Genomic DNA, 72,089 nt, shown 5'->3' with positions numbered 1-72,089 from the left:
CTGAGGTTTTCCGTACCTAGGAGCCCAGTGGAGACTCTTTCGCCTGCGTGAAGCAGTGGAAATGGGTCCTCTTCGCCTGTGTGAAGCAGTGGTAGAGGATTGGTTCGAGTGTTGTACCCTATCGCCTGTGTGAAGCAGTGGGGAGGGGAAAGATGTTTTCACCTTATTTCGGCTCGTAGTGAGTTTAGTGCCTGATGTGCGATGCATCGATGTTTTTACTCATAATTCCTTGAGGGATAAGGGAGACAATCTGGCTGCATTAAGCAGGACACATCAAACCATCTGTTCTAGGAAACTAGATGTTGTTGTGGGGTGAGAGGCCGCGGAAAACCAAAGATTGTTTATAATCACTATATTTGAAGAATTGAGATGAATGTGATGCTATGTTTGGTTTGGCATGATTGATTGAATTTTGATTAAGTGGTACTTGAATGTGATGTTGAGTATTATTGGACATATTTTATTTATGCATTTCTTTTATGAATATCATTGTTTATGGTTAGCTTACCCCTATTTGTTTGTTTGTATGTTTGTTGTATGTGCGATGATCGTATAACATGTGTGTTATACGGGAGCAGATGATAATGCAGATGCTTTTGGCATGGAGTAGATCGACGAGAGGTTGGGGTGAAGTTGGGAGTTTTTATATTTATTTAGTTGTTTTAAATTAGATACTAAAGTATATGTAATTTTCTTTTGATCGCAAGTATTATTGGAAGTTTTTGACAAAGTGAAGAGTTGAGCTATGTAAAATTAAATTAAAAGTTTTATTAGTACATTTTAAATGTTTATTTCCTTTTTTGCTAAATGCAAAAATTTTCTAACGTTTCGTCACATCCCAAAATTTGGGGCGTTACAACGATAAAAAAATTCTATTTATTTATTTATTATTATTATTTTCTACAATATACTTATAAAAATTTAGAGGCAAAATTATACAATAATATATAATTATATTGAAAATATTCACATTTATATATATATATATATATATGTATATATATATATGTATATACATATACATATGTATATACATATACATATGTATATACATATACATACATATATACATATGTATATGTATATACATATGTATATACATATACATATATATATGTATGTATATACATATACATACATATATATATATATATATATGTATATATATATATATATATACATATATATACATATGTATATATATGTATATATATATATATATATACATATATATATATATATGTATGTATATGTATATATATACATATATATATATGTATATGTGTATATATGTATGTATATGTATATATATGTATATACATATACATACATATATACACATATACATATATATATGTATATATATATATATATATATTTATAATACTGTATGCATCTTATATCTACACCGTTTAGTACATCTTATATTTCCTATACTAGAAAAGCAAGAAGTGTTGTTTATTTACAGTTTCCCCTTCATATACTAGCTTTCAAATAGGTGGAGGGAAAAGGTTATGAATAAAGTTCACTTGGACGGTTGGGGGTAAATAGAAGGTAACTCCAATTTGTCCTTCGATGACAATTGGTGCGTTTGCAGCAGAGAGAAAAGTAATAGTAGAGTTTCCAGTTCCTTGAAATGTTACAGAATTATTCACAACATCGGTTTGCCATGCATTCCCCGGGAAAATAGCCACAATGTTGGCAAAGAAGGGATTAGGCATGTTGGGAGCAACCATCTATGATAAGGTTATAAAATTTTCTTTTTCACACACAATCATAAAATAGGGAAGTGAGACAAATATCACATAAAAATAATACAACATATCATAATAAGATAAAATAAAATGAAAATTCTCCCAAATCCATAAGACTGGATTTTATTATACTTTATGAAGATATTGATTAATTTTGTAGCGACTAGTCGTGATAAATGACCTTATGACCAACAAGGTAACTCAAGAACATCTCATCTTCAGTAATACTAACTCATTTAAATCCCCAAGGTCATACCTCCAACTACAATAATAAAATCTTTATTTATCATAAATTTTATTTCAATATTAAACCATATACTTATATAAATAAATAAATAAATAGGATCAATGAATAATTAAAATAAATATAAATAAATAAAAAGGACTAGTACGTAACTAGAGATAAATATAGATAAGTAAATGAGGGTAAATATAAATTGAATAAATAGGAGTAGTGCACAACTGGAGATGAATATAAATAAATAAATAGAAACGAGAACTAAATATAAATTAGAATGAGGTTAGGGACACCTCACTTAAGGTAAATATAAAGAGAAAATTAATTATAAACAGATAAAAAATAGTCAAAGTAAAAAGATACAATGATAGATGTCTCCTCCCCTTACCTTATTTATTGTGAAAATTATACCAAGGTTGTACTAAGACTTTGATGATATATATATTTTTTCCTCTTTCTTCCTTCTCACACGCACAACTTCTTCTTCTGTTTCTCTCTTTTTTTTGTTCTCAATGCCTCTCTTCTCTTCCCATTTCATTTACCTTGTCCTATTTATATTATTATATGTAATGATTGTTTTAGTTTAAATTGAACTCAATTTCTTTTGGTTTTGTTGCTTCCGTTTGAAATGAATTTCTTCTATTTATGATTATTATTTACTATTATTATTATTATATTATTATTATTATTATTTTATTAATATTACTGTTTTATTTATTTTATTATTACTGGCGCACACAGCGTCATAACGCCTGTGGTTACGCATTTTTTAAATATGCGTGATATTATATTAGTAGGTAATAATAATGTAATGTTATTAAGTTAATATATAAAATAAATATATTTTTAAAAATAAAGTGAAAAATATTAGAAAAGATGAGAGAATAATTGTTGATAAATAGAGAGAAAGAGAAAAAGCAGAGATAGACAGTTCTATAAAAAACTTGTAAAAGTAACGGTCAATTTTCAAAAATTTAATAAATAATTATTTTTTAAAGGATAAAATTGGTATTTTGAAATGTGGACACAAAAGAGAGAATCTTTTTTATATATTGTTATAGATTTTTATTATTGTTATTTTTATTTTTCAAATTTCGTTTTATTATTATTATTATTATTTATATTATTATTATTATTACTATTTTTATTTTTATTATTATTATTATTTTCATTTTATTTTATTTTATAATTATCTTTATTAATATTGTTATTTTATATTTTATTTTACTATTATTTTATTATTATTGTTATTATTATCATTGTTTTATTTTATTTTTTATGATTTTATTATCATTATTATTTATTATTATTGCTTTATTTTATTATTATTATTATTATTATTATTTTATCTTATTATTTTATCTTATTAGTATTATTGTTTTATTATTATTGTTTCATTTTATTTTATTATTATTTTCATTATTGTTATTTTTATTTTATTGTTTCGTTTATTATTATTAATTATTATTATTATTATTATCATTATTGTTATTGTTGTTTTCTTTTATTATTATCATTATTACTATTTTATTTTCCGTGCGATATTTTGGGGTAATGGTTATGTATTCTTCCTGGTTTGTATATTGTTTGGTTTTCTAGGATTGTGTGTTGGGTATAACACTTTATTTTGATGGTTTTATGTGGATTTATTGTGATTCTCCGAGATGTATAAAAGAATATGGTTGTGTTTGATGTATGACCATGTAATATTATGTAGTTGAGTTCAACTTAAAGATATGAAAGTGTATTTACTTGTCATGGATGCATATTTTACGTGGATTGAGTGTCTTGTGTAAATAGGTTCATTGGAACATATTCTAGAGTGCCAAATACTAGTAAATTACTAGTTACTGGTGTGGCATCTAGCGAATCGGTGTAAACGCTAGGAGATAGGCCACAAGGTGAACTCTAGAGTAAAACTTGAGAGTTGGCATTTGGCGACGGAAGTGGTCCCGCCAAGCGTTGCATTGTAGAACTGGGCTTGGACCAAAATCCAGTGGGTTGGCGCCCGGTGGCGCCAAGTGTTCTACGAAGTGGTCTAGAACACGAGTTAACTTAGCGATGTGGATGTTGTGCTAGGCGGTTTTGGATGCAGTGATGGATTACGCCAGGGATTCTACACATCTTTGGATGGAGGTCTTGATGCGATGCTTTGATAGGGCCCCAGTTACGAGTGCAACTTGTATTGGGGCAACACGCGACCACTTGAGGTTGTAGCCTGGTGGTTTTGGAAGTCAAGTGGAGTGTAAGAGATCGTGGCTTATACGGATGGGTTCTGGAAGATTGCCCTCCTCGGTGTTATCCGACGAGTTTGGTAGTCTTGGGACAAATACAGACTGTTATTTGTATTGGGAAACTCTAGTTGGTGTTGCGGATCGTGGCCGTGGCAAATTTATTCCCACGTGTGGACTATTAGGTGGTGGCCTGTAGTCGGAGGGGCGAGTAGAGACTCATGGCAACAAGGATTGATCAATGTAATCATCAAAGGGTGTAGAATCAAGAGGCGTCCAGAGGAAGATTTGGAAGTCGAGGATCAAGGATTTTGGCTTGTGAGTCTTAGGAAAAACATCGCTCTTACGGGGTTTTGGTGAACATGTAAGGGTTGTGCTCTTGCCGGGTTTTGGTGAGCAGGCAAGGGTGGTTGCTTGTAAGTCTTAAGAAAAGTAATGCTCTTACCAGGTTTTGGTGAATAGGTAAGGGTTGTTGCTTGCTCTTCCTAGTAGGCATTGGGGCGTAGGAAAGGAAACTAGTTGGTTATGAGAGAATAATATACTATGTGATGAGACTTGGGAGTATTAGAACTATTGGAATATTGTATGGTTATTTATTATATTGTGTAGTGCAGTTTTATTCTATTGAGCTCACCTTATCTGCTTCTATTTGGCGATGATCGTGTAATGCGTTACACGGGAGGAGATGATGTTATAGGTGGTGCTGGTGAAGCATAAATTCGGGGAGGGGCTAGCTTGGGGAAAAGGCTTTGTGATGTTTTCTTATTCTTTGGATTTTAAACATTTTGTAAACATTTATCTTACCAGACTCAGAGTTTGTAATCGTCAATCATAGTTTGTGGATTTTGATTTATTGCGATATAATAAATGTTGTAATTTTCCCGCGTTTTGGGAAAAGGAATTATTATAAATGCGATTTTATACTTATTTCCTACCTTAATTATTTAAATTAGTAATATCCGACCAAGATGTTACACCAAGTACCTAGGTAGGGTTTCCAAGTCTCTCAACAAATATATTTTAACCTTAAGAGATAAAGACTTGTCTAAAATTCCTACTAAATTTAATGGTTGCATTAATAAGTTTGTACTTAGTTTTCTATCAACTCCACAAGTGCTAAAAGACCTAGAACAAACTAACTTAGCAAATAAAATAAGACAAAAGAAGGTTTAGTTGTCTACAATAAACCCTTCTGTATTCTTTAGTATCGTCCATACACATTATGTTGAAAATCCATTCAAGATTATTTTGAAACAACATAAGGCCACTATTGCAATCAATAAAAATACTCTTACTTACAAATGCCCATGTCATTCAATTGATATAAGGTGTATACGTCTTAGGAGCCATATCTTGTTTGAGGTATCCTTTCTCCACACGTTAGTACAAATACTTACATTGTTTGGTGTTTATTACAGAATGAAATTTGATCTGGGAAGAAATAAACACCATGCTCAACAATAAAGGAGTAGCTAGAATCAAAAGGATCATGTGGTGTTGAAGAAAGATATCTACCCTCTAGATATCTTCAAGAGGGAGGAGATTATGACTTAGACATAAACATAGGCCCAATCAAAGGCCCATAAGTATGTTGAGAAGGCTACAATAAGAGATGGAACTTCAAGAGCCCAACGGGCTTCAAATGTTATTCTCATGAGCTAAGAAAGATATCAAGATATGATAGGTATGTCATAACTCATTAGTATAGATTTAAATTGGGCCAAGTGTTTAGGCCATGCTTTCAAAATAAATTGTACAAAAGCATTGAAAAGTAGATTGGATCACAACTCACCTAGCTTTTGAAATTGGATCTAATCAAGCCCAATTCCAAAAGCCTAGGCTGAGTTTATGTCTAGCTTAAGCCATGCCTTGCACATTTGCACATGTGGTAAATGAGGAAGGCGTGACACCTCCATGTGGCAAGTGATCCAAAATTTTGTGGATCTTAGATATGTTAAATTAGATACGTCTAATATATGCCAACCAAGAGGAGGGGAGGTGGATTGGTTCTGTAAGATTTTTACTGATTTAAAAAAATCTTGATTTTATTTTCAATCTTTATAAACCCATTAATCAATTTTCCAGTTCTGTGTTAATGGAGTTCAATCAATTAGGAATAGCGTAAGAGATGAAAGAAACAAGAGAACACAATGATTTTTATATTGATTCGATTATAAACGAATCTACGTCTAGTTATCTTCTAGCAACCTGAGCTAGAAGATTTTCACTATATCGAAGAGTTTACAAGAATTACAAGTACTCCTTAATAATTCTAAACCCTATAACATTAAGAACTTGATAACCATATCAAGAATTACTCTCTAATGCAATGCTACACACAATTCCATCAAGAACATTCACCTACACAATGAATAATAATGAAACGAAATGTAATTCAAAAAGAACAAGGGACAAATATACCTAATTTTTGTGCAGATATGAAAATTGATCCTAGTACCAAGCGTGACCTCTAAGATAGGCTTCATCATCAATCTCTTTGAATACCCATCAGGATAATCTCTCAAGAATGCAAGAACTCAGTGTTTCTCAAACTCTCGAAAATTTCTTCTTGATTCAATATCTCGTCTTTTTCAAACTCAGTTGAGATTTGTTTTGAAAGGGGAATTCTACTGGTTAGATTAATGGATTAGGTGTTTTACCTAATGGATTATCGTGACTGAATTTTGATTGCAATGGTTGTAGTGCACTTCGATAATCCATTAATATGTTATGTAAAGCTTATTTGCACATATTCCATAATTAGATAGCTGACCATGTAGTTCAAGCTTGGCTTACATTTATTCCAAGCATGCATTATTCATTCAAATGAAATATCTAACTTACAACTAGAGGCAATGCCTAAATACGTTGCTTGACTTTGGACATCATCAAAACTTTAATTGAGTGAGTAAGCTCCCCCTATCAACAAGATCTAGATATAGATCTAGACACACATGTTTCATTTTGCATGGCTGAATTTGCATCTCATTTCATGTAGCATTTAGCTTGTATCTAAGAGTTTGTTTTCTACTATAAATGAGGGTCTCCTCCTCTTGTTAAGACACTCTTGAATGTGCAATGTTATACTGTTGAGCTTATTCCACAAACATTCTTTGAGAGTCAACTAACTCGAGTATTCTTATAGAATCTCCTCTAGCACTCATCCTCTAAGATTGACCCAAACTTCTCAAAATTTCTCCACCACCACTCAATCCCATTACCTAAGAGTGTGTTTGGATAGAGTATTTTAATGAAGTAATTCATTTTTTTGAAGAATTTAGATTTCTTTGTAATGAAATGCTTTGTTTGGATACAGAAATTAAAAAACATTTTAAATATAAGCATTTTTTTGAGAAATTTCAATTAGCTAAATTAGTAGAAATTCAAATACCCTCAAAATAGGTGGAATTTGAAATTCTTCTCACTCAACCTCACATTCTAGACTCTATGGTAGGCCCGATGACACAAATGGGACCGACGACCCAAATGGGCTCAACGATCCAGATGGGGCTGACGACCCAAATAGGCTCGACGATCCAGACGGGTCCGACAACCCAAACGAGCCCGATGACCTAGACGGGTCCGACGACCCATACGGGTTCGACGACCTGAATGGGTTCGATGATCCAGACGGGCCCTTCCGTCGACCCGAACGAGCCCGACGACCCGAACGGGCCTTACGGCCAGAACGGGGTAGACTATCCAGACAAGACCAATGAACTGACGGGGCCGACAATCCAGATGGGTCCGACGACCCGGATGAGCTTGACGACCCGGACGGGCCCTACGACACAGACTACCCGACGACTCGAACGAGCCCTTCCAAATCGTCAGGCCTGACGACCCGAACGGCCCGACAACCTGGACGAGTCCGACAAGCTAGACGAGTTTGATGACCTGGACATGCCCGACGACCCAGACGGACCCTTCCAAACCGTCAAGCATGACGATCCAAACGGGCCCGATGACATGGACGGTCCCAACGACACAGACGGGCCCTACGACTCAAACGAGTCAAACTATCCGGACGAGCCCGACGACCCAGACGGGCCTGACAGTTTGGAAGGCCCGTCCGAGTCATCGGACCCGTCCAGGTCGTCGGCCTGTCCAAGTCGTCGGACCCGTCCGTGTCGTCGGACCCTTCTTGATCGTCGGGTTTACAAATTTATCATGAACTCAAAACATAATTAAGCCTAAAATAATATTGTTAAAATTAAATTTTATCTCACAATAAATTCAAAATTTTTTCAAACAAGAAATTGAAATGTAAGGTATTTTAATTTCCTCATCCAAACAAATTATTTAAAAAATGAATGAAATTTAATTTCAAGGAACTCAAATGCAAAGCATTTCAATTTCTAAGCATTGTTGAAATGCTCCATCCAAACATGTTTTGAGTTCATGATAAATTTGTAAACCCGACGATTAAGAAGGGCCCGACAACACGGACGAATCCGACGACCCGGACGGATCCGACGACCCGGACGGGCTCGACGACCTAGACGGGTCGACGACCTGGACAGGTCTGACGACTTGGACGGGCCTTCCAAACCATCGGGCCCGTCTGGGTCGTCGGGCTCGTCTAGATAGTTTGACTCGTCCAAGTCGTTGGGCCCGTTTGTGTCGTTGGGACCGTCCATGTCGTCGGACTCGTCTGGATCGTCAGGCTTGACGGTTTGGAAGGGTCCGCCCGGGTTGTCAGGCCCGTCTAGGTCGTCAGACCCGTCTAGGTTGTCGGGCCCGTCTGGGTCGTCGGACTCGACGGTTTGGGAGGGCCCGTCCGGGTCATCAGGCTCATCCGGGTCGTCGGGCCCGTTTGGGGTCGTCGGACTCGTCTGGATTTTCGGGCCCGTCAGATCATTGGTCTTGTCCGGACAGTCTGCCCCGTCCGAATCGTCGGGCCATTCTGGGTCATCAGGCCCGTTCTGGTCGTAAGGCCTATTCGAGTCGTCAGGCCCGTTCGGGTCGACGGACGGGCTCGTCTGGATTATCGAGCCCATTTAGCTCGTTGAACCTATCTGGTTCGTCGAGCCCATCTGGGTCGTCGTGCCCGTCTGGGTCGTCGGGCCCGTCGGGCTTGTTTAGGTCATCAAACCCGTCTGGATCGTCGAGCCCATTCGGGTCGTTGGACCCGTCTGGGTCGTCGGCCCTGTTTGAGTCGTCAGACCCGTTTGGATCATCGAGCCCATTTGGGTTGTCGGACCCGTCTGAATCGTCGGTCCCGTTTGAGTCATCGGGCCTACCAAAAAGTCTAGAATGTGAGGTTGAGTGAGAAGAATTTCAAATTCCACCTATTTTGAGGGCATTTGAATTTCTATTAATTTAGCTAATTGAAATCCCTCAAAAAAATGCTTGCATTTGAAATGCTTTTTAATTTTTGTATCCAAACAAAACATTTCATTACAAAAAAAATCTAAATTCTTTAAAAAAATAATTACTTCATTAAAATGCTCTATCTAAACACACTCTAAAGCTTCTAATATGCATTTGCTTCCGCTCAAATACTCCATGGGGCCTCCTCATTCCAACCAACACGTCCAAAAAGGGTCATCATTTTTCTTGTTATTTTATTTCAATCCTTTTGATTGTCCATTTAAACACATGATTTTTAAAATTTTGTAAAAAATCTTTTATTATTCAAATGAAATTATATGATGACACTTTTTTTCTTCTTTCTTTTCGTTTTTTATATTGAATAATAAATTAGTAAATATCTAAGGATCAATTAATGGAATTAAGATCAAATAATACAAATTAAATTATTGATTCTTTCCTTCAAAATATCTTTTCTTTTTCATTTTGATGTTGTTCTCAGTGATATCAACTTACATTTATGAAATTAAAATCAAAATTAGAAATCAATTGAATCTTGACAAATCTTATATTATATGAATGTAAAACACATAGGGACAAACAACAGAAATTTATTGTTAATATAAATGTGTTTAACATGTCACAATTACCATTAGTATAATATCTTTTTGCACATTTAACGGATTCTTAACAAAGTTAAAAACTAATAGAAGTCATTTATTATATTAAGAATATTTTATTTTATCACATGAAAAAATAATTCTTCAATACTATAGAATGAAAAGTACATATCTAACTTGGTGATTTCTATCGCGAAGAACAGAACATGTGGTTGAAAGTGAACCAATAATTACCGACCGCCAGATTTATAACAAAATATTTAACGAATAGGATATATTCCATTAATGGTGGAAATAAGAAAATTGCTTAACCGTCTCTACAGAAATAGAAACAAAGTCCTCATATCAAACGGTGATTAGTTTGATTATTAGATTAATTTGTTTAATTAATTATATTTAACTAATGAAGTTTGTGTTGTTTAATTCTATAATCTTTCAATCCGGTGCGTTCAATATATTGTATAATATATCTGATGGTTATGATTAATTGGCCACCATGAACAACTTTTCGTAGTGGTTCACGGTAGAATTCAGCATATTATTTAGATCTGTTTTTAATCCCTTACTTTAGCGTTAGTGTGCGTCGAAAAAGTAACAAAAGTAACGTGTCGTCTGCATTGACATTCAAGTTATCGTCTCTCACCAACCGAAAAAACGCGGAATTGAAACCTTCTGTATTTAACTCTCACACCTCACTGCTACCTTCTTCTTAACCGTACCTATTCATTGCATCCTCGATTTGCATCAAGAAATCATTCTTCACTCGCATCACAATCACAGGTTTTTCTTCTTCTTCTTCTTCTTCTTCTCTTAAATATAATTTCAATTACAAAATTGTCGTCTTTGTTTCACGGGATTAGATTTCGTTGATTGTTCACGAACCCTTTTGTGATTGTTTTTATGGGTTGTGATCAGAATCTTGATCTGATTGCGTGTTATGAACTATCTAGCTCTAATTGAATGTCATTCGTTTATCATCAATAGATATCGGTTTGTTTATGTTGTTATTTTGGCGTATGCTTTGAAGGATTTGCAAATTGTTGTTTTATGTCGTTGATTCGGATCATGAAATTGGACTTGATAATCGTATTTGAACATTTCGCATTATAATTTTCTTTATCATACCCATATATGCTTTTACAGTCACCGATTTCGCCTCTCAATTGTTGCATTTTATATGTTTGCGATGCTTTGTTCGGTGTTCTAACTAGACTTTTGGGAGAGATGCAGTGAGATCATCAATGGTTTAAAAATCGAGATTGTGAAATGTTCCATGACCTTGGACTTTTTTTTTGTTTTCAGGTTCAGTTGTTGTTTATTGTTGTGAAATTTTGTCTTTAGTTTGAAACTTCAAGTTCCGGCTCAGGATATGAGGAATGGAAATCAGACCGAGTATTCGGGTGAAAGTTCTGCTTCAACATCTCTTAGCAGTCAGCAGGATGTGGAGGACGACCAGATGATTGCTCTTGTGCTGTCAGAAGAGTATGCCAAATTAGATGGAGCAGTTGCCCGGCGCCTTACCAACTTGGAACCTGTTCCTGTAAGAATTCCCCGTAGAATTCCTACTTTTTGGACTAAAACTTTTAGATTTTCAGTGTTTGACTTGTTATGGTTATATCCATTCATTTTTAAAATTTGAGGACCAAAATTAATCAAAGTTTTGGATAGGAATGAATTCCAATTTCATGTTAAAGTTCAGAGACTAAAACTATCCTTAACTTTTATATGAAAGCATGCATTATAAACTCTATTTATCTTTCTAGATAGTAATAGCTTAAGCTTTTAATAATGTTACTCTATGACAATGTGGTCCAGATTTTGATTCTTTTTTCACATTCTTTCCAAATAAAAGTTCAATTTTAACAAAAGGTAGGATAGATAGGTTCATTATCCAGTTCAATAGGGCGGAAATTCAATCTGTTTATCTGATTACCATCCAATCCATCTAGATATAAATCCAATCAATCAATCCATCCAATATAAAAGTAAAGGTTAGTGAATTGGTAGGACTAAATCACTATTTATTATTGAATGGATTATGGACCGTTTAACATGTTTTGTAATATATTGGATCAAGTAGTCTAAAGTTCATTGATTGGGCCTAAATCTTTAAGGGATGAGCGTTGGATCTTTCCATGTTTAGTGTGAGAAGTATATAAATATAGAACTTCGTTTTATATTAGTTTTTTTGAAAAATGAAATTATATACTTGAAACAGATTGAATGGTTTTTTGTTAAATGGGGGTAATGGATGGGTTGGAATTTATTAATACATTTTAACAGATAATAAATGGATTACTGTTTTTTCCCCACATGTCCATTATAATTTAATTCAAAATTGCCAACATCCATTTAATATCCCTTATGTTCAAGCCTCTAGGTTCTTGGGTGAGTTGTGAGGTCCATTTAATCTTTTTTGTGAGAATTGGTTCAGGACGTATATAATGCTTTGAAAGGACAGAACGGTTCTAGCTTTGCTTTCTTTGTATTCTGTGGTATAATAACTTATGCTTAATTAGCTTTGTCATCACACTGAAAAGTAGACAAAAATTGTGTAATTGTTCTCTCCCTTCCTCGAGAAGCATAGGAGGGAAATATATCTTAGTTTTGCTTTTTTTGTTTTGTTTAATTTCTTCTAATGAAAACTTCTCGAAATTACAGCATGTTCCCCGGATAAATTCCTTTATCCCCACTGTAAATGATGCCAGTATGGATCACCAGCGTCTGCTTCAGAGGTGTGTGTTCCTCCTATCTTGAATGTACTATTTCTTATGTGAATATTCTAAAACTTTATTTTTCTATGGACCCCTTTGGTAAAAGATGGATGTTAAAACAATAGCCATGAGCAGAAAAGAAGAACTTTTATTATTTACCATTTGTAATTTAAAGCAAAACTAGTCAAGTAAATATGTTTAAATATGAATAACTACAAACAGAAACAACGCGATTACTTAAATGAAAATGAATTGGGACAGAAAAGTTCTTTGTAGCCATGTAGAGAGTTGGAGGCAAGCTTTAGTTATAGCAGAACATTTGGGAGGTCATGTAGTAGTGGTTGGAAAAATAAAAAAAAATTAAGCTGCTACAAAAAGCTGTTGCTGAGAGCAATATACTGGCATTCTTTCTAAATCTTGGAATAAACGATGTTAGGGATTTGCAGTAACTCATCATCAGTGAAATGTAAAACAAATGTCATATGGTGAAATCGATTAGCAACCTTTTTGTATCAGGATTTCAGCATGCAAGTAATTGCTGTTTTTTTTTTTTTGTTTGTCAGGCAGGTACTGTTTGTTAATTATAGAGAGACTATATATGCATATTCTGAAACTGTATCTAAAATGGCTGGAAAAGTTTAAACAAGATAGGATATAATTTGGTTATTTTGAGCAAATCCAAAATCTTTATGACGAAACCAATAATTAGTTCCCACACGTGGGTTGAATGGAATCCTATGCATAAATGCACAAATAAGTTAATAGAATAATAGAAAAAGCTTTTATTATGTCACTTAAATTCTATATAAATTCTTGAACCAAAGAGTTTATAAAAACAAATTATTGATTATCAGGAATAGAGTAACTTAGAATAAAGAAACATATTATATTTATGGACAAGTGTAAAAATGTGTTTATCTTTGTTGTTTGTTTTGATTAATTGGAATGTTTTTTCATAGAATCCATTACAAAGGTTCTGTCGATGTGTTTTCAAACATTCCTTTACCATTTAATACAAATAGTCCGTAAAATTCTGTGAATTCGTTTTAGAATACTCTTTTCTTTATTATTATTCAAGAAAATTTTGGATTGACTAGTATTCCATTAATTAATAAACCAAAATTTCAAACTTTTCTTAAATTGTGAAAGAGATATGCCGGGGCAAAAGGATTATAGTTGTAAGATATAGAAGGGGAATGATTTTTTTTTTCTCATTTTTCGTCTTTAATGAACTCATCTTCATCTCATTCATCAACTCTGTATGATAATAACCTTTCTATCTAGTATAAGCTCCATTACAAGTCATAGATAGACAATCTGGATTCTGTTTTCTCATTTTTTAACATAAACTTCTGGAGTTAGTCTTTTCCTTTTGAATCATTTAATACAAATAGTTCCTAAAATTCTGTGAATTCCTTTTAGAATACTTTTTTCTTTATTACCATTTGAGAAAATTACGGATTGACTAGTATTCCTCTAATTAATAAACCAAGATGTCCGGACTTTTCTTAATTGTGAAAGAGCTACGCTAGGGCAAAAGGATTATAGTTGTAACATATAGGAGGGGAATGTTTTTTTTTTTTTTCTCATTTTTCGTCTTTAATGAACTCATCTTCATCTCATTCATCAGCTCTGTATGAGAAAAACCTTTCTATCTAGTATAAGCTCTATTACAAGTCATAGATAGACAATCTAGATTCTGTTTTCTCATTTTTTAACATAAACTTCTGGAGTTAGTCTTTTCCTTTTTAATTTAAAAAAAAGGAATACCTAAGTCAAATAAGAAATTGAAAGAATTCAGTCAATTCCAATGAAGAAAAAATATTGTTGCTGAAAAGATATTGATTGCTAAGATTTGAAGATTCGAAGAAGAAATTATTACTTTTTAGAAATACATTGATGATCACTTGACTATAATGTTCATATTTCAAAATCAAATAATGTCCCATCTATCAAAATTGAACATGCAAGTAATGACTAGGTTCTATTCTTTTTGACATGTACTGTTTGTTAATGATAGAAAGACTATATACATATTCTGAACTATTAATAACACAAGATTAGGGCTTTTGAACCTTTGTTCATTTGCTGTTGTTGACCAACATATTGATTTCTCAGGAATCTAGATTTATAAAATAATGTCTATAAGTTTAGCCTATATTCTTGCAATGATTTTGTCTTTGCTATAGGTATTAAACCTATTGTCTCTGCACTTCTCTAGGTTGAATGTCTATGGTTTATGTGAAGTCAAAGTATCTGGCGATGGGAATTGTCAGGTGGGTTATTACAGCAACTGCATATGAGGCATAAGCATTATGACAATACCCCTTTGAATTTGTGATAATTATTCTCCCTACATTGCAGTTCCGTGCACTCTCTGATCAGCTTTATAGGTCACCTGAACACCACAAGCATGTTCGCAAGGAGATAGTAAAACAAGTATGTTGCACTATTGTCTGTCATGGAAAGAATAATTCCCCACAATATGGCAACCTATCTGGAAATTGGTTTTCATGGCTTGTGGTTGTTTTACTTGGTTAACATTAAAAAATGCTTATTTGTAGATGAGCAGTTTTGAATCAATGAAAGCATATTAAAAGAAAGGAGTGGGGAGGGGAGATATTAAGGAACATTTTGTTCTTTTATAGTGTCTGACATTAGAGGACAATTGTTGTTTAAAGAAAAATGTATTAATTTAAATACTAACTGTATACAGGAAGAAGTGTCCTCAATGGAAGAAATTAAAGATTTAGGTTAAATTACTGGCATATTTAGTGATAAAAATTGTTTTTAAATCATGTGAAGGAAGTGGTACAAATCCTTTGTTCTAAACAATATGAAATTTATTAATTATATTATTGCAAATGAAAACTTTGGGACACTTATTTGCATAATGTTTCTCTGTGCCAGCTCAAAGATCACCGTTCCTTGTATGAATGCTATGTTCCGATGAAGTACAAAAAATACCACAAGAAGATGGCTAAGTATGTATCTTTCAAATAAGTCATCACTTAAACCATTGTATTTACAATGAGGCATCTGATTTGTGGATTCTTTAAGTGTCATTTTCATCAGATACACGCTATATTTACCTTATTCTAATGCTTGGCAGATCTGGAGAATGGGGGGACCATATTACATTGCAAGCAGCTGCTGATAATGTTAGTGCTGCTATTTCAAACAGTTTGTTACTTTTGTTGGATGCTACCAATTGATTATTATTTTTATTCATTTTTTCTTAAATATTTAGAATTTTCTTTTCAAACTAAGATGAAAAGGTTCAATTTGATTTTAACTAAAATAGCATTCTTATAGAAAAAGATAATTTAGTACCTTCTCAACTGTGGACATTTGTCCAACTGGGTTATAGAATGATAGAACAGAAAAAATGTCATGTCACCTAGCAAAAGCTATTATTAGCATAGTAATGCATTAGTATTAGATAACATGTATTGCATCTACACATTTATTTATTTATTTTAATTTATGTGTATATATGTGTTTACTATACTTTTGTTTATAGTTGGCCCTTTTAGTAGATTGACTGTTAATCTGTTCCCTTTTCGTGGAGGGGTTTTTGTGGAAATTTTTGTCTTGTATTACTAGTTGAAGGATATTTTGTGTTGTGATCCAAGCCTTGATTTGGATTTCAATGAATATATATTATTTATGTTTATGAAATGATGGTTGAGGGAAGATCATGAGCTATATAGAAATGTAGGTGAACTGGATGTGATTAATCAGAAATTTGATATGCCAGCTAACTTGAACAGATTTTATCAAGATTCCAATGACAAGACAGTGAGGCCAAAACTATTGGGAATACTAGTGTCAGTCAGATGTTAATGAAGAAAAAATCACATTTGAAAGGAATGGAAGATAGGACTATAAATGTGGAAGAGGCCCATAAACCTGATGAGTTAATTTGTTTATGTTTTGGTCAAATTTCATTTTGTGTTTTCTTGCCTAGTCCATTTGATTGCATTGGGGAATTTGAATATATGTGCTACACGGAAGAATGTGTGTGGGAAACCGTAATCAGTATTTTTGTTTAAAAAAAAGTGAGTTTGTATGGTATTCCCATCATTTGCTTTTCCCCTCATTAATTCTGGTTATTGAAGACCTTAAATAATCTTTCCCTTGACAATTGCTTGCTAGGAATTGAGCTTGTGACCTTGCTTTGATACTAGTTATTAGATCAAACACTTATTATTAGGTCAAAAGTTATAGCTTATAATCAGGGTCCTATTCTTTTTACTTAAGAGCATAGAAATCTAAGTGCCATGATTCTATTGTTATTTGGCTCAATTGGCTTCTTTCACAAGACAATTATTGTCACCTATAACATACTTATAACAAAAAATAGTTGAGTTTGCTTATTTTGTGATTTTTAATAGAAGAGAAAAATGCACAATGTTATAGTAATGAAGTATTTATGTGATTGATGTTGATGCAATGACTATATTCTCACAGAAAAGGAAATTTGCATTATCAAATTACCGACTTTTACATCACATATTCTATTGATAAACTTGATGCTTTGTTCTATTGTTAATATAATGATATTTGTTGTGTGATACTTCCAAAATGTCCAATAACGTCTATTGTTTCTGATGTAGTTTGCTGCAAAGATATGCCTTCTAACATCATTCAGAGACACTTGTTTTATCGAAATTTTACCATTGTACCAAGCGCCACAGCGTGGTAAGGCCATCATTATCATTCTTATACCCTGCCATAACTTCATGTAACCTTGAGAGTTTCATTACAAGCAATGAAGGACTTAATAGACATAACATGCCCCATAATTTATATTTTTATACTTTATAGATGTTGTTTGAAGAACGAGTATGTTAGGAACCCAGAATTGTCCTACCTTTATTATTTACATTCCTAACAGAGTATGCATTGCAGTTTCTGAAATGGCGGTACCCCTTAGCTTTCCGCTAGAAGAAAACATTTTAAGTTGAGAAATACATAATTCCAACCAAATATGGTTTTTCCTAAGCAAAGATAGAATACGAGCCTCTTCTAATCGATTTATGTTCATAAATTGACACACTTATAAAATCAAGCCTATAATAATTGAAATATTCTCCGATCTGTAATTTTGAAAATGTGAGTAGTATACAGTAGTACTTTCTTACTTTTTTGTTTCCATTTATTTCCTTAATGATGCAGAACTGTGGTTGAGCTTCTGGTCTGAGGTTCATTACAATTCATTGTATGAAATCCGAGGTTTGTCCACCATAACTTGATCCTTCTTTAGATTGAAACTCAATTACTTTTGGTGTGTTAAATATGACTTTTATTAGTGATTGATTATTACCTCTCCTTTTGTCCTAGATGCACCTATCCAGCCTAAACCAAAGAGGAAACACTGGCTGTTCTAGGAGAGGTAGATAAAAGCATCAGAGTCCTAAGATGTAGGGCTGTGTATACATTCTATATGATTTATAGGTAAAGGAGAAAATGTCCACTACACTACGTTTCGATTTGACTGAGACTTTGGCAAGTAGACCTCTTAACTTCCAATTGAGAATAGACTCGTTTTCTTATATGGAAGACATCTTAATAGTACAACTATCTACTTTTTGTATCAATTTATGTTTATCATACCTTCACACCATCACAAGCATTTGTTTACCAGTTGCAGCTTTTGTTCATCAGTCCCTTGGATGTGCAAAATATATTATGAACAAAAAGTAGCTATTACACATTTTTCAGAGAGCAATCTACAAAACTGAACTGAATATTGAAAATTCTATTTGCCAGAGTATTAAAGATGCAGTAGGTTGTGGACATTTTTTCCTACACATAAAAAGAAGAACTTGAGGGGAAAGAAATCACTTGTATTTTATTTTTCTGTATATTATTATTTACAGCATTCTTGTCATGATTTTTTTATTAATTTATTATTTTATTTGTCTCAGCTCGATGGGGGAGGGCAGTCCATCATGATTTGTATTTTATTTCATTGCTTTGTAAAATGTAAATCATGTATTGATGTATTGATTTACTAAATTTTAAAAATTGTTTGAACCATCCAAATCCTTTGTTTTCCCCCTAGTCATATGCACTAGCCTTTATAAATGCGTATTTGGATAAATAATTTTGGTGCTTATTCAACAAGAACTTATCACGGCCAGTTTATTAGCTAGTCTAGGTAATTTTTTCAAGAAATATTTAGGTAAAATGAATCCTCTCTCATAAATTAAAATAATGCCTTTGTCACCGTTACATGAATACCCTATTGTCGCTGTTGTGAAAGAACAAATAAGTTATCGTTTTTTATGTTCTAGATTAGTTATTCCAAAAAATTTCCAAATTAGTTATTCCGAAAGCCTCTAGAATATCTCTTTCTAGAATGGTGAGATGTAGTGCATTTCGGTATTTTGGATTGGTCAATCTAGAACACTTTTTTTCTGAAATGACAAACCAAAAATAAGTTCTGAAAAAACAATATATCTATACATGTTTTAGATTGGACATTCTAGAACATCTTTTAGATTGTCTAATCCAAAACATGTTTTCAGATTTCGTTTTCAAGAACATGTTTTTTTAATTTATGCTACAACTTTATCTAATGATATTCATACTCTTGTTTTTTGTATTTGTAGATAATCATGGTTATTTGAGAGGAGTTGGTTTTCTATCTGTTCATGTGCATCTAACTCTCTTTATAAACCGAAGAGAATGTGGGGACTAGTTCCATTCATTAGAAAGATCACGAAGAGGAGAATGTTGAAAAGTTGGGGAGCCTTAGATGATGGGAGTATGAGGCTTATCTGAGAGGGCCTGTGAAAATCTCATGACTCTCAAATTATGAGGGACATGTTGCTCGGTAGTTATGGGATGAAGTGGTATGAAATCATGTTAATATACATTGCGTTATCTATATTATGCATTTTAACTACTTAAGCTGGCAAGATGAATAAGTTAGTACGTATAAAAGTTGTGGTGGAGTTACCAGGGCTAGAAGGTCTTGCTAGGACTAGCTACAAGACTTTATTTACCATATACCTACCGGTGAGATGATCATCACACTTGATGATGTGCTTAATTTGTTGCATCTGCATATTTTATATGTTTATCATTGTAGACGCAGTTGGAGTCGTAGAGGTGTTGGAAGAGGTCCTTCCTGTTGATTGTGTTAGTGTATCTCTGTAAGGATGACCTAGGCGGCTCCTTGCGACCCAAGAATGATGCCATGCTCATTGACTATCTTGAAGGTCAACCAAGCCTTCTTCCATTCCTCTAGTTGCCATTCCAAAGCTTAAGCCAAGCCCAAAATCTCCTCTCCTCCTTAATAAGGTGTATTCTTCAAAGAAATGGTGCAAAAGGTACTCCTTGTCTTGGGCTATCCCTCCTCAAGCTTTCTACCCTCCAAAGGGTATCTCCATCTATCAAGGAGGTACTAAAAGCAACCCTACAACCACAAACAAAAATATAAGTCAAGGAAACTAAGCACAAGAAAAAGAATACTAAATGAAGAAAAAGGAATCAATAAGAATGAGGCCTCCCTTCTAGTCATGCTTCTAGTAACTCTCTCAGGAATGTTTTCCCATCCTCACAAGGAGTCATGGACTCATCATGATATGACTATCATGAGATAAAATTTGATGGATATGAAAGAAATGAAAGAATTACTTAAATATATGAAGAAGAACGAAAAGGGGTCCGAAGAACTTTGACAATAAGGAAGGAAATGAAAGAAATAGTGGACTCGAAGGGTAGAACATCTTATCTTTGAGGGAACAAGTGAATTCTAAAGAGGAGTTACGGCTAACATTTATTAGTATGGAAGGAAATGTTAATCACTCGTTCAATTTTTTGGCATAAAAATCCAAGAATCCATCTTTAGATGATTTCGTAGTGGCCTTGAATCAAAGGTTTAGAGGTAAGGAATGTAGTACAACATATAAAAAATTGGTGGGAATAAGGCAAAATAGATGGGTTGATGAAGAACAAATGTTTGGGTACTTTTAGTTGGGTTGGATATCTAGAATCAAATACTACCCTACGGGCCTAAAGTTTTAATAAGAGCCGTGAAGATTGCCCAGGATGTGGAAGAAACTATAAAAAATCTCAATCAAGTATTGATTCTTTTCGGAATACCAATTCCAATTTTTGATCTTTAGGAGGCATGAGTATCACAACATGAATACAAAATTCTAAAGGATCAAACTGGCAGGGTTCATCCATTGTGGATAGTAACAAAAGAAAAGATGCATCCCTTTCAAATAGGGGGAATTTCAAAAATGGAGGGATCACGATAGTTGGGTCAAGTACCAGGGGAATAAGAAACCTTTCCTATGCTGAATCTATGAAAAGGAGGAAAGAATAAGCTCTAATTGTAGAGGCACCTATAGTCCAGGACATAGTGTCCTGAAATAATTATGGTCGAAGATGAGCGTATGAGTGAGTATAGGGAAATGAGCCAATTGGAATTGGGCAATAGTGAAGAAAGTTTGAAGGGGGAATGTAACATCCTAAATTCCACGTGCTAAAGTCTTATGTGGAAAACCATGTTTAAACAAGAGTAAGAACTTTTGTTTTGGAAACCATTGGTTGTCTAACGCTTCATAACGAGGTCGTCTAACGCTAAGGTTGCCTAATGCCAAGGTTGTCTGACCAAATGGGTCGTCTACTATATATTGAGTCATCTAATGGATCGGTGTTGTCTACGACCAGATGTCTAATGAGCTTGGAGTTGTCTAATCACCAAGTTCATCTAATGGATTAGAATTTACTCATCTAATGCATTATTTACTAACTAAGTGAATTCTAATCCACAGAGTCATCCACTTGTAATTTAGACATTTTTCTCAAGGCTCAACTATTATGAAATCATTCTACTCACATAAAAACCTTTGTCTGATAAGGATTAGAGATAGATGCCATAGAATTTAAATCAAATACATTTCCCTCTACTCCATTACCATGTTTGATGAGGATTCATCTGATGCATTTGCCATAGGGTTTGAATGTTCTCCATTATCTGATTTTGATTTAGGAACTTTTTTCTCCATGACATTGACATTTTGCACTTTGGTCGTTTCTTCCCTTATACTTTTCGCTAATGTATTACAACTAATTTTGGCAACATCCTCTTCTATCATGGCACACCTTCAAATGTGCCCGACTTTTTCATTACTATGGTATGTTTGTTTCTAGACCTTGTCCCATGTTGTTTTCCACACATCCAAGAGATTAGGAATGCTTTTTTCAATGATTTATGACAGATCCATGTTTACACTATCAATGTATGTCATTATCATTAAGCTCCACAATTTTATATTTTCTCTGTTGAACATCAATGGGAAATTTGAAGATCTTCCTAATTTTTTAATTTTGTCTACATAGATCATTCCTCTAGTTCTATTAAGAACTCTTCCAGAGGTTGGATTTGATACCACTTGTTGGTGCAAAGTGGCTTTAGAAGAGGAAGGGGGAGGGTTGAATAGATCCTATAAACATTTTGAGAGATTTTCGCATAGATATATCACGACAGATTCAAATAACGTAACAAGTAAGGTAGAAAAAAATGCACACAAAGATTTATACTAATTCACCTCCATTTGAGGTTGCTCTAGTCTTTTAAGCCACCTGCTTAAAAAGTTCACTAATCAACACCTTTAACTAGCACAAGTATCAACCTTTCCATGTTACAACGAATATCAACCTTTTCAGGTGTCACGATTTTATCCTCTCTAGGAATATGATTACAAACCTCTCCATGTTACAATGAGTTTAACCTCTCCATGTCTCACGTCTTACTCTCCTTAAGATCAAGAACTCTCAATCTTCTAGAAATTCTCTTGCAGTCTTCAATCTGCAAAGTCTATTTTCTATCTTGTGATTGCTTGATATTGATATGGCAATGTTTTAGAATAATCAATCAAAGAGGAATTTGAAATACTTCCTGTTCTGGATAATTTGATATGTGATCAATTTGATGCTCGTTCAGTACTTTGACTTTGAATCGTGTAGTCATTCTTCTAATTAGATCATCTTATGGAAGTACTCGTCTAATAGGTGTATTCAACATTTAACTCATTGAGTTGACTTTTACTTTTAAGATGGTTATGTCTTGTCTGGCATAAACACTCGTCTAATGCCTTTTTGTTCTAGCATTTGACTCATCTAACATCGCGTTGAGTCATCTAATAGATACTTGTTTAATGTCTTTGTATGCTAGCATTGACTTGTCTAACATCTTGTTGACTCATTTGATAAATGCTCACCTAGTATCCTTTGTGTGCCCTTTGCATTGACTTGTTTAATGCATTGTGTTGACTTATTCTATTGCTTTTAACTTGTTTAATGCTTTTTCTCTACTTATTTGCTTGCTTGCCTTGACTCATCTGATTCTTCTTTGACTATTTTACTCCTTTGTAGAAGCTAAGCGATTTGCTATTCTAGGTTGACTCGTTTGGTCAACATAGTTGTTTGATACATCATCTTTCTTTTTGCACTGTTTGAGTCATTTGGTCCTTATGCTCTGACCTGTTGTCTAGAGTCTTCTAAAGCGTTCAACTAACCTAATTTGTCTTACGCTTGTGTAAAACCTAAGTCGTCTGATGGCTTCATCATTTGATCCAGCCTTCCCCTTGTCCACCTAATGCTTTGAATTGAACTTTTCCCTTACCTTTTCATATGTTTGGTTCTTTCTCTAAGGATGAATCTCACTAACACAAAATGGGCTTATTATGTCACTTCATTTAAATCTGACCTTTAGAAATCAGATTTGAAAAATGCACGGCGGCCTCTTTTGTAATTAGTTGTCAAAATTTATGTTTGATCTATAAGCGTTGTCACAACCGAGATCGTGGCAAGACGGCGAAAATAATTTAAAAAAAATACAAAGGAATCGCCACCATAGTTTATTATGGAAAACTATAGAAAAACCTTAAAAAATAATGGTCTTCAAAACCAAATGTGGATTCGGGATTCGGTTATTAGCACCCTATAACGTCCATCTTAAGACGGTTACCTCTTTAATTAAGTGTACAAAGTAGAATTTTGATGTTTACAATATTTGTTATTCCTCAAAAAATCAAACAAAATAAAAAACACATACAAAGAATTAAAAATTAAAACAAAATTATTTTTTTATTTTTTTTGGCCCGACGAGGATTGTACGTCGCTCCTAAGTATTTTCATTTGAAAAATTAGGATAACGTAGTTTTTTATACAAATATTTGTTGTTTGGTATTATTATTATTTTTTTTAATTTTAGATTTTTCTATATATATATATATATATTATTAATATTAAGAGAACTCGAGATTTTACATGTAAAGATTTAAGTTATCAAGAAAATCCGAGATTTGACATGATTTTTAAAATGACTTTATAATGTTTTTTATTGTTTTATTATTACTATTTTTTTTTAAAAATGCATTAAAAGCCTATGAAAGAGTGTTTTGATTATCAAGCAAGTCCGAGACTTGACATGACATTTCAAAACTTATATAAAGAAAATATATTTATTTTATTTTATTTTATTTTTTATTATTTTTTTAGAGAATTAAAGCCTACAAAAAAAACACCTTTTTAATTTCAATGCAAACTCCAAAATCATCTAACATGAGAACCCCGAACACATTTAATCATACAACAATTCAAACGATCATATATTTGATGTTATAAGAGAATCATGAAAAGCATTAGGAGCAAAGAAAATTTACTTTAAGGTGACCCCTTTTGTGTGTGTGCTTTGTAATAAAAAAGAGAGAGATTTTTCCAATTTTTTTTTGTGTCTTGCATTAGAGAAAATGTGTGCTTATATAGGCACCTTGGGGTACCCCTGAAATCCTAGTCTTTAATTATAATAAAATATATGAGAAAGGAACATATTATTAAATAGTTGCATAATATCTACGGTATTGATTATAATTATTAACGAAATATTGCTTGTAATTACTAGAATCATATTTTTCGTCACATAAAGATCGTGATCAAATCATAACCTATTATTCATATAATTGATTCTAATTATTACCAGAAATATTTTCTTCTAACTATTAAAATTGTACCATTCTCTAAAAGCATTATTATCGAGAATATTTGCTTCTATTTAAAATAATACCTTCCTAAATATTATACCCTTCTCTAAAAACAGAAATTATAAACGTCCTTTTCTGACATGTCATGTGAAGAGTGTAAATAACAAAGAGTGGGGGTGAAAATATGTACAAAACATTTGGACTTATGAAAAGCATGTGATAATAAATTAGATTCTCCCTTCTCTTGGTTTTTTCTTCTTTTTCTCTTTTTTTCTCTTTTTTTCCATGGTAGAATTAAAGTTAAAAAAACCTACCATCAATCAAAACATTTTTTTTTTATTATTTTATATATTATTTATGATTTTGTTTATTATTATTATTTTAACAAAACAAATGCATTTACTCAGACGAAATTGGGTGTTGACAAGCGCTAAACGTAGCAATTGGTTTTTACTTCTAATGCTTATAGGGGTCAAACGTAAAAATAATTTTTACATCTGATGCTTATATGTCAAACGTAAATTTGTTTTAGAAAAACCTCGATTGCACAACAGAAGCATGAAGCATTGTGTGTGAATAAAATCATTATGTGATATTTCTACCATTATTGTGTATCAAGGTTGCATTTTCTACTATTGTTGTTTGCCTAAAGGTTGTGTTTTCTGTCAATGAGGTTGGTGTTTTTCATCTTCTCCCCTATATGTGACTGTTTTAGCTAAACTTATATGATCTTGATTTTGTAAAGTTCACTAAAAATAGGTAAACAATGAATTTTGACTCAATTCTTTTTTTATAGTAACTTCTATTAGGTTGTATTTAAACGTAGAGTGTGTGCATCTCATTCATTAGTCATATTTGAAGTTGCTAATATTTAGTGGTTAAAAACTTCAAATGGTCATAACTTTTGCTACGAAGATGGCGAAGCTCAAAAACTGAAAGTTGTTGGAAATGGGATCATCAATTCAGTGGCCAACCTCTAAAGGGGTTTGGTGTCTGGAATTTTAAAAAATCCGTCATTTACGATATGTTTTGTATTTCTTAGTATGTTCCACTCATTTTTCTATACTTTAAAGATTTATTTCATATCCACATACTACTTTAAAAGTTTTGAAACTCATTGTGGTATTTTCTTGTATTATATATTTATTTTCCATGGTTTTGATGGAGGTAAATTTTGGCAAAAAAATAAAAAAAAAAATTACAAACCACAAACTTACGTTTGTTATATATGCACCAGACATAAATTTACATATGATATTTTACTATACATAAATTTACATATGCAGTTACGACTGACCTAGCTCAGATATAAAAAGTCTAAAATATCAAATGTAAAAAGCCTTTGTTGCATTGTGATTGGCTTAAACTCATTGAATACATATTAGCTGAACAAAACATGCATACATACAATCACATTCACAAGTAGATAATGCACACATTTAGGGGTCATCGAATTAGCATGTTCATATATCTAATGAAGCTTGTTTCTTGACTGGCCCTTTATATGTCCAAAACTTTGCCAAAGATATTGTTATAATCCTTTCTTAGTTATCTAGAACATTTATAATATCTCTATTTGTTTCATCAAACGTTTTGTTATCATCAAAACCTATTCAATCTTAGACTCATCTAATGGGATTTTCCAATCTAATGCTGACATAATGTGGCTCTAGAAGGGTGTAGGGATTAAGCAATTAACTACGCACACAAACATACAATTGTAAACGAATCAACCAATTAAACTAAGAGTTATAAGGATGGAGAAAATGAACACAACATATTTATACTAGTTCACCTCTACTTGGGTCTACATTTAATCTCTTAAACAACCTGCTTAAGAAATTCCACTAATCAACACCTTTGATTAGTAATGAGTATCACCATCTCTAGGTTAAACGATTTTAACCTCTTTAAGTACATGAGTACAAACCTCCTTAGGTTACACTAAGTATCAATCTCTTCAGGTATCCTTATCAATCTTTCCTTGAGATCAAGAACTCTCAATTAGAACAATAAACAAAGGACACACTCTCTCAACAAGATTGTATAAAATAACTTAGGTTACAACTTCACTCAATGAAGGATATTACAATATTCAAGCTCTCAACCCAATTTCTTTAACACACTATTGATATGACAAATTCTCAGTACTTTGTTTATTATTTTTTTTCTCTTATTTGTATCCTTCTCGTATGGCTCAACATAAATGATATAGAAGTAGTTTCAGCTAGCTATTGAGACTTTGAATTGCAATTCTTCATTGCAATCTTCTTGACATGGAATGACTTAATCAATTCTTCAATTTGATTCTTCAGTTTGAATCTTCAACGCCATTCTTAAATACTTTCATTGTTAATCAACTAATGCTCTTCAAGATATCTTCTTTCGTTTTAACATTGAGCTCAGACTTAATTTAACTTTTGCTCTTTTCAACGTGAAGAACATGTCCTGTTAAGGAAACTTTGTGCAACTTGATTATGCATTTGAATTGTAGAGAAATAATATTATTCAATCAATCAAACAATTCATTCATCAATCATATAAAATATTTCCTTATGGTCATATGGTTCACGTTAGTTCTCTAAAACTTTCTTCTTCTAAAATGCAATTATCATAAGATAATTTTCTTGATCGTTACATTCATTGCATTCATATAATTTAATCTTTGCTTCAAACCTTTATATTAGTGTATCAATTCGTATGATAAATCGGAGATGAAAACATGTATCAAATTATCAAAGCGCATTATAAATATTTCAACAATTAAGGTCTTATGACACTGTGGTCGTCTAATGGCTTAAGCTAGGTCATTTAACCCTTTGAATCATCTAATACCTGAGTTGTCTAATGCTTGACTTGTTTAACACCTTGGTCGTCTAACCCTTTAAACTTGATGGTTGTTACTAATAAACTCGTCTAACACTTTGATGCATCTAATGCTATGACTTGGCCTTTGTATTTATTAAACTTCTTGCTTTCGTTGACAGACACAATGTATGATTATCAATCATTTAAGGACACACGAGCAATAATACACATCATATATTTTGATCTTCAAATCATATTAATTGATTAATTCCTTAACATAACTATATATGTTAGACGATCTCTCTTAGTCGTCTAACACAACTTCACTTCAAACGAGAGACTTACTCTTCTAGTAGAGTGTTTTGTTATCATCAAAATTGTACTGATTAATGAGGCTCGTATACTTTAAAAAGGTTAACATAGTTGAGTCCAAGGAACATATGTTAATTAAGTCCATTAATTTTCTTTCTTAGCAATTTAGAAATTGGGGGATTGAGCTATGTAAAAACATAGAACAGTAGAATATAAAAGAATTTAAAGTGCAACACTATATAACTTGAAATTAACCTATTGAAATATAGAGTGAAATCTGAGAAAAAGTAAAAACTGTGAAAGATTGAAAATATTGTATAATGGAAAGTAAAATGCAGTAAAACAAAATTTAAATGAATTTTTTTTAAAAATTGAAACAAAATTAGAAACTGCTGAAACAAAATATAAATGTGAAAATAGGAACATGGTAGTCAATTAAAAGTAAGAAAATTGATATATGTAATTGAAACAAACTTAACAACAAAGAAAAATTGAAAGTACAATTGAAACAAAATAGGAATGCTTAGCTTATTTACTCAACTATAAAGATGAAAGTAAGACTTAGAAAATGAAATTCATAATGTAAGAAGCAATGCATGAATGTTATAAACTGAACTTGAATTGAAATCAGAAAAACTTAAATTGAATCTATTAAAAACAGAACAACACTAAAAACTATGTTAAGAATATCAAACTTGGACCATGGTCTCCTTTGCATTCTTATATGCAAGGAAATCAAATCTGAAATTCGTGAGTGTTATAGAAACATATAGACTAATCAATCTATACATTTATAGCAAAAAAATCTAAATCAAGAGTTGAAAACAACAAGAATTATAAGAAGAAAACAAAATTGACATGATATCAAATTTCTTATTTTGCTAAAACAATCATATGAACATTAAATTAAATCTAAAATATAAAGAAAGTAATGACATGAAATTGTAAGGACAAACTACTAATGAGTTATTCAATGAATAATTGAATTAAAAGACAATAACAATGCTAGAAATGTAAATAGATACGTGTAAACTAAGTAGAACAATGTGACAATTGAAATTGAGTAGAATAAGCATTAAACCAAATTGTAATGGATACAAATTACTCTAAATTGGATTTTAATTGGTGCAAAATGTAAAAAAAAAAAAAAAAACTAAAAATAATCGATGAAACATTATTAGAATTGAAAATCAAGTTGAAAACAATAGAGAGCTCTAAAAGTTAGAAAAACATAAAACTAACTATTCTAACTATCCTAGGAAATTACAATTCTACCCTTATAAGAAAAGAAAAGAAAATCTAAAATAATAATGTCTCAAAGTGTAGGGCCTATTCAAAGTGAAAAAATTAGAAGCAAAATAGTCAGACTTATAGAAAGTGTAGGAACTCAATGATTCAAAATTATACAACATTTACACTATATCTTATACAAATCCCAATTTCTGTGAAAAATACAAATTTATTAAAAATCAAGAATAAGAAGAATAAAAACACCTGAAAAATATAATAAGCCTTAGAATGACAGTACAAAACTGAGTTATGAAGTAGTGACATTGTTGATTTGTAATTATTCTTTTATTTATTATTATTTATTTATTCTTGTACAAAATAGAATGTTGATTATTACTCAATGTTGGTTCCAGTGACGTACGTGATGTGTAGATTTCTGAAGGCAAGAGAATTGACTCTCAAACGTCAAGTATATGTAATATGCAATACAAGAATCAATTCTATGAAAAAAAATCAATTTTATGACGTGGTTAATGCTGTGACAAAGTAGCAAGGAATCAATTCTAATTCTTATATATATATATATATATATATATAATCATTTTTTATTTTATATATAATATAAATAATATAATATAAAATAATAATAATAATAATAATAATCAATTATATTTTTGTTATTTTAAATAACAACTTCAATTTTATTCTAACATAATTTATACTATTTACATTTATATTATATTATATTTATTCTTAAACTTAAAAGGTGAAATGATAATCATCTAATTTTATCTATTAAATAATTTATTTTATCTATCATATCCATTATATCATATATAAACTTCTACAGACTTTCATCTCAAATCCATTAAAATCACATCATATTTTTCTTAATAGAGACAATCTCATATTGACATTTTTTTTTCTTCTGAAATCCACTCAATTACTAGATCATAAACATTCTAGTAGCTTGTAATTATTCCAGTGTGATAATAGTTATTTTATGTTGATGCTCATTTTGTGATTATAACTTGTTAATTTTAACAAATATGTTGTGCAATCTGCGTTATATTTGTCTTTTAAATACGTACCTTTTGAAGTTCAATCGCCATTAAATGCCCAATAATTTTACATAGTGAAAGTCATCTAAACTATGCCAATAAGTCTAAAGAAAATCTATAAAGGCTCCTTTAATGATTTAGGTACTATAATATGGTGGATGACAATGCCATTAACCCTATATGGAACCATTACCTCAATTAAATATTTGAGTAATTAATATATGAATCTAAATGGGATGTTGATTGGAAACAAAGAACATTAGGTATTTGATAAGGATATGAGGATAATCCTAATATCATGAATTTGAAACTACTTGTTGAATTCAATTAAAAGAAAAATCTTTTTGCACTTGTTATAATGATAATAATAGATGGATTTCTTTTTAAATTTGTTCAAAATGGAAGGTTTAAAAAGTTTATACAAAAGTTAAATTACTAACCCAATTGACGTAGTCAAATTCATTCTGCTCGAGAGTGGATTGAACGTAAATTGAATTTAACATATAAATTATAGAAACTCAAACAAATACAATTCAACCCAATGATGTGTTTTAATAGATTGAATAACAAATTTGTCCAAATTCTACCTAATCTTACCCACAAATAATCCTCCACATTACATTGTGTATTATTTCAATGAAAAGATGAAGAATGCAAGCAGATCATGCTGGTAAAATATTTGTTTATTGAATGACATATGTGAAAAAAAATATAAAGTCGTTAAAATATATAAATGATTTGATCAATTTATCAATTATTATTTTACGCTAAAGAAATATAAATATTCTTTTGTTAAAATATAACATTTAATATTAGTCGACACCTTTATTATATTGTAAAATCTATTTCACTTTTTACTTTTTTTTTAAATAAAACAAAACCAATGCATGGAATAATAATTAATAAAATAAAATGATGTTTCTGGTGCAACATTTTTGTCAAATAGGGAAGCACACGTATTGATGTTTGTCGGCACGAGACAATACACGTTCCTCGTTTTGTATATAATAATATAATAATACACATTTCTAGTATGATAAGACACTTAATTTTTGAACTTTTCTCTTATTTTTGTCTATCTTGGCTAAGAAAAATAACAAACTCATTAGACTTTCTAACCTCAACATTTTAGATATCGTTGTTTAGAATTTGTCAGTGTCTTCTCGTAATTTTAACTTCATAAAAATAACGAACTCGTTACACTTTCTTCAATTGGTTGGAATTGTAGTCGCATACTAGGGAAAAATAAGTAAATTAAATTATATATAAATGATAAAGATCCATAAAAGTATCACTTTGTATTATACTTAGAGAAAATAATTCTTAAGTTTCATTAAATTTAAATTTATTAAATTCGATTTTATCTTTTTACATGTTATGTTTATATAAGGTCACTCAAAGGTACTAAATTTTAATGTTTTATTTGAACAAAGCATACTAATTATTTCTAAATACAAAAGATTATTTTAATAGTAACTAATATCTAAAATTTTAAAAATATTAATTGATGGTATTTTTCAATTAATATTAACTTTTAATTAAATCTTGCAAGATATTTTAAGACTTTTTATTTGTTCATATCGTTATCTTTTTATTAATGTTAACCACAATTATTTTGATAAATATTAGCAATGTTATTTGTTTGAAATCTTATAAACACACTTCAAGAAAATTCGTAAATACAAACTAAAACAAAAAATAATTAGATAATTTAGTGACTAATTTGGATACAATTTATAAACTTAAAATTATTGAGATTAAAAGTTGTCTCTATTGTTAGTTTTGAAATGGTGAGTTTTGTCAAGAGGGGGTGGTTGAATTGGTTTTATAAAACTTTTTCGAAAGCATAAACCTCTTTTCAATTGAATCTAATGGACTGGAAAGTTGGATGTAAATATAGCAGATCAATACACTTTCAGTCGATTAAAAATATAAAACAACAGACTAAATTGTTCTTGATGCTATGAAACAGACGATTAAAAATACAGATCAGTTGGCTAAAATACTGAAGAATTATGTAGAATGCAGAATTCGCAAATTCAACTCAAACAACAATCTTTTACATACAAGATATGTTCCAATAAGTATTTATAACAAGTATAAAGCCTCAAATTACACAAGAACGCATTAAATCACACCAAAGATCAAATTGCTTGGTTTTCTTGAGTTTTTAAAGAGTTTCAAAGAGAGTGAGATGAGGGAAAGAAGAATGCACAACTGTTTTTATACTGGTTCACTCAATCACAGAGCTACATCTAGTTTACCAAGACAACTTGAGCCTGGTTTCCACTATATTCAAAATTTTTATAAATCAAACACCAAGATTACACTTTTGAACAACAAAACTCACAAGATTTTTGACTCACACACAAATCTAGACACACACCCTACAAGAATCACACTTGCAGACCTGAAAAAACATCAAGCAAACCATCCAGAGCAGAAGAACATCCAAACCTGATGGTGGCTGTCCCTAGCCAACCCTACATGTGTTCTTCAAGCTACTCACAAGCCAAAATGCCTCCAAGATCAATCAAGATCTTCAAAACACGAGTTGCAGCTGTGTATTGTAGAGAGAGAGCTTTCTAGAGATGAATGACAAAATTCTATGCTAAAAAACTCATATCTGCACCTCTGCTCGCGAAAACACAACTTATATAGTCTAGTTTAAGTGAAAACAATCTATTGAATTTTTCGTACAGTCAGCTGATTTCACTTGACTTACATGAAATCAATCAATTGAAAAATAATTTAACTAACTAAATACATTCATACCAGAAACTATATACAACAAGCCTTTTAACCTGTTAAAACCTATTTTAACAGATTAAAAGAGACACACTAAGGCACATAAGACATCTAACCTATGTCATATGGCCTACCAACAAGATATAACACTAACACATTACATTTAACATGCTATATACAGATTTAACACACTAAAACATAATCTTCAAATGGATCTTCATCAATCTTGATCAAACACTTAAGATCTTCATGCACATGGCTTTATCAATTGATTGCTTTAAGCTTGCTTGTGCCAACATCTATAATAAATAAAAATTTATAATTAGTTTGTGAATTAGACTTTGAATTGATCTCTAACATTAGTTACCAATATTTTGGCTAACAAAAGAATTAGTGTCTAAATTGGTCATTACACTACTAGAAAAAAACATTTTAGCCATCGACGAAATTGTTGGTTAAATGGGTAAAATGGGTGGTGAAAATCGAATTACACTACTAGAAAAAAAACACCCTTAGCCATCGAATTAGCCACCAGAAATAATTAGTGATGAAAATCCTAGTCGCAAAACCGTTAGCCACCAAAATAAATCGGTGGTAAAATCGAAAGCTAAATCACTGGCTAAACTAGTGGCTGAACCAATCTGTCGCAACCGAGATCGTGACGGGATTACAAAAATAATTTTAAAAAAAACAAAGGAGTTGCCACCATGGAAAACTATAGAAAAACCTTAAAAGAATGGTCTTCGAAACCAAATTTGGATTCGGGAGTCAGTTACGTGTGGGAAAGGTATTAGCACCCCACAACGCTCGTGTTAAGACAATTCCCTCTTTAATTAAGTGTGCAAGATAGAATCTGATGTTTAAAATATGTGTTGTTCCCCAAAAAATCAAACAAAATAGAAAAACACATACAAAAATAATAAAGATTAAATTTTTTTGGGCCCGATGAGGATTGTACCTCGCTCCTACGTATTTCGATTTGAAAAATCAGGGATAACGTAGTTCTTTGTAAAAAATTGGTTGTTTGATATTATTATTTTGTTTTTTTAATTTTTTAGATTTTAATATATATTTTTTGTATTAATATCAAGAGAACCTAAGATTCAACATGATAAAAAATTTAGGTATCAAGCAAATCCGAGATTTGACATGATATTTAAAATGATTTTATAATTTTTACTTTTTTATTATTATTAATTTTTTTAAAAAAGAATTAAAAGTATATGAAGGATTGTTTTGATTATGAAACAAGTTTGAGACTTGATATGATATTCAATACTTATATAAAAGAAATAATATAATTTTTTATCTTTTTTTATTTATTTATTATTATCTTTTTGTAGAGAGAATTAAAGCCTATGAAAGAAAATAAACCTTTTTAATTGTTAAGATAAATGGCATTCCAAATAAAAGAAAAGAGAAGGGTTGACCATATCAATGATAAACCCAAAATCATCTAACGTGCGAACCCCATACACATTTAATCATACAACAGGTCAATCTATCATACATTTCATATTATAAGAGAATCATGAATAACATTAGAAGCAAAGAGAATTTACCTTAAGGTGACCCCCTTTGCATGTGTGCTCTGGTAATAAAAAAGGAGAAGGGTTTTTCCAATTTTTTTTCCTGTCTGTATGGAAGAAATTTTGTGCTTATATAGGCCCCTTGGGGTACCCCTGAAATCGTAGTCTTTTAATTATAATAAAATATATGAGGAAAGAATTGGTCCTGATGAAACATATTATAGAAATTAAATAGTCGCATAATATCCACTGTGTTGATTATAATTATTAACGAAATATTGTATGTAATTACTAGAATCATATTTCCGTCACATAAAGATCGTGATCAAATCATAACATATTTTTCATATAATTGATTCTAATTATTACCAGGAATATTTTCTTTTAACCATTAAAATCGTACCATTCTCTAAAATCATTATTATTGGGAATATTTGCTTCTATTTAAAATAATACCTTTCTAGACTAACAACGCAAAAAAAACACATCACATAAGTGTAAATGCAAGATATTTATTCAAATTTTTATAAAAAAATGGCTGTTAATATTATACCCTTCTCTAAAAACAGAAATTATGAAACGTCCTTTTCTGACATGTCATGTGAAGAGTGTAAATAGCAAACAATGGGGGTGAAAATATGTACAAAACATTTGGGCTCATGAAAAGCGTGTGATAATTAAAAACAAATTAGATTCTCCCTTCTCTTGGTTTTTTCTTCTTTTTGTTCTTTTTTTCCAATGGTATAATTAAAGTTAAAAAAAACCTACCATCAATCAAAACATATCTTTTTTATTTTATTTTATTATTTATTATTATTATTATTATTTTATATATTATTTTTTTTTATTATTATTTTTTTAACAAAACAAATGCATTTACCCGAAAGAAATTGGGTGTTGATAGTTGTCCCTCTTTACTTAGATTTGACTAGATAACATGAAAGTGAAATTTTCATATTATTATAGTAAAAGATAAGTAAAGATAAAAACTTTAATTTCGTTCAGGTTTCAAAAATGAAAAAAAGGAACTCGACCATTGTCTCACAGAGGGCTGATATAACAAAAGAAAACCTGCACTCGACCATTGCCTCGTAGAGGGCCGAGATACCAACAGAAAACCTGAACTCGACCATTGCCTAGCAGAGGGCCGATATAACAAAAGAAAACCTGACCTCGACCATTGCCTCACAGAGGGCTACTATGCCAAAAGAAAACTTAAACTCGACCATTGCCTCGTAGAGGGCCGATATATCAAAAGAAAACCTGCACTCGACCATTGTCTCGTAGAGGGCTGAGATACCCAAAAGAAAACCTGAACTCGACCATTACCTCGTAGAGGGCTGATATAACAAAAGAAAACTTGACCTCGACCATTCCCTCGCAAAGGGCCGATATACCAAAAGAGAACTTGAACTCGACCATTGCCTCGTAAAGGGTCAATATATCAAAAGAAAACCTGCACTCGACCAGTGCCTCAAAGAGGGTCGAGATTCCAAAAGAAAACCTACACTCGACCATTGCCTAGTAGAGGGCCGATAAAGTTGGTCTTGAAGGCTAGACAAAGCTAGGCTTAGGGGCCAGTGCGAAACTAGGCTTGGGGCTAACAAAGCTAGGCTTGAGGTGGCCAGATAAAACTAGGCTTGAGGGGCCAGTGAGAAATTGAGCTTGAGGGCTAGACAAAGCTAGGCTTGAGGTGGGCAGTGCGAAACTGGGCTTAGAGGCTAGACAAGGCTAGGCTTGAGGTGGCCAAATAAAGCTAGGCTTGAGGGACCAATGCGAAACTGGGCTTGAGGGCTAGACAAAGCTAGGCTTGAGGTGGGTAGTGCGAAACTGGGCTTAAGGGGCTAGTGCAAAACTGGGCTTAGGGGCTAGACAAGGCTAGGCCTAGGTGGCCAGATAGAACTAAGCTTGTAGGCTAGACAAAACTAGGCTTAGGGGCTAGACAAAGCTAGGCTTAGGGTGACCAAATGAAACTGGGCTTTAGAGGCCAGTGCGAAACTAGGCTTTAAGGGCTAGTGCGAAATTGGGCTTTAGGGGTCAGTGCAAAATTGGGCTTAGAGGCTAGACAAGGCTAGGCTTGAGGTGGCCAGTGCGAAACTGGGTTTAAGGGGCCAGTGCGAAACTGGGCTTAGAGGCTAGACAAGGCTAGGCTTGAGGTGGCCAGATGAAACTAGTTTTAGGGGCCAGTGCGAAACTAGGCTTTAGGGGCCAGTGCGAAACTAGGCTTTAGGGGCTAGACAAGGCTAGGCTTGAGGTGGCCAGATAAAAATGGGCTTGAAGGGCCAATGCGAAACTAGGATTGGGGCCTAGACAAAGGTAGGCTGGAGAGCTAGACAAAGTTAGGCTTTGGAGCTAGACAAAGGTAGGCTTGGGGTGGCCAGATAAACTTGGCTTCGGCCAGACAAAGCTGGGCTTGAGGTGGCCAGATAAAACTAGGCTTGAGGGGCCAGTGCGAAACTAGGCTTGGGCCAGACACAACTAGGCTTGAGGATATATGAATGAAGAGGACCATCAATTAGAGAAACATTAAAGAAGCAAAATTTTGAATTTTTCTCATTTTCTTCATTTTGAAATAGAAGGATTCGAAAATCGTTCATGAGAATGAAGAGGGTTTCGGTCCCAAAAGTGACAAGAATTTTTTTCATTTCATTAAAAAGAACTATGATGCATGATGATTAAAAAATGTTATGAATTTTTCTTTTTGAGCATTTAGATGATTTATGCATGCATGAATATGCTAACATAGTTTGATATGAGCATGAATATGTTAACATAATATGATATGTGCATGAATATGCTAATATGATATATGCATGAATATGTTGGCATGTATGTGACTTTCTTTTTCTTTTTTGAACCAAATACTACATAGAACCTAATTTTGCTAACACATGTTTTGATATTTTTTTGTTTGATAATTTTTTTCTTTTCATAAAAATGAATGATGTATGTATGATTAGATATGAATCTATGCATGAAGCATACCCTTGTGTATTTTTCACCTTTTACATTGTATCAAACTTATTTCAATTGATCCCCAATTTGTTGTTATTTTTAGATTTATGGAATCCTTTTGTTTTGATTTTTTTCTTTGAAAAATATTCTTTGGTCTAATCAGTTTATTGAGAAACTCTTTTCTGTATCATTGCTTTTTGAACACTATTTGAGTGACATACATGAAATTGACAAATCTCTTGGAAGGGATTAGATGAGGTAATTGACTAAGGAGTTATCCCAATTTTATAGTTAAGACTTCAGGACATGAGGTGTGTTTGGGTTTGTCCCAATTAATGATAAAAAAAGATGGAAACTTCAAAATTTGCCCCAATATGAGGGTATAGATTGGTCTCAGGGTGCAAAATGTGTTTTAGCTTGTCCTAGTTGTTGGTAGCATGAGAATGTTGAAAACGATGGGAGACTTCACATTAGTTGCCCCAATGTAAGCTTGACAATCAAAATCAATAATTGCCCAAATTTATCTAACATTGCACCTAAGATTTATTTGACTACCTCTGTTCACCACTTTTTTTTTCACTTTTCAACTCTTGTTTCTCTTTTCTTTTTTGCATAACTAATTTTTTTGTCTTTCCAAACTTTTTTTATTTTTTTATTAGTGAATTACAAGTCTAATGAAATAGATGCAAACATTATGTTAACTTCAGTGGGAAGGTGACTCTTGGTAATTAGAAAGAAATTTTAAGTTTTTATAGGCTCAAAATGGATAACAAAGGAAGATCATTTTTTTTCTTGATAAAGAAACATGGCCACACATAATTTCAACTCATGAATTGTTTTACTTTCAAAAGCTTTAATCCAAAGGGGAAAAAATCAATCACATTAGAGGTTGTCCTTTGTTTGCCCTTACTTTGTTTGGTATTATTTTCTATTTCTTTTGTTGTCTTTATTTTTGCCTAGACCGCCCTATTGGATTTTCAGTCTAGCAGACTTTTCTTCATTTTTTCTTTTCTTTTTTTGTGTTCAAAGACTTACTTCAATTTGAACTCATTCTAAGACACATGTCCCTTAATGATGACCTCCATGGAATACAATGGAGGAAAGGTGATAGGAAAAGAAATGAATTTGGGCAATTCCATGTACACAAATTATAGCAATGTTTCAAAAGTATGCCACTTTTCATAAAAAAAATTATGCATTTATTCAACTAACTGATTTGACCAAAGAATAATTTATTTTCTCCTCTTATTTTTTTTTCACCTTTCGCAAGATTTCATGAATTTATTAACAAAAAATTTGAAACAATTAGTTTTTAATTTATTATAATGAAACTTTTGTTTTAAAATGTGGTGTTGATGCATGTTATGTGTTATGCAAAGTGACACGAAAATGCAAGATGCTACAATTTGGAAACTACCTATACATATGCATGTGAGTGTATGTATGGTATGTACTATGCAAGGTGGCATGAAAAAACATTAGGATGAATATTATGCATTATACGACATGAATCCAGAGTGGATCCATGATATGTGTCAAGTGAATGTAAAAATGTTATTTACCTTAAAAACTATGTGCATGGTACCATGAATGAAGACAAGATGTGGATGTAATGCATGTATGCGCCTCGAAAGGCCATTATTTATACGTTGATACAAATATGACACAGTTAAAAATTAACTATTTAATTTTATAAAAATGAAAAGATTAAAAAAAATAAAGAAATAATGCACGCTCCCTTTATGTCCTTGTCCTAGAAGGTGTAGAGAAAATCTATTTTCTAGGTCATATGATTCTTCCAAGGATAACTCTAAATTATCTCATAGACCTCTAGAGTTGAAGTCAACCTCAGGACATAATCCACAACGATAGGCGACCTAACAGATGTGGCATGTCAAAAGGAAGCAAACTCTAGATGAAGTCTTCCCAATAATCAAGTAGATATGAGATCTAGCATAACAATCGTTGGACCTCCACTCCTTATGGCTAACTCAGGTCCGGGTATAGGACCCCAATATTAAAATGAATGCACTAGCCTACCATGTGTAGTGTGTGAAGGGAGCAACCTAAGACTACCCAAATTCACACCTGCAAAATAACCAGAAAATTCCTAGACATATATAACAATTGTCTTCTACTCTAGGTTCAATAATTTTAACAATATAATCATATGAGGACATCAAAGCAAGTAAAGATGACATCAAGACAAACAAAGATAGATAAATATACATAAAATAGAACAAAAGACAAGGGGAAAACAAGTATATTAAAACAACATACCTTTTGCACATTCAACTAATAGGATTGGCTCTCAAACATGTCCCTAGTGGAGTCACCATCTGTCACAACCGAGATTGCGACGGGACGACAAAAATAATTTAAAAAAAACATAGGAATCGCCACCATAATTTATTATGGAAAACTATAGAAAAACCTTAAAAGAATGGTCTTCGAAACCAAATTTGGATTCGGGAGTCGGTTACGTGTGGGAAAGGTATTAGCACCCCACAACGCCCATCTTAAGACAGTTCCCTTTTTAATTAAGTGTGCAAGATAGAATTTGATGTTTAAAATATGTGTTGTTCCCCACAAAATCAAGCAAAATAGAAAAACACATACAAAAATAATAAAGATTAAAAATAAATTATTTTTTTTTATTTTTTGGGCCTGACGAGGATTGAACCAGTGGCTAAATCAAAAGGCTCTAAAATAAGATTCTTCAAATTGATGTGTTGTAAAACATGTTTCATATGCTCTTCTTTTTGGCATATGCGTTCTTTTTATTGCTTATTATCTTACATAAGTTGTGCCATCTTTTCTTCAAATGTCTTATCCTTAGCTTTCAATTCACCACCTCTACCCCTTGATGTCATCTACAAGTGAAATTATTGCATATATAACATTTGATAGAGGTATGAAATTAGAACAATCAATTTTCAACCAAAAAAATGAGTTAATTATGATAAAAAGACTCAAACTTGATTGTATTTTCTACAATAAAATGTGTTGGTTATCTTGCCTCTCATCACTGCAATTAAAATCAAAGTCATATTGATGTAAACCATTATTAACATGAGATATACAATCAATTATAATGCATCAATTACCGAAGTGGTATATGTGTCATCAAAATCATTATCATTATCAATGTCACTCTCACTTCCACTTGAAATATAATCCACCTCATATTCTTCATCCATGTTTGTATCATTTAGTAAGTTTATTGTTATTTCTTCGCCCTCATTATCAACATCAACAAGAGAATCATGAATGAAGTCTGAATCAACATGTAGCACTACTTAAAGTTGTAGAAGCTCATTCTACTACAAGCTTTTGTCTTAATTACTCCTAACCAACCTTAGTGTCCCTCGAGATATTTGGTGTAATAAACTTGTTCTGCTTGTTGTGCAAATATAAATGGATCATATGCTTTATTATATCTTTGTGACTGCTTTACTTGAATGATTCCATACTTATTATCTACTTTGGTTCCTATATTAGGAGTATTATCAAACCATTCACATTAACTAAATTCATGTTGGCAAGTGAGTAAACTCCAATTGAATAATATTAGACAATACTCCATAGAAATATGACTATAATTGACCATTACTTCCTCATACATAAATACCATATTTAGAGTAATTCATGCCTTCACTCCAATGAATAGAGTGGAATTTGTATCCATTGATAACATAGACAGGCCATGAATCAACTTTTTGCTTTGGACCCCATGCCAAACTAACCAATAATGGATCTTGAATATCATTTTCTAGATTAAGAACCTACATAAGAGAATATATATTATACTATATGAGTCTGAAAATAAAACTTGTACAAGTGGTAAATTAAAAACGTACATATTGTTTGAACCATGTAGTAAAATGGGATGAAATGTCTTTATCAATTTGAGCATCAAAAGCAGTACGACTAAAATCTCGTAAGTATTCAACATAAATACTACAAAGAAAGAACCAATTACTCAAACCACACAAACTAACATAACTAACATACATGTAAAAGGAGTAAACATCATCTTACTCAAGGTACGGTTGAACCTCATCACAATTTTGAAGAGTATACAATTGGGCAACATCAAAGTCTCTTTGGTTTATATTCTATGTGATGGATTTTCCAATTGCTCTTCCTAGGTAATAGAAAATTGAAATAGGAGGAGTAAATGAAGAACATTCACCTACTTCAAGGTTACGATGGATCCTAGTCCTGCTCATTTCAACATGATTAGGATAATAAAATGAGGCAAATGTTGATGTTTCCTCCACTAAGTAAGCTTCACAAATAGAGCCCTCCACTCTAGCTTTATTTTTTACTTTCTTTTTTAAGGAGTGTAAGAACCTAAGAAATAATATAATATTGCATCATTTAAAATATTGAAGAAATAAATAATAAACGGTGTAAAAGTGAATAGTAATTTTATACCTCTCAAAAGGATAAATCCACCAGTATTGGACTGGACCACCAAATTTTGCCTCATAAGGTAGATGAATTGGAAGATGTTCCATGGAATCAAAGAAGCTTGGTGGAAATATTTATTCCATTTTACACAATAACATAAGTATATTTCTTCCATTACTTTTATGTATTCAACATTTAGTGTAGTGGAACTTAATTCTCTAAAGAAAAGGCTCAGTTTAATGAGAAATTTCCAAATTGATTTTGGCAATGAATCAAATGCAATTGGAAGCAATCGTTGCATGAAACACGACGGTCATGACTTTTCATCCCATGTAAATTGGAAGCATATCCATCTAGAAGAGTAAGTTCTTTAACCCCCTTACAAATAGATACTCTTTGGGATTTGTTGAATGTATATGCTGCCTTTGGTTTGATAAGTTTGCCATCACCAATGTCTTTCAATTCTAACTTTTTTTTATTGCATATTTCTGCTACATCCAATCGACCCTTATTTGTATCTTTAGTTTTCCTTTGATATCCATCACAATGTCAAACATATTCATGAACACATTTCTCTTTGTGTGCATAACATCAATATTATGACGTAAAAATTGGGTTTTCCAATATAGCAACCTCCAAATATTCTATGTTAGTTTTGACTTGAATGAGGTTGAACACGTCGTGATATATTTAACTAACAAAAAAATTAAGTAAAACATAATAAAGTGCTATTAGAGATTGCCTTAACTTCAACTTTTACACATTCTTATCTCTCAAACATTCATAAAGAAATATTTACAGAATGCCCTAGATGTGGTAAACATTCTTTTGAGTCAAAACTAAATCATTCTAAGACATGTATGTATTAATAGAAATAAGTGTTCTAAAACATAATAAGCCATATGACCAAAAGAAAACCAAGAAAATGAGTAGCATTGAAACTACATCACGTGAAAGTGAATAGCATCAAAACCAACCCACACCGCTACACTACTACACCACTCGAGTAAGAACGAAACACTTGCATGTACCACATGATTGAAGAAAACAATCTGCACCTCTAGAAGTCTAATAACAAGAAAGAATGGAAGCAAAAGCAAGTGGGCCCTTCGGACTCTAACAAATACCCAACATGTGCTATTAAAACATAAAGAGGACAAAGCTTTCTCGCACCAACTTAAAGCATGATCTCATGATCTCATTCTATTACACCACGTCACCATGGAAAGATTCAAAGCACCTATTGCACCAAACCTCAAGAAATAAGGTTGACCCAAGGAAAATGATTTGAGCAAATGAGAGAAGGAAATAATTAAACTTATATGTGGTTTGACTTTTCTTCCAACAAAAAGTCCTGGTGCCCACCTCATACAAGTCCCATCACTTCTACAAAAATTTTAACCCTTAAATGCATGATCCACAATTTGGAAGACGCATTGCACTGTAACATACACACAATCACGGTTTCTTATGCCCAAAATTTTATTCCATAAAGTGCTGAATAATTGATTAAACGATGTATAGTATTTGTGAATAAACAAACGAAAGCAAATGCTGCACCCCATTCCTATTACTAACGCTACACCACAAACGAAAGACGTTAAGCATAACAAGGTTTTGAAGGACCCCAAAGCATAAAAAAAAACTTACATCCATCCTAAAACATGCACCTATTTAATGTGAAACAACACCCATTTAATGTGAAACAACCCCCAACTAGTTCACGCACCACAAACATGTATAAACAGGAAGTTATGCAGTCCAAAGGCAATCCACAAAGCACTAAAACAAGTGGTATAAAAAGCTAGAAAGAATCAATAAGATAAAATGCTAAGTCAATAACTTACTTGTGTTCCAGGTTCACAACTCCTGAACGTTGTCTCTACTTCTATTTTCTCCCAAGTCTCACATCTGTTGCAGATGCACACATTAATAAGTTAACCCACCAAAGAATGGTACATTTATTTTTCAAACTAACTTTCTAGATTTTATAATTATCCCATGAGAATAAGACTAACAAGAGTGGAAGAAGGAATTGTGGACAAGACCACTTCAAGGCATGTTAGGTGTGTAGCAATGTGTGACAAAAGAGGGGTCATTTATGATTCCTGCATGGAATTTAACTGATATTTCAGGAAATGAAAATTTGGCATCCAACTAGCTTGATATCTAACATTGTATGAATATCTATTTTCCTTCTACTTGTTTCTTATGATAAATGGGTATTACATTACATTTCCCTTTTTATTATTCAAAAATCAAATGGGAATTGTTTACTGAGCATCAATGAATGATACTGAGAATCAGTGAACTGTCACTTGTCTAGCCCATGCAAACCAAAATATTTACTAAATTCAAAACTAGTGAGAATCAATTCAAAACTTAAGTAAATGTCACTTGTTTACATGCTATTTGTTTGAATCTAATACACATCTCATGTAATCAGATCATATATTATTCAACTTTCCCCCTCATTTCCTCCTTTTCAATTGGCAAAATTTAAACATGAAAAATGTGATAATAAAGTAGAAAGTTAGAATATTATTAGTGATAATGCATAAACTTATGCTTGTTTTTTACTCAAACTCTAATATCATATCTTTAGATTTCACCATTGCAATACCCATCTCCCTGTACTCTTTTATCAATGCTGGAACAGTAATGTTGTTGGTAGCTGCTATGGTTTCACTTTCCTCAACAATTTAGAAGCATTAAGCATTCTTGCTTTGAGAGGTAAAAGCAGTCATGTTTCCAATTCATCCACTAACCTACAAGTAAGTAAAGAAACTAATGTAAGGTACTATATAACAAACAATTCTCTTTTCAATTTCTTAGAGTTTTTCTAACACATACCGATAGAATCCAATAAAACAGTAAAAGGAATTTGAAAGATAAAATTCAATGTATTATTTCAATATTCTCAAAACAGAGAGGTTTAGTAACACTCTCGTCCCATCCCAAACCAACCTATCCTTTGGTTTCCCCTTTCAAAAAACCAGCCCCCCTTCCTTTAGGACCTTCTCTCTCCTATACCCCATGATCCCTCTCCTTCCCTCCTCACAACCACGTAGACAATTCTGTTGCAACCGAATTAGTGAGTGTGTGTATGTGGACCCCAAGTAATGGGCTTCCATTTTTTCCTCTCGTATACCTTTTGAGCCTTCCTAATTTGCCCTTCTATTTCAATTTTTGTATCAACTTCTCCTCCCTTAAAATTCACCTTGTCCTCAAGGTGGAGTTCTGGAAAGGCTTCCATCATCTTGGACACGGATTCCCATGAATTTTCACATTCTGGCATATTCTTCCATTTCAGCAGTACTTCTAACAATTGATCATTTTCTCCACGCACTGCTAACACCTTTTCTGGTTGGACTTGTAACTCCAATTCATCAATCACATATTCTGGTAAAGGTTGGACAACAACATCAGCTTTAAGAGTGGACTTCAATAAAGATACTTGAAAAATAGGGTGTACCCTACTATAATTCGGTAATTTCAACTTATAAGCCACTTCTCCCACCTTTTCAACAATTTCATATGGACTATAAAACCTTGGGCTAAGTTTCTTATTAATTATCTTAGCCAATTTCTTCAACTTATAAGGTTGTATCCTCAAATAAACCACATCTCCAATCTTATACTCCATCATTCTTCTCTTTTTGTCAACCTGTTGCTTCATCCTATTTTGGGCCTGCACCAGGTGCTCTCTCATCATGTCTAGCATTTCATTTCTCTCCTTCATCATGAATGAGACTTCATCTAGGGTTGTTGTTGCCATATCTCCTTTAATCATTGGAGGAGGATCTCGATCATACATGGCTTTGAAAGGTGTCATCTTCGTATCCACATGATAGTTGGTGTTATACCAATATTCAGCCCAACTAAGCCATTTATGCCACTACCGGGTTTAGTACTTGTCATACATCTCAAATACGTCTCTAAGCCTCGATTTACTACTTCCGTCTGCCCATATGTCTATGGGTGATAAGCATAACTGAATTTTAACTTAGTTCCAGCCATCTTAAATAACTCTGTCCAGAAGGAACTCATAAATATCTTGTCCTTGTCAGAAATTATGGATTCCGAAAATCCATACAATTTCACCACCTTTTTCAAGAATAACTCAACAACATCTTTGGCATTATAAGGGTGTGCCAAAGCAATAAAATGAGCATATTTCGTGAGCCTATCCACCACTACCAAGATAGTGTCCATCCCTTCTGATTTGGGCAACTCCCCAATGATGTCCATAGAGACATCTGTCCAAATTTGTTTAGGGATAGGCAAAGGTTGTAACAACCCTCCAAGACTCAGTGTTTGATATTTATTTCTCTAGCATACCTCACATTTCTGCACATACCCTGATGAGTGCGTATTTTTGCCCTCATTCAGTATTTAATTCTGGGTAATTAATTGAATTTATGTGCTTAAAGAGTGATTTAATTGATAATTCTGATAATTAAGCTATTTGAGCGTGTGTGATAAAAATGTATTAAAAAGTGATTTTTAGCTGCATAAATTATTTTTGGATATTTTAACGTTTGTTGATGCAGCTGAAGTTAAGATTAAGCTCATTAAAGGTGGGAAAATAAATTGATTGAAATTACAAACACCTTTTAATAAAGCTGAAATTAGCAAGTTCTGGAAAAATCACTTCTGCACCCCAGTTTTTACTTATACACTCCCATCTTTCTAAATGGGTCTCACAAAAAAAAAACCTATTATGCACCCCCTAATATGTCTATTTACACCCCCTCCTACCACTTAAATTAGATGTAACCAGATATTGCCATGTGGCAATCCTTAACTTTTAAAATTAGCCAACCAGAACAAGCCACGTGGCATTAATCCTTGCAAACACATCTACACCAATGAAACACTGACACATCATCATCCTCTCCTGAAACCCTAATCTCTCCTCTTGCACCATGGCCGGCAGCCACTGCTCCGCACCACCATCTTCACCATGTTTCCGTCGCCAGACCACCGTCAGCCATGGATCTCGCCGGAGTAGCACCCATTCGGAAGTAGATTTGTGTCAGCCACCACAGTTTCCTCATCATCTCCACGCAGATCGTGTCCTCTTCTTCAGCATCTGTTGCCTCTCCGTTTCGCATCTGCACATCACAGCAACATCACGCATCCAATCACCATTGCAGACGCGAGACCAGCGCATCCGCAACTGCAGCGCGCCTCCAACCACCACACTTAACGTGCAGCACCGCGACGAGCACCATTTCCTCACGTCGTCACAGCAGCGTCTCCGCACCGCCACAGCAGCGGAAACCTCAACACGCGAAGGCGAAACAACACCAGAACGTGAACCAGAGAAGCTTCCTCGTGCACCACCGTGGCCACTGCAGACCTGCAACCAAAGTGTGCAAACATGGCCACCGCGAACCTGCACCACCACCTGTAACCAGAACGCACCAGTGGCAGTTCGAACCTTCGAACAGATTGGGAACGCAGCAAAACGCGAGCCAGAATGCACGAACCAGCGCGTATCTAAACCAGCAGCCGTTCATCGCTTCCACCACCGCGCCTTCGTCGTCGAAAAACGGCAGCCGCAGCCATCATCAGGTAGTAGCTTTGTTGGAGAAGAGTAAGAGAGTGAAACCCTAATTCTGGAGAGAGAAGGAGCTGCCACGTGTCAGTCTACTATTGCACGGTCAAATGGTCAAATCTGGTCAAGCATTCAAAAGCTAGTCAAATAGTCAACTCTGGTCAAAGACTGGTCAAAGGAAAGGGGTTTAACTGTAAATATTGATATTTTTGGATGCCTCTGCAAAATTGGACTACAAAATTGAAAATAGGCTATTTAGAAAATTAATACAAATATTATTTGGTGATAATTTATAAGATATCTTTAAATAATTAATTTATTTAATTATATCATAAATTATTAACCAACTATATTTGTTAAATAGTCTATATCTCTCCAAATATATTTGAATATTTATCTTTATCTTTATTTTAAAAGATATTTGAGAGGTTTTAGCAACAGAAAAGCCTAGTCCAATTCCTATATAAAGAGACCAAGGGAGAAGTAGAAGAAGACAAGCTCAGCACTTCAGAATTTAGGAACCCTTAGGGGGACCTAATTTCTTTCTCTCTCTTTTCTTCTCTCTATTCTTCCTTTATTATTCTTTTGTATTCCATGGATTGCTAAACTTCTTGGGTTGATTCCATTGTAATTTCATTATGGATTCTGAGGTTAGAATGAAATAATTTCTTTGTTCTTTTTATTATTGTTGAGGTTTTAATTCATCTATGTCTTTTATCTTTGAATCACGTAACAAGTAATGATTTTAAATCTATATGCATGTTGATCATATGAGTTCAAGGGTTTTTAAATTAAATTGAGACTTTACTTTGATTTTATTTAGAAACTTTCACATGATTAAATGAGTTTTTACCAATAATTGAGACTTTACTTTGGTTAAAGGTATTTACTCTAATGAAAATTAATCGAGACTTTACTTTGATTAATTAAGCTTTTTATTTGGTGAGGAGATAAAAGAATAGACATGATTAGGCATAGTAAAATTTGATTGAGACTGTACTTTGATTGAATTTACTATGGATAATCTAAAAGTTCTCACTTTTAATTGAGACTGTACTTTGGTTAAAAGTGAGAACGCCAACAAATTAATTGAGACTTTACATTGATTAATTTGCAAATCTACAACAATAATTAATTGAGCAATAATCTTTAGATAACCGATGATGAATCTATTTTGAAAAAGCAATGGAATCAATCTATTTTTTTTACTATTGTTTATATCTTATTTTATCTTCTTATCTTTATCCTTCATATTTTTATAATTTTATTTGACTAACTCTTGTATAGTTTTATAAAAACTAACTTGTTAAAAATCAATTCCGTGTTCGTTGGGAGACGACTTTGGGTTACTTTACCCTTACTATTTTGTTGACTACTTTCTTAACAATACTGAAGTTGTTATAGATAAGTAGTATTAATTTGATCGCGTCAACGACAACGTTATCAAATTTGGCGCCGTTGCCGGGGAACACGGTTAGAATTTTTGTCATTTTAGTTCTTATTTTCATTTTTATTCTTTTGATTTTATTTTTTATTTTTTATTTTTTCTCAATTTTGGTTCTAACATTTTTTTTTATTTTCTTTAGTTATTTTATTTTATTTTATTTAGTTATTTTTTTTTAGGCATAATTTTTGTTTGAGGATTTTTGTTGGGAAATTTGTGAAACTAGTTGGGAAACACTTTGGCTAAGGAAAGACAAGGTACTTAAGTTGTCCATTGTGACACACCTCTTTCCTAGAAGTCTACTCAACAAGCTTTCAATTTATTTCTTTTCAGAAAATCTCTTTCAAAAATGCAAAATAGTTTTTCATACGAAAATAATCAACAATATGATTTTCAAGTGAATTATGATTACTATCCACAGCAACCACGTGATTCATACGATTATCAGCAACAAATTGTCACACCTACTTCTGCACCTGATATAAGTGGGTTAACTTTACGACAATTTAATGATCTATATCCTAGATCATCTTTTTTGGGACATGAGCAACAACCATATTCTGAGTGTCCACCTCAGCAATCATATGTTCCAAATAGTTTTCAGCAACAATATGTAGCACCACAGCAATTTGAAGCAACGAATGGACCATCCTACAAAGAAGTTATGATACTAATGGGTGAAGTTATAGAGAAATTAGAGTCCATGGATGAAAGGTTGCGAGTTGATCAAAGATGCAGAAATATTGAGCAAGAGTGGTACGAAAATAAGCAAATATTGTCTGATATGTTGAGGGATGCAAGTAAGAACAACTTCATAGAATTACTTGTAACTGTTAATACCACCCCTCAACCCCATCAAAGATTTCCTAAAAATCCAGATTTTAATGCACTTCGTCATGAAATCAAAGATGTGCTTCTGAAGTTGGCCATCAGAGCTGAACAAATGTCTGAAGATTTGAGTCTGCTAATGAATGATACAGTTAGAAAGGTCACTTTGGAAGATATGATGAATATGATGACTGAAATGATGAAGATGAATCAGACAGATCAGAAAGAGATGATGAATGCCGCCACAAAAAGCTTGCAGAATCAATTTGAAAAATTGATAGCGGAATCACATCACACTGATATATCTACTGATAGATATAATGATGCTCATAGTAATATGTCTACTGATGGACATATCAATTTTGCTAAAGATGTTGCTGATGAAGAAATTAAAGATTCTCACACAAACATATCTACTGATGGATATGTTGACGATGCTCCATGTGAATATAAAGTTGTACCTGTTGATGATGTTATGAGTACAAATGATCATTTTCAAGAGCAAAGTTGTGAGAACAATACAATGGAGAAACCAAGTGCAGTTGAAGAGAAAACAGTATTCGAAGATGCATCTAAAGCATCTACTATTGCAACTGACTTGGTTAATGATGAAGCAGTAGAGTCAACAACACTAGGTGAAAATTTTTTCTCAGAAGATGAGATTATAAGGATTACTGATGAACTAGTTAACCATCCGAATGCACCTGATGATGCTCAAGTTGAGTTGAAGCCACACACTCCACACATCAAGTTTGTTGATGTGAATGATGCAAATAAGTTTTCAGTGGTTATCTTTGTTGACATGGCTGCAGAAAAAGAAGAAAGGTTGCTACAAAAGGAAAAGAGGTTAGACTCATATTCTTTTGAAAACATTGTTGATAAAAAAGTTAATTTGCATGTATGTTTGTTTTTTATTTCTGTTTTTAATTTTAAAAATATTAAAAAAATTTCAAAAATATGTGTTTTTGTTTTTAAAAATAAAAATGTAAAAATTAAAAAAATGGTACAAGCTGATTTGTACTTTGTAAAATTAAAGAAAATAAATTTTGACATATGGCCAGATTGAGCCAAAAGTCACAAATTTTTTCGTTTCCTCCCCAAAATAAGTCCATCAAGGACATTTTTTTGAAATAAGTGTGGGGGAGACAAATTGTAGGTAGGATTTTTTTTTTCATTTACAAAGAAAAAAATTATGATTTCTTTTTGAGAATATTGTGAAAGTATTAACTTTTTACTAAGTGAAACTTTTAAACAATATGTCTCATAAGAAATCCACAAAAAATATTTCCCTGCTTTCAATAAAACATATTGACATTGGATTTTGGGATTTGATTCAGTAATTGGGATGATCATAATTCTAGAAAAATAAAAATCATGTTAATATGGGTGGATTGTTTCTATGATTTGCTAATTGAGTTGATTTGAGAATTTCTTGATTAAATCTTTTGTGAAAGAGTTTGACCTTGTGAGTCTTGAGCCTTAATGCAAAGGATGGTCTGCCATGTGCCACTCCTATTGTTTTTCTTGAGTGACTTGCTCATGTTTGTTTATACTCAAATATTTAGCTTGATTCTTTTGTTTTGTAACTTAGGTGAATATGCATGATTTGATATGACTGAGGCATTTCTTGTTTTTAGCTACTTGGCCAAATAAGCCCACCTTGATATTAATCCATTGGTAGCCCCTTTGAGCTTTAAACCTCTTTTTCTTGTTTTAAGCCTATTGCAAAACCTTGAAAAGAAAAAAAGACCATATTCTACCTTAGGAAGAAAGAAGGAGCTAATGGATTGTGTTCAGGAATGGTTGAGGAATAAAGTGTGTGGGTGAGTACCTCACCCACAAATTAATAAAAATGGCAAAAGGAAAAAATTGTTGATGAAAAAAAGTGTTGAAATAATTGCTTTCTAAAAAAGAGAGAGAGAGATCAACAAGCAATAAACACAAAAGAGTTGTTTTTGAAATTATGCTCCATTATTCTTTCTATATTTTAATTTCAAAAACCCAAAAATCTTAAAATTTTTCCTACCTTTGCCTTAGCCCCATTATAACCTGTGAAAAGTCCTCATTATCTTTGAATGCATATTTTCTGAAAGTTTGTGAATATTAGAGTCTTGTTAAGTATTATGAGAGTTTACTTACATGAGTATTTTGAGTGAAAACACAAGCCAAAACACTTGAGCGAATTTTGGTGATGAAATACACATTTAACGTGAGTGTTTTCTTTCATAATTGATTATCTTGTGAATTCAAAAGATTAACTCATGTGTGAAAAATAAAATCTTTCCGTTTGTATATGCATGGTAACTTAATTTCTAGAATATTGATTTGTCTCAAGTAAGGTTCATTCCTTTGATCCAGTGTTGATGTGAAATAAAATACCTCAGAAGAAGTTTTGAAATTGCTTGATTTTGCCCAGGAGTGCAAAAGGATAAGTGCGTGGGTATGATGAGTGCGTATTTTTGCCCTCATTCAGTATTTAATTCTGGGTAATTAATTGAATTTATGTGCTTAAAGAGTGATTTAATTGATAATTCTGATAATTAAGCTATTTGAGCGTGTGTGATAAAAATGTATTAAAAAGTGATTTTTAGCTGCATAAATTATTTTTGGATATTTTAACGTTTGTTGATGCAGCTGAAGTTAAGATTAAGCTCATTAAAGGTGGGAAAATAAATTGATTGAAATTACAAACACCTTTTAATAAAGCTGAAATTAGCAAGTTCTGGAAAAATCACTTCTGCACCCCAGTTTTTACTTATACACTCCCATCTTTCTAAATGGGTCTCACAAAAAAAAACCTATTATGCACCCCCTAATATGTCTATTTACACCCCCTCCTACCACTTAAATTAGATGTAACCAGATATTGCCATGTGGCAATCCTTAACTTTTAAAATTAGCCAACCAGAACAAGCCACGTGGCATTAATCCTTGCAAACACATCTACACCAATGAAACACTAACACATCATCATCCTCTCCTGAAACCCTAATCTCTCCTCTTGCACCATGGCCGGCAGCCACTGCTCCGCACCACCATCTTCACCATGTTTCCGTCGCCGGACCACCGTCAGCCATGGATCTCGCCGGAGTAGCACCCATTCGGAAGTAGATTTGTGTCAGCCACCACAGTTTCCTCATCATCTCCACGCAGATCGTGTCCTCTTCTTCACGCATCTGTTGCCTCTCCGTTTCGCATCTGCACATCACAGCAACATCACGCATCCAATCACAATTGCAGACGCGAGACCAGCGCATCCGCAACTGCAGCGCGCCTCCAACCACCACACTTAACGTGCAGCACCGCGACGAGCACCATTTCCTCACGTCGTCACAGCAGCGTCTCTGCACCGCCACAGCAGCGGAAACCTCAACACGCGAAGGCAAAACAGCACCAGAACGTGAACCAGAGAAGCTTCCTCGTGCACCACCGTGGCCACTGCAGACCTGCAACCAAAGTGTGCAACCATGGCCACCGCGAACCTGCACCACCACCTGTAACCAGAACGCACCAGTGGCAGTTCGAACCTTCGAAAAGATTGGGAACGCAGCAAAACGCGAGCCAGAATGCACGAACCAGCGCGCATCTAAACCAGCAGTCGTTCATCGCTTCCACCACCGCGCCTTCGTCGTCGGAAAACGGCAGCCGCAGCCATCATCAGGTAGTAGCTTTGTTGGAGAAGAGTAAGAGAGTGAAACCCTAATTCTGGAGAGAGAAGGAGCTGCCACGTGTCAGTCTACTATTGCACGGTCAAATGGTCAAATCTGGTCAAGCATTCAAAAGCTGGTCAAACAGTCAACTCTGGTCAAAGACTGGTCAAAGGAGAGGGGTTTAACTGTAAATATTGATATTTTTGGATGCCTATGCAAAATTGGACTACAAAATTGAAAATAGGCTATTTAGAAAATTAATACAAATATTATTTGGTGATAATTTATAAGATATCTTTAAATAATTAATTTATTTAATTATATCATAAATTATTAACCAACTATATTTGTTAAATAGTCTATATCTCTCCAAATATATTTGAATATTTATCTTTATCTTTATTTTAAAAGATATTTGAGAGGTTTTAGCAACAGAAAAGCCTAGTCCAATTCCTATATAAAGAGACCAAGGGAGAAGTAGAAGAAGACAAGCTCAGCACTTCAGAATTTAGGAACCCTTAGGGGGACCTAATTTCTTTCTCTCTCTTTTCTTCTCTCTATTCTTCCTTTATTCTTCTTTTGTATTCCATGGATTGCTAAACTTCTTGGGTTGATTCCATTGTAATTTCATTATGGATTCTGAGGTTAGAATGAAATAATTTCTTTGTTCTTTTTATTATTGTTGAGGTTTTAATTCATCTATGTCTTTTATCTTTGAATCACGTAACAAGTAATGATTTTAAATCTATATGCATGTTGATCATATGAGTTCAAGGGTTTTTAAATTAAATTGAGACTTTACTTTGATTTTATTTAGAAACTTTCACATGATTAAATGAGTTTTTACCAATAATTGAGACTTTACTTTGGTTAAAGGTATTTACTCTAATGAAAATTAATCGAGACTTTACTTTGATTAATTAAGCTTTTTATTTGGTGAGGAGATAAAAGAATAGACATGATTAGGCATAGTAAAATTTGATTGAGACTGTACTTTGATTGAATTTACTATGGATAATCTAAAAGTTCTCACTTTTAATTGAGACTGTACTTTGGTTAAAAGTGAGAATGCCAACAAATTAATTGAGACTTTACATTGATTAATTTGCAAATCTTCAACAATAATTAATTGAGCAATAATCTTTAGATAACCGATGATGAATCTATTTTGAAAAAGCAATGGAATCAATCTATTTTCTTTACTATTGTTTATATCTTATTTTATCTTCTTATCTTTATCCTTCATATTTTTATAATTTTATTTGACTAACTCTTGTATAGTTTTATAAGAACTAACTTGTTAAAAATCAATTCCGTGTTCGTTGGGAGACGACTTTGGGTTACTTTACCCTTACTATTTTGTTGACTACTTTCTTAACAATACTGAAGTTGTTATAGATAAGTAGTATTAATTTGATCGCGTCAACGACAGCGTTATCAAATTTGGCGCCGTTGCCGGGGAACACGGTTAGAATTTTTGTCATTTTAGTTCTTATTTTCATTTTTATTCTTTTGATTTTATTTTTTATTTTTTATTTTTTCTCAATTTTGGTTCTAACATTTTTTTTTTATTTTCTTTAGTTATTTTATTTTATTTTATTTAGTTATTTTTTTTAGGCATAATTTTTGTTTGAGGATTTTTGTTGGGAAATTTGTGAAACTAGTTGGGAAACACTTTGGCTAAGGAAAGACATGGTACTTAAGTTGTCCATTGTGACACACCTCTTTCCTGGAAGTCTACTCAACAAGCTTTCAATTTATTTCTTTTCAGAAAACCTCTTTCAAAAATGCAAAATAGTTTTTCATATGAAAATAATCAACAATATGATTTTCAAGTGAATTATGATTACTATCCACAGCAACCACGTGATTCATATGATTATCAGCAACAAATTGTCACACCTACTTCTGCACCTGATATAAGTGGGTTAACTTTACGACAATTTAATGATCTATATCCTAGATCATCTTTTTTGGGACATGAGCAACAACCATATTCTGAGTGTCCACCTCAGCAATCATATGTTCCAAATAGTTTTCAGCAACAATATGTAGCACCACAGCAATTTGAAGCAACGAATGGACCATCCTACAAAGAAGTTATGATACTAATGGGTGAAGTTATAGAGAAATTAGAGTCCATGGATGAAAGGTTGCGAGTTGATCAAAGATGCAGAAATATTGAGCAAGAGTGGTACGAAAATAAGCAAATATTGTCTGATATGTTGAGGGATGCAAGTAAGAACAACTTCATAGAATTACTTGTAACTGTTAATACCACCCCTCAACCCCATCAAAGATTTCCTGAAAATCCAGATTTTAATGCACTTCGTCATGAAATCAAAGATGTGCTTCTGAAGTTGGCCATCAGAGCTGAACAAATGTCTGAAGATTTGAGTCTGCTAATGAATGATACAGTTAGAAAGGTCACTTTGGAAGATATGATGAATATGATGACTGAAATGATGAAGATGAATCAGACAGATCAGAAAGAGATGATGAATGCCGCCACAAAAAGCTTGCAGAATCAATTTGAAAAATTGATAGCGGAATCACATCACACTGATATATCTACTGATAGATATAATGATGCTCATAGTAATATGTCTACTGATGGACATATCAATTTTGCTAAAGATGTTGCTGATGAAGAAATTAAAGATTCTCACACAAACATATCTACTGATGGATATGTTGACGATGCTCCATGTGAATATAAAGTTGTACCTGTTGATGATGTTATGAGTACAAATGATCATTTTCAAGAGCAAAGTTGTGAGAACAATACAATGGAGAAACCAAGTGCAGTTGAAGAGAAAACAGTATTCGAAGATGCATCTAAAGCATCTACTATTGCAACTGACTTGGTTAATGATGAAGCAGTAGAGTCAACAACACTAGGTGAAAATTTTTTCTCAGAAGATGAGATTATAAGGATTACTGATGAACTAGTTAACCATCCGAATGCACCTGATGATGCTCAAGTTGAGTTGAAGCCACACACTCCACACATCAAGTTTGTTGATGTGAATGATGCAAATAAGTTTTCAGTGGTTATCTTTGTTGACATGGCTGCAGAAAAAGAAGAAAGGTTGCTACAAAAGGAAAAGAGGTTAGACTCATATTCTTTTGAAAACATTGTTGATAAAAAAGTTAATTTGCATGTATGTTTGTTTTTTATTTCTGTTTTTAATTTTAAAAATATTAAAAAAATTTCAAAAATATGTGTTTTTGTTTTTAAAAATAAAAATGTAAAAATTAAAAAAATGGTACAAGCTGATTTGTACTTTGTAAAATTAAAGAAAATAAATTTTGACATATGGCCAGATTGAGCCAAAAGTCACAAATTTTTTCGTTTCCTCCCCAAAATAAGTCCATCAAGGACATTTTTTTGAAATAAGTGTGGGGGAGACAAATTGTAGGTAGGATTTTTTTTTTCATTTACAAAGAAAAAAATTATGATTTCTTTTTGAGAATATTGTGAAAGTATTAACTTTTTACTAAGTGAAACTTTTAAACAATATGTCTCATAAGAAATCCACAAAAAATATTTCCCTGCTTTCAATAAAACATATTGACATTGGATTTTGGGATTTGATTCAGTAATTGGGATGATCATAATTCTAGAAAAATAAAAATCATGTTAATATGGGTGGATTGTTTCTATGATTTGCTAATTGAGTTGATTTGAGAATTTCTTGATTAAATCTTTTGTGAAAGAGTTTGACCTTGTGAGTCTTGAGCCTTAATGCAAAGGATGGTCTGCCATGTGCCACTCCTATTGTTTTTCTTGAGTGACTTGCTCATGTTTGTTTATACTCAAATATTTAGCTTGATTCTTTTGTTTTGTAACTTAGGTGAATATGCATGATTTGATATGACTGAGGCATTTCTTGTTTTTAGCTACTTGGCCAAATAAGCCCACCTTGATATTAATCCATTGGTAGCCCCTTTGAGCTTTAAACCTCTTTTTCTTGTTTTAAGCCTATTGCAAAACCTTGAAAAGAAAAAAAGACCATATTCTACCTTAGGAAGAAAGAAGGAGCTAATGGATTGTGTTCAGGAATGGTTGAGGAATAAAGTGTGTGGGTGAGTACCTCACCCACAAATTAATAAAAATGGCAAAAGGAAAAAATTGTTGATGAAAAAAAGTGTTGAAATAATTGCTTTCTAAAAAAGAGAGAGAGAGATCAACAAGCAATAAACACAAAAGAGTTGTTTTTGAAATTATGCTCCATTATTCTTTCTATATTTTAATTTCAAAAACCCAAAAATCTTAAAATTTTTCCTACCTTTGCCTTAGCCCCATTATAACCTGTGAAAAGTCCTCATTATCTTTGAATGCATATTTTCTGAAAGTTTGTGAATATTAGAGTCTTGTTAAGTATTATGAGAGTTTACTTACATGAGTATTTTGAGTGAAAACACAAGCCAAAACACTTGAGCGAATTTTGGTGATGAAATACACATTTAACGTGAGTGTTTTCTTTCATAATTGATTATCTTGTGAATTCAAAAGATTAACTCATGTGTGAAAAATAGAATCTTTCCGTTTGTATATGCATGGTAACTTAATTTCTAGAATATTGATTTGTCTCAAGTAAGGTTCATTCCTTTGATCCAGTGTTGATGTGAAATAAAATACCTCAGAAGAAGTTTTGAAATTGCTTGATTTTGCCCAGGAGTGCAAAAGGATAAGTGTGTGGGTATGATGAGTGCGTATTTTTGCCCTCATTCAGTATTTAATTCTGGGTAATTAATTGAATTTATGTGCTTAAAGAGTGATTTAATTGATAATTCTGATAATTAAGCTATTTGAGCGTGTGTGATAAAAATGTATTAAAAAGTGATTTTTAGCTGCATAAATTATTTTTGGATATTTTAACGTTTGTTGATGCAGCTGAAGTTAAGATTAAGCTCATTAAAGGTGGGAAAATAAATTGATTGAAATTACAAACACCTTTTAATAAAGCTGAAATTAGCAAGTTCTGGAAAAATCACTTCTGCACCCCAGTTTTTACTTATACACTCCCATCTTTCTAAATGGGTCTCACAAAAAAAAAAACCTATTATGCACCCCCTAATATGTCTATTTACACCCCCTCCTACCACTTAAATTAGATGTAACCAGATATTGCCATGTGGCAATCCTTAACTTTTAAAATTAGCCAACCAGAACAAGCCACGTGGCATTAATCCTTGCAAACACATCTACACCAATGAAACACTAACACATCATCATCCTCTCCTGAAACCCTAATCTCTCCTCTTGCACCATGGCCGACAGCCACTGCTCCGCACCACCATCTTCACCATGTTTCCGTCGCCGGACCACCGTCAGCCATGGATCTCGCCGGAGTAGCACCCATTCGGAAGTAGATCTGTGTCAGCCACCACAGTTTCCTCATCATCTCCACGCAGATCGTGTCCTCTTCTTCACGCATCTGTTGCCTCTCCGTTTCGCATCTGCACATCACAGCAACATCACGCATCCAATCACAATTGCAGACGCGAGACCAGCGCATCCGCAACTGCAGCGCGCCTCCAACCACCACACTTAACGTGCAGCACCGCGACGAGCACCATTTCCTCACGTCGTCACAGCAGCGTCTCTGCACCGCCACAGCAGCGGAAACCTCAACACGCGAAGGCAAAACAGCACCAGAACGTGAACCAGAGAAGCTTCCTCGTGCACCACCGTGGCCACTGCAGACCTGCAACCAAAGTGTGCAACCATGGCCACCGTGAACCTGCACCACCACCTGTAACCAGAACGCACCAGTGGCAGTTCGAACCTTCGAACAGATTGGGAACGCAGCAAAACGCGAGCCAGAATGCACGAACCAGCGCGCATCTAAACCAGCAGCCGTTCATCGCTCCACCACCGCGCCTTCGTCGTCGGAAAACGGCAGCCGCAGCCATCATCAGGTAGTAGCTTTGTTGGAGAAGAGTAAGAGAGTGAAACCCTAATTCTGGAGAGAGAAGGAGCTGCCACGTGTCAGTCTGCTATTGCACGGTCAAATGGTCAAATCTGGTCAAGCATTCAAAAGCTGGTCAAACAGTCAACTCTGGTCAAAGACTGGTCAAAGGAGAGGGGTTTAACTGCAAATATTGATATTTTTGGATGCCTCTGCAAAATTGGACTACAAAATTGAAAATAGGCTATTTAGAAAATTAATACAAATATTATTTGGTGATAATTTATAAGATATCTTTAAATAATTAATTTATTTAATTATATCATAAATTATTAACCAACTATATTTGTTAAATAGTCTATATCTCTCCAAATATATTTGAATATTTATCTTTATTTTATTTTAAAAGATATTTGAGAGGTTTTAGCAACAGAAAAGCCTAGTCCAATTCCTATATAAAGAGACCAAGGGAGAAGTAGAAGAAGACAAGCTCAGCACTTCAGAATTTAGGAACCCTTAGGGGGACCTAATTTCTTTCTCTCTCTTTTCTTCTCTCTATTCTTCCTTTATTATTCTTTTGTATTCCATGGATTGCTAAACTTCTTGGGTTGATTCCATTGTAATTTCATTATGGATTCTGAGGTTAGAATGAAATAATTTCTTTGTTCTTTTTATTATTGTTGAGGTTTTAATTCATCTATGTCTTTTATCTTTGAATCACGTAACAAGTAATGATTTTAAATCTATATGCATGTTGATCATATGAGTTCAAGGGTTTTTAAATTAAATTGAGACTTTACTTTGATTTTATTTAGAAACTTTCACATGATTAAATGAGTTTTTACCAATAATTGAGACTTTACTTTGGTTAAAGGTATTTACTCTAATGAAAATTAATCGAGACTTTACTTTGATTAATTAAGCTTTTTATTTGGTGAGGAGATAAAAGAATAGACATGATTAGGCATAGTAAAATTTGATTGAGACTGTACTTTGATTGAATTTACTATGGATAATCTAAAAGTTCTCACTTTTAATTGAGACTGTACTTTGGTTAAAAGTGAGAACGCCAACAAATTAATTGAGACTTTACATTGATTAATTTGCAAATCTACAACAATAATTAATTGAGCAATAATCTTTAGATAACCGATGATGAATCTATTTTGAAAAAGCAATGGAATCAATCTATTTTTTTTACTATTGTTTATATCTTATTTTATCTTCTTATCTTTATCCTTCATATTTTTATAATTTTATTTGACTAACTCTTGTATAGTTTTATAAGAACTAACTTGTTAAAAATCAATTCCGTGTTCGTTGGGAGACGACTTTGGGTTACTTTACCCTTACTATTTTGTTGACTACTTTCTTAACAATACTGAAGTTGTTATAGATAAGTAGTATTAATTTGATCGCGTCAACGACAGCGTTATCATACCCCTTAATGTTCCTCCTCATTCCTTCCCAGAAAAACAAATTGGCAATCCTCTTGTAGGTTCAAAAATATCCAGAATGCCCTCCTACTGCTATGTCATGAAATTCTCACAATATAGAACCTATTTTTTGTGATTCTTTAGGTATCACCAATTGGTCTTGATAATATAATCTACCATTGGTCACTTTATACCCTGGGTGTTCAACCCCCGTCACCAACAACCCATTGAAGGATCTTCTTTAGTTTCTCATCCATCTCGATCTCGGCTTCTAATTCCTCCCACTCAAAGAAGCAAATTGTGCTCATAGCTGAGATGTGTAGCTTCCTAGAAAGAGCATCTGCTGCTCTATTTTCTGTTACATCCCGTCAGGATATTACGGATTTTAAATAAAAAGTAAAGAAATATTACGTTAGCTTCATTTATTAAAGCATCATTTCCCAAAAACGCGAGAAATTTAAAACTTTATTAAATCTATTGATAGTCCAAAATTCCATAATTTATAAAACTCAAAATAATATAAAACATCTATAGTGTTTACAATTTATTTCAAAGCCATAAATCATAAAAACTCCCAAGCTATCCCCGCTCCGTCGCCAAGCCTCACCAGATCCACCTGCAACATCATCTGCTCCCATGTACCGTGTACACGATCATCGCCAAACACAAGCAGATAGGGTGAGCTAACAGAATAAACCATATATTTATATATTCACATATATATAAGACACTCATATACATATATAACACATCATTCACATCAGGGAAAGTTCCTTTCGTTAATGCCATACCACATGGCCACCACCATGTGAATCGTGTTGTACATCTTCTAGTGATTACCCGAAGGTGACTTGCTGCCATACCTATCGGTCACAACCGATAGAGCACGTGCGGGAAACCATTGCTACGGATCATACACCATAACGCCAGGTGGAATTCCCAAATACGAATATAGTTCACAACGTCCCAAGACTACCAAACTTGTCAGCTATTTACTAAGGAGGGCAATCCATCTGGACCCATCCGTACTGGCCATAACCAGCACACTCACATCGGCAACACTCGCCAACCCGAGCTCAACTCAAGGGTTCCTCGTGTTCATCCGCCATCCCGAGCTCAACTCGAGGGATGCCATTCCGAGCTCAACTTGAGGAATGCCACGTGCTTAACCCCTATCCCGAGCTCAACTGAAGGGATACGTTCCGAGCTCAACTCAAGGAACACCAGCAAACCCACCTTTGAAGCATCACTAAAAGCCTTATAGATCACGCTTGCAGAACCAACAACCCAAAGTTGCAGCAGCAAAATCACCTGGCGGGGAACACGTACCGCCAAGCATCCACTCCCAGACCGCCTGGCGGGGGACACGTACCGCCAGATGCAAACGCGCCTCTGATGCCCATGCCTGTAGTTATCGCTTTGTAGGACACTCCTCACCGCCAAGCGCCACTTGCTTTCTAGATCCTCTACCAGATCTTTTCCGATTGGCGGGATCACATTTTCCGCCAGGTGACAGGCGTTTCAAGCTTCTCTGATTTTCCTTTATCACTTGACAGTGCACCCCAAGCCTCTAGGCAGCACACCCCCAAGCCACTAGGCGCCACACCAGTAACGTCACTGCTACTGGTTTTTGGCACTTTGAAGAAAGTTCCAAAGAACCCTAAACACTATACATACAATCCATAACATGAAATATTCTTATCCAGTCATAATCACATGACTGGATCATAGTCCAACACAATGTTGAACAACCAAACAATATACAAAAGCAGGAAGAATATATAACTATTGCCCCAAAATATTACATGGGCAATAAAACAATAAACGATAATAATAAAACTAATAATAACAACAATAACAATAATCATCATAATAATAAAAATAAAAACAAAACAAAACAACATTAATAATAATAATAATGAAAACAATAATAAAATAAAATAAAATGAAACAATAATAATAAAACAATAATACTAATAAGTTAAAACAATAATAGCAAAGTAATAATAATAAAACAATAATAATGATAATAAAATCATAAATAAAATAAAAAATATAATAATAATAATAATAATAGGAATAATAATAATAATAATAATAATAATAATAATAATAAAATAAAATATTAATAATAGTAATAGTTGTAAAATAAAATAATAATAATAATAATAATAATATTAATAATAATAATAAAAATAATAATAGTAATAACTAATAATAATATATAAATAATAATAATATAAATAATAATAATAATAATAAAAATAATCATTATAATAATAATAATAGTAAAAATAATAATATAAATAATAATAATAATGAAATAAATTAATAATAAAAAATATTAATAATAATAGTAAATAAAATAATAATAATAATTATAATAATAACTAGTAATAATAATATATAAATAATAATAATAGTAGTAAAAAATTAATAATTATAATAATAATAACTAGTAATAATAATATATAAATAATAATAATAAAAAATAATAATAATAATAGTAAAAATAGCAATAATAATAATAATAATAATAATAATAATAATAATAGTAAATAAAATAATAATAATAATAGTAAATAAAATAATAATAATTTTAATAATAATAAAAATAATAAGAACAATAACTAATAATAGTATATAAATAATAATAATAATAGTAAATAATAATAATAAAATAAAATATTGATAATAAAATATGAATAATAATAGTAAATGAAATAAAAGTAATAATAGTAATAAAAATAAAAATAATAATAATAATAATAATAACTAGTAATAATAATATATAAATAATAATAATAATATTAAAAAAAAAATAATTATAATAATAATAACTAGTAATAATAATACATAAATAATAATAATAATAATAATAATAATAATAATAGTAAAAATAGAAATAATAATAATAATAAAAATAAAATAATATTAATAATAATAGTAAATAAAATAATAATAATAGTAATAATAATAAAAATGAAAATAATAAAAAAATAAGAATAATAACTAATAATAATATATAAATAATAATAATTATAGTAATAATAATAATAATAATAAAATAAAATATTGATAATAAAATATTAATAATAATAGTAAATGAAATAAAAGTAATAATAATAATAAAAATAAAAAAAAATAAAAAAAATCAATAATAATAACAATAATAATAATAATAATAATAATAATAACTAGTAATAATAATATATAAATAATAATAATAATAATAAAATAATAATTATAATAATAATAAAAATAATTATAATAATAATAGTAATAATTATAATAATAAATAATAATTATAATAATGATAATAATAATAATACGATAACAATAATAACTAATAAAAATAATAATAATAATAATAATAATAATAATAATAATAATAATAATAATGATAATTATAATAATTGTGCCATATTTAGGAGCAAAACTCTAAACATCTCGGCAAGTCATAAAAAGAAGAAGAAGAATCATAATAATCATAGTAGTGATGAAGTCACATAGAGTACTCAATATAATGAAAACCACAAGCATATCTATACCCTCTCTAAAATCACATACAACAAACATCAAGAGGTTAAACGATAAAAGAATTTTGGTTCAGGAGAAGGCTTTCATGCATCAATATATAATGCAATTGCATACAATATCATTCAAAAAAGAAATGGTAGCTCCCCTAACCTGGTTTCCTTAGCTTATTTTTGGACTTGTTGTGAGTTCCCTCTTGATCACCAATGATCTTCCTTTGACTCTATCTCAAATGCAGCTCCTTGCTTCCCTCAATCCTCACCTTACACTCTCAATTTTCGTATACCTATGGCTATGCAACAATAATAGTCCCTAAACCACTCTTTCTTTCTCTTAATTGGTCACTAATTGTGGTCTTAATGAGAGGTAAATGGTATAAAACAAAAATACCATTAAACTTGAGTTTAATTGTCATTCTATGATGGTTTTCCAGCCCCCTTGGCTACTAGGGTTTTCCTCTACCCTTTCATATTCAATCCAAAACCAAAAGTAGCAAAAATAAGGTTTAATTTGGATTCTCCAAGGTTTAAACCCACAACCACACAAATGCCAAATCAATGTCAAACCATCATGCCAATTCATGTTTCTTGCTCACTAATACAATTCAAGCATTATATCATAAGAAACATGATCAATCATATTATTAAAACAATAATAATCAAATAACACATAAATGGCATACATGGGACTTGAACCCAAGTCCCTTCACACAATAAAGTCGATTGTAGTAACTCAGTCCAATAGTCATTGACTCCCAATCCTGTTACCCATACCACTACATTCTGCCTCTCTTACCATCCAATGCCCTGTATGGTACCACTCTTTCCTTGGTCAATACTTCACTTGTATAGTTTAACTCTTTGACTTCTCCTTAACTATCCACTTAGTCTTGTAATCCTTCTAGTGTTTACATTGATTCTGTATCATTAGGTCTTCCAGATCTTGTTTCACCCACTTCTCTTTCTTCTCCTATTGATTTCGTCTTGTTCAACTTTGCACTTCTCCTTACCTGGACATACCCTGGGTTGGTTTTAACATATCACTACCTCTCTTGCAAGATCTATCAATTGTTATTCTGACAATTTCACTGAGTCTACACCCCTACCTCTCCTATAACTCCACCTGCTTCTTTAATTTTACACCCTCAGTATAAACTATCCCATTAAAGACAATTTCTCTTGGTTTTGATTCACACATCAACGTTGTGAACCCCATCACTTATAGATGAAAATTCTAGCACCTGCTCCGGAAACATGTCTAAGAAATCTTTCGCAATTACAATCCTTATGCGTACTCGCAGCTTCGATCAAGAGATTTTCTCAAAATTCCTACCCAACTCTTGCAAAACTAACATATCAAGTTTGACCTCGATTCTATAGTCAACCATTGCAAATAACACACACAGATAAAAAAAACGCAAACATAACAAGAAATTATAAAAGACAAACTCATCCTATCACCTTTCTCTTTTACTAAAACCTTTAGAATTAAGAAGTGAAATTATCTCAGGTATAGTCATGAGTGTGCACCCTTATCACTCTACCAAGACATTTTCTGTTCTTAATACTTCTAGTTCACAAGTTCCTTTCCGGCGCACCAATGCTTCTTGGAAAGAACCTCTCCCCTTGCGCACCAACGCATTGGGAAAGATAAGTAATACCCCTTACCTACTCGCCAAAACCTGGTAAGAGCATTACTTTCCTTAGGTCTTATAAGCAACTACCTTTGCTTGCTCACCAAAACCCAACAAGAGTACCACTCTTGCCTGCTCATCAAAACCCAGCAAGATGTTGACATGAAAAGCCAAGGTGGTTTGCTTCTTGAAGATTTGATGAAGATTGGATGAAGCTCTTTTAAACTATCTTGAAGCCATAAGCATTGGAATGAAGTCTACATTGATGAAGGAAAGGAGATTTGATGATATCCATGGTGATCAAGGCTGGAATGTGTGCTCTCCATGTAGTTACATCATTAAGAAAGTGTACTTGTAGTTTGTAATTCATGTTGTAGACCTTGAAGCATTAATTAGATGTAGTTTGGTCTTTAGTGTGTTTTTAATCTTATGAATGGTTTTTCAACAGGTTAAAAAGTCTCTTTTAATATGTTGAATGGATTTTTAACAGGTTAAAATGTTGACTGCAGTAGTCTTAAATTGCAACGAATTCAATCAGTTGATTTAGTTTTTAATCGACTGATTTCACTTAAGTCAAGTGAAATCAACCGATTGATTTGAAAATCAACCTGTTGAATTTCGTGACAGTTTGACTATAAAAGTTATGATTTTTGAAAGAGAGGTCTGTTGATCATTTTAGAGCACAATTTGGTTCTAGAAACTTGTGAAAACTCTATCCTTCGTGATCATAGGTGTTGTAGCTGTTGAAGATTGATCTTGGATCAATTCTTGAAGCTTTTGGCTTGGTTTGAAGCTTGGAGAAAATGGTTTGTGGTAGGCAAGGTTGTGCTACCACTAAGGTTTGATCTTTCTCAAGCTTTGTGTGTGTGCCTGGTGGTTTTCCAGGTCTGCAAGAGGGTTCTTGCTGTGCTGGTGTGATTCTTGTGTGATTCAAGAGTCTTTTGTGTTGTTTTTGCGTATTTTGGAAGTGTAAGGGTGGATATTTTGTAAAACTTTTGAAATAGTGCAAAGTCAAGCTAAGGTTGCCTTGACAAATTGGATGTAGCTCAGGTTTGAGTGAACTAGTATAAAAATTCGTGGTGTCCTCTCTTCTTTAACCTTTCTCTCTTACATTTTCATTTTAAAGTTTCAAGAACTTGTGCTTTAATAATCTTTTTCATGTTCTTGCATGTTTTCATAGCATCTGAAGCATTGAGCATTTTTGTATAATCATTTGGAACTGATCTTGATCATTCTTGAGCATTGTTTCTGGTTTAAAATTCAAATTTGCATTTCTGCATTTTTCCCAGTATTTCAGTCGACTATTTTTCAGTTTCAATCAATTGATTATACCAGAACAGAATCTGTTTAGTAAAATCAATCTGTTAACTCTGTTTTTGATCGATTGAAAGTGTATAGTTCAGTACTATTTGCATCCTAAATTGGTGATCTATTTGATTCAATTAAAGGTGGCTTTTAGCTTGCAAAGATAGCCTAAATTTTTAACTAGCCAATTCAACCCCCCCTTCTTGGCTTTTCAACCATTTCAAAACTAACAATTGGTATCTAGAGCAAGGTCCTTGAAATTTGATCAAGTATGGTCCTAAATCTGTTTTGAACTACTTGAAATGGCTGAAAACAAGTTACCCTTTGGTGAAGGTGCCTCAATTCATAGACCCCCTATGTTTAGTGGCATTAATTACCAATTTTGGAAAATTAGGATGAAAATCTTTATTGAGTCAATAGATCAAGGGATATGGGATGCAATCATAAATGGACCATATACTCCTAAGCATATTGTTGATGATGTGCAGGTTAATATACCATGGACTCAATGGAATGAGGAAGAGAGAAGGAGAGCCCAATATGATTGCAATGCAAAGAATATCCTCACTTCATCTCTCAACATGGATGAGTTTTTTCGTGTTTCACAATGCAAGAGTGCCAAGGAAATGTGGGAGGTTCTTGAAGTGACACATGAAGGAACCAATGATGTTAAGAGAGTTAGAAAACATGCCTTGATTCAAGAATATGAGCTATTCAAGATGAAACAAGGAGAATCCATAGCGGATGTGCAAAAGAGATTCATTCACATAGTCAACCATCTCATAGGCTTGGGTAAGGAATTTGACAAGGAAGAGTTAAACATTAAGGTGCTAAAGTGTCTTGATAGATCTTGGCAACCAAAGGTCACGACTATCTCAGAAACAAGAGATCTATCTACTTTGACTACAGCTACATTGTTTGGTAAGCTTAGGGAGCATTAGATTGAGATGCAAAAGCTTAATGAGCTTGAGTCAAGTGAGAAAAAGGTCAAGAACATAGCCTTGAAGACTAGCACCAAGAAAAATGAGGAACTCGAGGATGAGGTGGCTGAATCAAGTGAAAGTGAGAACTTGAATCTCCTTGTCAAGAGGTTTGGTAAGTATCTCAAAAGGAAAGGTATCAAAGGTAATCCCAAAAGGTATACTTCCAAACATAATGAATCAAACTCTTCTAATTTTACATGTTATAACTGTGGAAAACAAGGACATATCAAAATTGAATGTCCAAATGCTAACAAAGAAAATGAGAAGAGTGTTGATAGGAAAAAGGAGAAGAAGTCAAAGGAGAAACGTGCATACATTGCATGGGAGGACAATGATGATTCAACAACAAGTAGCTCCTCACAAGATGAGAGTGAAGAAGCCAACTTGTGTCTCATGGCTGGTTTTGAGTCATCTTCCTCAAGCCAAGTAAGTTCTCTAGACTTAAATGACTATAATCAATTGTTGCATGATTTTGAAGAGTTGCATAATGAAGCAAACAAGATTTCTGCATTAAACAATCGGTTGAAAGGCTTAAACAATTGGCTGGAAAACAAAGTTAGTCAACTAGAAAAAGAAACAGCTGATTTAAAAACTGATTTTGAACATTTGGAAATGATTTACAGTAATTCAACCGATTGTTTTAGAAATCAGTCAGCTAAAAAATCCTGTGAAAACTGCACAATTTTGAAAAATCAAGTGAAATACCTTGTAAAGACCTATGCAAGGTTCACAAGAGGAGAAGAAAACTTAGAGGTTGTTCTTGGTTCACAAAATTGTGTATTTGGCAAAGCTGGACTTGGTTTCAATCCTTCTTTTCAAAAGAAAACCAAGAAGTTCTCTAGTTTCTTTTCTAAAAGCATGCTAAGTGACATGCCATTCATTTCATGCAACTATTGTATGCAAAAAGGTCATGTTATTAAGAACTGTCATGATAGAAAATATGATGTTCCTAAAGGGATTATGAAATGCATCCCAAAAGGATCTATAAAGGCATAACCATGATGGACCCAACCTATCAAAGGGTACCAAATAATCCAAATTTGTTTTGCAGGTCATGAAAGGTGATAAGAAAGATTTGTGGTACCTTGATAGTGGTTGTTCGAGACATATGACAGGAGATAAAACAAAATTTGCAAAGTTAGAGTTGAAGGAGGAAGGGTTTGTAACCTATGGAGACAACAACAAAGGAAGAATCCTTGGAAATGGAGTCATAGGCAATGGATCCTCTTTCAACATCAAGAATGTGCTGCTGGTTGAAGGACTCAAACACAATTTGATAAGTATAAGTCAACTATGTGAAAAAGGCTTTAAAGTCATGTTTGAACCAAATAGTTGTTTGATATATGATGCACATGGTAGTATTGTTTTGATAGGCAAGAGAGTCAATAATATAAATCTACTTGACTTGCATCATGCATCATTTAGCATCCATTGTTTGCTTACAAAAGAGGATGATACTTGGTTATGACATAGAAGACTTTGTCACAAACACATGCAGCATTTCAATCGACTGAATAGAAAATAACTGGTTGAAGGAGTACCAAAACTCAAGTTTGAGAAGGATAGAGTGTGTGAAGTATGTCAAAAAGGAAAACAAACTAAGGTCTCTTTTAAATCCAAAAATGTTGTTTCAACTGAAAGACCTTTAGAGATGCTTCACATGGATCTATTTGGTCCATCTCGAACCATGAGTCTTGGTGGCAATCTTTATACATTAGTCATTGTTGATGATTTCTCTAGGTACACATGGACTTTGTTCTTAGCTGCCAAAAATGACACTTTTCATGCTTTCAAAAGACTTGCCAAGATGCTTGAAAATGAAAAGAGTTCCAAAATAGTGTCTATTCGAAGTGATCATGGTGGGGAATTTCAAAATGAAAAGTTTGAACACTTTTGTGAAAAGGATGGTATCAACCATAATTTTTCTGCACCAAGAACCTCACAACAAAATGGTGTTGTTGAGAGGAAAACTCAACAACACTGCCTAAGTACTATGTTGAATGAAAACTCACTACCTAAGTACTTTTGGGCTGATGCAGTTAACATTGCTTGCTATGTCTTAAATAAAGTGTTGATTAGGCCAATTTTGAAGAAAACCCCTTATGACCTTTTCAAAGGGAGAAAGCCTGTTTTAAGTCACCTAAAAGTATTTGGATGTAAGTGCTTCATCTTAAATAATGGCAAAGAAAGTCTTGGCAAATTTGATGCAAAAGCGGATGAAGGTGTTTTTCTAGGCTATGCTATACAAAGTCATGCATATAGAGTCTATAATAAGAGATTGATGAGTGTTGAAGAGTCTATGCATGTTGTATTTGATGAAACTATCCCAAAATTGCAAGATCAAGTGTCAAAGAATGCAGATGAGGAAGATCTACCGCAGGAGTAGATTTTTGCTGCAGAAAAGTCCACTGCTGCAGGAAATCAGTTGGCTGAAAAGGAAAAACAGTCGACTGAAAAAGCTACAGACAACAAATTGCCCAAGGATTGGATCCAGCCTAGAGGTTTATCAAAGGACAATATCATAGGTGATATCAAACAAGGAGTATCTACTAGACGTAGGATTGTATTTTGTGAACATGTTGCATTTGTATCTCAAATTGAACCTAAGAATGTGAATGATGCTTTGAATGATAGTAATTGGATTGTGGCTTTGCAAGATGAACTCAATCAATTCACAAGAAATGATGTGTGGTTTCTAGTGCCTAAAACTAATGATATGAATATAATTGGAACCAAATGGGTTTTTAGAAACAAAATGGATGAAGATGGTAATATAGTAAGAAACAAAGCTAAACTAGTTGCTAAAGGTTATAATCAAGAAGAAGGCATTGATTTTGATGAAACTTATGCACCTGTAGCCAGGCTAGAAGCTGTGAGATTACTCTTAGCATATGCTTGCATGTGTAACTTTAAATTGCATCAAATGGATGTGAAAAGTGCATTCTTGAATGGTTTCCTAAATGAAGAAGTGTATGTATCACAACCTCCTGGATTTGAGGATCATCTCTATCCTAACCATGTTTTCAAATTGAAAAAGGCCTTATATGGTTTGAAACAAGCACCAAGGCAATGGTATGAAAGGCTAAGCAATTTTCTCTTATCAAAAGGTTATGCTAGAGGTGCAATGGACAAAACACTCTTCATTAGAAAACATGATAATGATGTTATACTTGTTCAAGTGTATGTTGATGATATCATCTTTGGTTCAAATAATAACACATTATGTGAAGAGTTTGTTGCAGCTATGTAGGGAGAATTTGAGATGTCCATGATGGGTGAGCTTACCTACTTTCTAGGGTTGCAAGTCAAGCAACTCAAGCATGGAACATTTTTAAATCAATCAAAATATTGTTTTGACTTGTTGAAAAAGTTCAAAATGGAGGATTGCAAGGAAACTGCCACTCCAATTGCAAAAAATTGCCTTATGGATGCAGATGAGGCTGGCCAACCAGTAGATTCAACCAAATATAGAGGGTTGATTGGATCAAGTGGTACTTGCCATTTGCTTGGATCAAGTCTAATCTCATGGAATAGCAAAAAGCAAGCTTGTGTGGCACTTTCCACAACTGAAGTTGAATATATTGCTGCTGGACATGGCTGTGCACAAATCATATGGTTGAAACATCAACTTTTGGACTATGGTGTAAGGCTAAGCAAGGTACCTTTGTATTGTGATAACACTAGTGCAATCAACTTAACCAAGAATCCAATACAACATTCTAAAACCAAGCATATAGAGATTAGGCATCATTTCATTCGTGATCATGTTCAAAAGGGAGATTGTGAAATCAAATCTGGTAAAACTGAAAATCAATTGGCAGATTTGTTTACAAAACCATTAGCTAGAGATAG

At 32.9% G+C, this 72,089-nt stretch overlaps 2 protein-coding genes and 1 pseudogene across 4 annotated transcripts; 1 reads left to right on the top strand and 2 right to left on the bottom strand.

Moving 5' to 3' along the window:
- Positions 1 to 10,721: 10,721 nt before the first annotated feature.
- Positions 10,722 to 18,921, top strand: LOC114182304 (Cysteine proteinases superfamily protein). 3 transcript variants are annotated; one of them, XR_003604057.2, is made up of 11 exons: positions 10,722 to 10,936; positions 11,459 to 11,696; positions 12,818 to 12,891; positions 15,092 to 15,146; positions 15,235 to 15,309; positions 15,781 to 15,854; positions 15,983 to 16,031; positions 17,490 to 17,574; positions 18,052 to 18,108; positions 18,217 to 18,330; positions 18,804 to 18,921. XR_003604057.2 is itself a non-coding variant. In XM_028069153.2 (10 exons), exons 2-10 carry the CDS (start codon positions 11,526 to 11,528, stop codon positions 18,261 to 18,263), a joined length of 687 nt encoding a protein of 228 aa, XP_027924954.1. In that variant the 5' UTR covers positions 10,722 to 10,936; positions 11,459 to 11,525; the 3' UTR covers positions 18,264 to 18,802. The 3 variants fall into 3 exon arrangements, 1 of the variants encoding a protein (XP_027924954.1); XR_014994609.1 differs by lacking the exon at positions 18,804 to 18,921 and adding an exon at positions 18,646 to 18,802; XM_028069153.2 differs by lacking the exon at positions 18,804 to 18,921 and having other exon boundaries at positions 18,217 to 18,802.
- A 21,692-nt stretch (positions 18,922 to 40,613) lies between these two features.
- Positions 40,614 to 42,047, bottom strand: LOC146887059 (uncharacterized; annotated as a pseudogene).
- Positions 42,048 to 45,031: 2,984 nt separating this feature from the next.
- On the bottom strand, positions 45,032 to 45,775 carry LOC146887058 (uncharacterized). The gene has a single exon (XM_085672007.1). The coding sequence runs from the start codon at positions 45,773 to 45,775 to the stop codon at positions 45,032 to 45,034; it is 744 nt and encodes a 247-aa protein (XP_085528133.1).
- Positions 45,776 to 72,089: the final 26,314 nt, after the last annotated feature.

The sequence above is a fragment of the Vigna unguiculata genome, chromosome 4, assembly GCF_037176805.1.
Source record: "Vigna unguiculata cultivar grain cowpea cultivar isolate G323 ecotype 2 chromosome 4, ASM3717680v1, whole genome shotgun sequence".
In the NCBI taxonomy this organism is placed as follows: domain Eukaryota; kingdom Viridiplantae; phylum Streptophyta; class Magnoliopsida; order Fabales; family Fabaceae; genus Vigna; species Vigna unguiculata.
This window is presented reverse-complemented; position numbering and strand designations above follow the sequence as displayed.

Excerpts from the sequence above, each read along its gene's own strand:
- LOC114182304 (XM_028069153.2), top strand. The coding sequence starts at position 11,526 with ATGAGGAATGGAAATCAGACCGAGTATTCGGGTGAAAGTTCTGCTTCA. Across the intron at positions 17,575-18,051 it reads GTACCAAGCGCCACAGCGTG|AACTGTGGTTGAGCTTCTGG; the intron begins GTAAGGCCATCA and ends TTAATGATGCAG. Across the intron at positions 18,109-18,216 it reads TTCATTGTATGAAATCCGAG|ATGCACCTATCCAGCCTAAA; the intron begins GTTTGTCCACCA and ends CTTTTGTCCTAG.
- LOC146887058 (XM_085672007.1), bottom strand. The coding sequence starts at position 45,775 with ATGACACCTTTCAAAGCCATGTATGATCGAGATCCTCCTCCAATGATT.